General features: G+C 38.4%; 1 protein-coding gene and 1 pseudogene across 1 annotated transcript; one reads left to right on the forward strand and one right to left on the reverse strand.

Moving 5' to 3' along the window:
* Positions 1–6,020: 6,020 nt before the first annotated feature.
* LOC142443495 (stannin-like) lies at positions 6,021–6,543 on the reverse strand. Its single transcript, XM_075544839.1, has one exon. It carries the CDS (start codon positions 6,411–6,413, stop codon positions 6,150–6,152), a length of 264 nt encoding a protein of 87 aa, XP_075400954.1. The 5' UTR covers positions 6,414–6,543; the 3' UTR covers positions 6,021–6,149.
* On the forward strand, positions 6,487–59,325 carry LOC142442319 (endoribonuclease ZC3H12A-like; annotated as a pseudogene).
* Positions 59,326–72,089: the final 12,764 nt, after the last annotated feature.

The following is a 72,089-nucleotide window of genomic DNA, read 5'->3' on the forward strand; positions in this document are numbered from 1 at the left end:
CCTCTACCTTGAATAAGGGGCAGCTCCACAGTGCACACATGGAGTGTCCAAAACTCAAAGTTGACCAAACTGCAACAAACAGCAGTATTCGCCTTGATTTTTGAAATATTTGTGTAGCCTGCACACATGTATGTAAGCTAAAGACTATGCATACTCTCATAGATAAGAGCTGAGGATCGCGTGTATTTATATGCCTTAAAATTGTCTATGTACCATTAATATCAATCTTCCTAAATTAGGAGATGCTTTTTAAACATTATTTTAAAATTTCTTATAGCTCCCTTAATCCCATTTAATAATTATTGGAGTATGCTTCGAGTTGTATTAAAAACATCTAGTAAATCACCACTGATGATTTGGGGAAATGGCTTTATAAATTATCCAAAGAGAAACAAAAATGAAGAGAAAAATAACTACTTAGTATTAACAGTCTATTTTAAGGGATGTCTACTTTTTTATAGCAAACATTATCCTGAGAGAAATTATAATAATATTTTTATAGGTTTGATGCTTTAGGTATAAAATATTTTTTCTAATCTGAAAAGTTATCTATAGATACTATTAAGATCTAATCTTGCAGATAAGATAACTGAAATTAAGTGATGTTATCTTGCTTAATATCACAGAGTATATATGTTTGTTTGTTTTTTTAAACAATTTATTAGGGGTTCATACAACTCTTATCACAGTCCATACATATACATACATCAATTGCATAAAGCACATCTGTACATTCTTTGCCCTAATCATTTTCTCTTTTTTTCTCTTTTCTTTTTTTACATTTTATTAGGGACTCATACAACTCTTATCACAATCCATACATATACATACATCAATTGTATAAAGTGCATCCATACATTCCCTGCCCCAATCATTCTCAAAGCATTTGCTCTCCACTTAAGCCCTTTGCATCAGGTCCTCTTTTTTTTCCACTCCCTCCCCAATCCCCCCTCCCTCATGTGCCCTTGGTAATTTATACATTGTTATTTTGTCACATCTTGCCCTATCCGGAGTCTCCCTTCCACCCCTTCTCTGCCATCCCTCTCCCAGGGAGGAGGTCACATGTGGATCCTTGTAATCAGTTCCCCCTTTCCAACCCACTCACCCTCCACTCTCCCAGCATCGTCCCTCACACCCTTGGTCCTGAAGGTATCGTCCACCCTGGATTCCCTGTGCCTCCAGCCCTCATATGTACCAGTGTACAACCTCTGCCCTATCCAGCCCTGCAAGGTAGAATTCGGATCATGGTAGTTGGGGGGAGGAAGTATCCAGGATCTGGGGAAAGCTGTGTTCTTCATCGGTACTACCTCGCACCCTAATTAACCCATCTCCTCTCCTAAACCCCTCTATGAGGGGATCTCCATTGGACAACACTTGGGCCTTGGGTCTCCACTCTGCACTTCCCCCTTCATTCAATATGGTATATATATTTATATACACACGCACATACACACACATGTATACAATACATACATATACATACATATACACACATATATCTTTTTTGTGTGTGCATGTTGCCTTATACCTGGTCCGTTTGGCACCTCGTGATCGCACTGGCCGGTGTGCTTCTTCCATGTGGGCTTTTTTGCTTCTGAGCTAGATGGCCGCTTGTTTATCTTCAAGCCTTTAAGACCCCAGACACTATCTCTTTTGATAGCCGGGCACCATCAGCTTTCTTCACCACATTTGCTTATGCACCCATTTGTCTTCAGCTATCCTATCATGGAGGTGTGCAGCCAATGATATGATTTTTTGTTCTTTGATGCCTGATAATTGATCCCTTCGGGACCACTCGATCACACAGGCTGGTGTGTTCTTCCATGTGGACTTTGTTGCTTCTGAGCTAGATGGCCGTTTGGTTATCTTCAAGCCTTTAAGACCCCAGTCACTATCTCTTTTGATAGCCGGGCACCATCAGCTTTCTTCACCACATTTATTTGTTCACCCACTTTGGCTCCAGCAGTTGTGTCGGGAGAGTGAGCATCATAGAGTTCCAATTTAATAAAAGAAGGTATTCATGCATTGAGGGAGTGTTTGAGTAGAGGCCCAAGGTCCTTCCGCCACCTTAATACTTAACCTATAAATATAGACACATAGATCTATTTCCCCATCCTCCTATATATATTTGCATGTACATGACAATTCCGGGGGGACTTGGGGTGGGGGGTAGGAGGGGTAAAGAAGTGGTGTTAACAAACACAGGGACAAGGGAACAACATGGGACCCAAAATGGTAGAGAGGGGGGAGTGGAAGGCCTGGTGGGAAATGATCAAGGGTAAGGTTGCTTAGAGAAGAGGTATACTCTAGCCCAGGTGGCAACGAAGCATGGTAGTAAGGCAGGAGGAAAGTCAAGGGAGATGGAGGAAAAAGCTAGGAGTCAAAGGGCATTTATGGAGGTCTAGACAAAGACATGTATATATGTTTTTTAAAGATAGTTTTCCTTGTCAATTGTTCTATAAAAATGGCTATGCAAATCAATTGCTTTCCTCTGTAAATCAAGGTGTGTGTTTATATACATGTACATATATATGCTTGTATATACTACACTCTAGTATGAGTCAAAATTGATTCAATGGCAGTGAGTTTGGTTTGATATATATGTACACAAATATACATATATATCACACTATTGTTCACTTATTTGAAATTAAAATGGCATCATTGACCCAAAGATTTGAAGGATTTGGAAAGAATGAATAATGAAAATAGAAAATAGATAGAGAAAATAGCGTAAGTGATGCTAAATTGAGGGGATGGCAATGAATGAGGTAAAATAAAACATGTATGAATTGTTTAATATAAAATGGATGTTCTTCTCTATAATATTTCACCAGTTTAAATGAAAAATTGAAAAGAAATGTAGTTGATTCAAAGCCCTAGTTGACAATAAGTAAATAGTGACCAAATTAGTCTTTCATATTACATCAATGATATCAAAGTCAATGTATTGTGCATATACAGATGTATTTGTGTAATATTCTTAGTCTTTAAATCAATTTCATGTTAATTTGTACTTCCTCTATATTTCCAAGGATTTTATTCTTTCGAAAAATAATTTTTAAAATAGGAAATTAATTAGAGAGAATTGAGGTTAGAATTTCCAAAGCAGGAGACCAGACAGCATCATGGGTAAACTCTCAGCTGCTAACCAACATGTCATCCCTTGTAACAGAGGGAGAAAGATATGGAAGTTGGTCTCTGCAAAGGTTTACGGCTTTGGAAACCCTATTTGGCAGCTCTGCTCTGTCTGATAGGGTTTTACAAGCAGTGGCACCATAGAGTAGGTGCCATGACATGCAGTAACTCATGATGTCACCCACAACTCTCATCATGGACCTCCTCTCATGATAGATCATACAGAACTTTTAGTACTATTTAAACTTAATTTTACAATCAGTAGGTGATATTGTTCTTAATTTTAAATGCAGCTTTATGAGATTACATAAATACTGTGATGTTTTATAAAATCTTTCTAACCGGATTCATTATTAGTTACAACAATATTATTTGTTAAGAGAAGACTTTTAACTATTTTCTTCTTTTCACTTAATTACTGTTTTATTCTTAAAAAATTGCTGTTATATATTCATAAGTATTATTAAATATTTTAGCTTAAACACCAGAAATTTTGATGAAATCATCAAGTAAAAAAGCAACAATAATAACAACAAAAAAACAGCATCTATATACAACAGGTTGGGTAACAATGACAGCTCACTAGTATGCTCAAAAGTTTAGCAGACTTTGAACCTTGTTGGTATACTGATACTGTAACCTGGGAATATAAAAATATTTTTACTTATAACTAGCTATAGGGTATATTTTTATAAAAGTCATAATTTTGGTGGAAAATGGCACAGATTACATAATAGCCATTTTTTTTGTATTTATGCAAATTTTATTGAAACTTATTGTAAATAAAGATTTTTTCTCAGTGGTCTATAAAATGCACTTGGACGGAACTTGTTGAGTAGGATGGCCCCCCTCCCACTTATTGCACACACGGTGCTCAGACAGGACAGAGCGTGGCCTGCTGGAAGGTGGCTGAGGCACAGGGTCTCGTGCAGTGGCTCATGGATGGGAGGACTGGGTCTTGACTGGCTGGTCAGCAATCCGGGAAGAATCACGAAGGGTCATGACTGTTCTGAGCCTGAAGAGAGTGGCTCTAGTGTCCCCGTGGGGGGGGGGGAGCCACTTTTGACAAATGACAGCCATTATAACAGTCATGCAGTGTGTTACCAGCTTGGCAGGCATTCGGTCTTCATCTACAAAGTCCCCTCGGGGCCCATCCCCACACTAAGCTCTGATGGGCCTAGATAACACTGCAGCCAGCAGCAGCCGGGGGATAACCCCAGAAAGTGCAGTGCAATGCTATGCTCTTCAGAAAATGAAACTTCACTGGCAGGTGCCCACCTCAGGGTGGGCCTGGGACCAATCACTGGACAACCTTGGGTCTCAGGTCACACAGCCCTTCCTAACTCCTCTGAGCTTCCTCCATTAGAAAGCAGGCTTCACCCCACACCCCAAGAGGCACTCCAAACTGCTGGACCTCTGGGCCATCCCCACCCGGTATACCTCCTCACGCTGGAAGCCAGGGTCCCGCCACGGTGGCATTTGATTAGACACCCCAGGGGTGCCCACTCTGCTAACCATGGGAAGCCTGGCTCACAGGCCCTCTAAATCTGCCTTCCCTGTCAGGTGTCCCACCTAAGCCCATATTGCCTAATGGGCCCCTTTAAGCTGTCGCTTCATGTTTGCCCCATGTCCCAAATTAGGTGTCTACTGCTCAAATGAGTGTTCCTACCACACCCCTCGGGTTCTGAAAGGCAGGCTTGGTCAGAATGGTTTTAGAGGGTGTCGCCTGGGTCTGACAGAACCAGAACATCTGGCTCTGAGCACACATTAGCCGTGATGCTGGCCGGGAACCGGCCACCTGTTTCTACCTAGGATGCATTTACACACAATGGTTCCCACGATGCTACCAGTGGTGGAATCCACCATCTAAATGAGCTCCCAAGGTGCTACCTGACCAGCGGAGGCCCGAGCACATGCTACACAGGGCCCCCGCCCAGACTCCCGCTTGGCCTGCATGCAGGGACAGGGATGGTGAGAACAGTCACCACCTGACAAGTGGGTGGTAACACGCAGAATGGATGAGAACACATGAAAAGGAGAAGAGGGGAAAAACCTCAAACCACAACCCCCCCCCCCTCCAGGGCAGGAAACATCAAATACAAAACCCAAACAATTACAAAACTCCTCCCAGGCCACTTAGATTCTAGACTACAGGAGCAGCTCGGGCTCTGGTGTATCTATGAAGACAAAGCAATGCAGTAAGCCTGTGCAGAGGAGGGCCAGCTGGGGGCAGGGACGGGGACTCGGCATGCGAAGGCCGAAGGGGCAAGAAACTGCTCTGCCACCGGAGTCCTGGGAGCCCTCGGGATCCACTGGATGTGCCCTTCACTGGCTCCCGGGCAGGTTCGGTGGCTTCCTTGCAGTCCTGCCACTAGCAACAGCAACCAGCCTCACGACTGAAGCTACCTGGGAAGGAAGCAAGCACGGTCCTTCCGGCCACTGCTACCCAAGCAGAAATCCCCGCGCACCCCAGCTTCACAGCTAATGCAGCACTTCCTTTACACTCACTCACTCGCTCACATACACACACATGTACCGGGCCCTGCAAATGCAACCGAGGCCTTCCAAGTCTAAAGCCCTCCCCACAGTCTGGACTCCAGTCATCTTAGTCCCTTAGGTTGGTTGGAGTCAAACCAGATCCAGGTGCTCTCTGGGTGGTAATTGAACACGTGCTTTTGGGGGCGTATTTACAGTTCACAGGTTGGTTAGTTCACGCATTACAGTAGTTGCGCCATTAAACACAGGCTCAGCTAAACACTCAAGTAACAAAAGCACTTCAGGGACATGAGTCTCCGATGGGTCAGGACTGCCCACTGCCAGCAATGGGCGGCCCACCAGGAGGCCTGGGGCATGCCCGTGGCCAGCAGGTCCTGCCCGGGAACCGGGACCCCGGGAGTCAGTGCATGCGATGACGAAGCCGACTGAGGCCATGCCAGCAGGTGTCAGCCCTTCCTCTTGGGCAGCAGGGCGCCGGTGGGTTCACCCCACCCGTCGTTGCCTCGTATCCCAGCTCAGCCATGCACTTCAGGCCCATTGGGGGTCAGTTTGGCCTTCCGCTCGACGCATGGCCCCTTGGCAGAGTACTGCACCAGCAGGAAGGGCTCCTTGGTCTCGCCATCACCCACGATGCTCTCCTTGTCCTCTGACTGGCCGATGCGCTGCAGCCGGAGGTAGCACCAGCAGCCCAGGATCAGGGCCCCCAGGGCAGCGATGGCGATGAGGATGACGATGACAGTGACCACGCCTGTGGTGGGGCTGTGGTCCACGATCGACATGGTGGGCTCTTGGGGGGCTCTGCCACAGAGAGCTCTTCTGGGACCGGCTCAGTGAGGCTGGACCTCAGAATCCATGGCGCCGCCCGCAGTCGCCGCTCGCCCTGCAGCAGCCCCGAGGGCCCGGCTCCGCCCGCCACTGGGTCCAGGCGCCGCGCACCGTCCGGACGCTGGAGCCAGCTCTGCGGCGGGCCCATAATAGCCATTTTAATGTCACCTTCTTTGACAGTGTTGACTGGTTGTGTTCTACTCCTACTATAGCCATCTAGTGATCTGACTGTTAGTCTGAGTCTACTTGTCAACAGGGAGTTTGCTTTCAGTTCTTTTTCTGTTCTTTGAATTCAAAATATCCTATGGTTCCAAACATAATAATGAAATATATTATCATGACATGAATAGTCCTTTGGATGACCATTTAAAGACATTGTCTTTTATTATCTCATTTACAAGTATCCTTCAAGTATGAGTGGACATTCAAACATATTACTAGATATTATATAATACATTTACATGTAAATTATGAATTTCATCATGAATAATAATTTCTTAATTAATCATCTATAGTACTGTGAATATTATATATTTTCTATATTTCCAAGTATTTTACACATATACTTTACTGTCATAAATTTCCTTGTAAATTTATAAGTTAGAGTCACTTGCATTCACTCACATTCATGCTGAGCTGCCCTCTGCATTGAATTAAAATGGCCTAGCATATGAAGGGGTACAAAAAGCTCCGATGGACAGAGCTCTTGTCATGCATTTTCACTGGGGAATATCTAGCAACTCTCTCTGAATTAGTGCACACAGTGGCATCCCCTGGGAATATTCTCTCTGTGCAGTGATTTTTTTATTTTGGAAAAGCAGTTTTGCTCAAACATCATTTTTTTTGTGATTATCAATTAGAGAGATCAGCATGTGGCTGTGAAATTTTGCTTCCTGCACAGGAAAAAATGCCACAGAACTGCTGTGATGTTGAACATAGCTTACAAGGACAGCATTATGGGAAAACTCAAGTGTATGAGTGGTTCTCTCATTTCAAAAAAGGTGATAATGTAGATTGATGTCAAATCTCATTCTGGATGTTCATCACCTTCCCTAATGGATGAAATGTCAACAAAATCCGTGCACTCATGCTTGCAGACCGACAGCGAACCATTGAAGAGAACTGGGAAGTTATCTGGACTCTCTAGGAGCTTGATTCAGCAAATATTAATAGAAGATTTGGAAATGAGAAGCTTCTCTTCAAAATTTGTGCCTTGGGTTCTGACTGACCAGGCAAAAGAGTGTTTACTGGAAGCATATTTACTGGAAAAATATTTTGAAAGAAAAGCTCTGAAGTGACCCATACTTTTTTTTCCCAAGTTCATTACTGGTGATGAGACATGGTGATAGTCTTATGACCATGAAAGCAAGCATCAATCAAGCAGTGGACAATACCATTGTCATCTCACCCCCCAAAAAAGCTCATCAAGTAAAACCAAGATCAATGTGATGCTGATTTTTTATTTTTTTAATGTGAGGGGGTTAGTACATTTGGAATTCTTTGCACTAAGTTTCTGTGTAGAGGTTCTGAAAAGATTGCTTAACAGTGTATGACAAAATGGTCTGATTTATTGCATACAGAAGATTGGTTTTGTCACTACAACAATGCACCTCACTACGCAGTCATTTCAGTGTGCCAGTTTGGGGCAGGAAACTATATGCTTCTCATGCCCCCAAACCGAATCACCTGACCTTTCTCCATGTGACTTCTTTTTGTTTCTGCAAATGAAGAGGGACATGAAAGGACAGTGATTTGATTACATAGAAGGGATGAAGAAAAAAAATGAAGGAGGTGTTGTCAGACATCCAAACTGATGAGTCTGAAAAACGTTTCCAAGAATAGAATCACAGATTTGACAAATATATAAATGTAAGGGAGAGTACTTTGAAGGTGATAAGGTTATTTTGTTAAAAAAAAAAGCTCTGAAAAAAACGTGGGCACCCCCTTATATTTCCTCAGAAACAACCGTTTTGATTGGATTTCTATTTAAAGGCATGCTAAGAAGAGTAATCTAAACATGTTACTGAGAGGATTGTCTGCAGCCATCTACTGATCACAGTGAACTATTTAAGCATGTTTCGTTTGGCATTAACTTGTACATGTATACACTGCTAGTAGCAATACTTTTGAATAACCTTGTATTTGTTTCTATCATATGGATCTAGCATGTTGAGATTGATTTATAACTTATATAGTCTCTATAGATATCAAAAATCATAAAAGCAAGAAGTAAGTATATAGAGAAATGTAAAACAAATCATTTTATTTTTTATTATTCTTCTACATGGCTTCCTGTAATTGTAAAAGAAATCCTTATCTATAAAACAGGATGTATAGTACTTTCTATGTAAATCAGGAGGAGAAAGGTACTGAGCTGATGAAAAGCATCTGTTAATTGATTTCATGGTCCAGTACACAGTTCTAAGTACCCTGATAATTCAGGGAAAATACTTGGTTTTGCTTTTGGCATCTGGGTAATTCAGGAAAACGCCATAAGTGCTTTCTGTATGAATAAGTTAGAAAGAGGTATCTGTATAATACTGGCTAATAATGAATGTAGGATATCTCAAGTTAAACTATAATAATTTCTATATGAATCCTTTGGAAATAATTCAGGCATATCTATTTTCAAAAGAAAGACATTATATATGTTTATATTTCATAATTATTAAGCCATCATTGCCTGTGTCATGCACTATAATTTCCTGGCTAAAGAACTGCATTCGCCTTAGATACTGGGATCCTTCTAGGACTCTTTTACTAATGAGAATTCAGTCATCCTTATGTGGGTTGTAAGTCTGTTTTATACTTGGTCACATGGTGTGATGTCAGGAATTAAAAAAAAACAACACAAAAATCCCACATCAAGAAAATAAAAAAAGAAAACAGTTTATGCTTGTCCATGATAGATTAAAGAGAAAAAAAGGATATTAAAAATATACTTCAACTTGAATTAGATCCAAAACTAATCTGAATCCCAACACCAAATGCAGGTGTATATTTTTAGAACAGTGTGGGTGTTTAGGCAGAGGAGGATGTAAAAACAAATTTCCATTTTTATTACAAAAACTTACAATAGCTAAGAAAAATATGTATATGAGAATATGATAAAATAAACAAGATTTAGTGATATATATTAGACACCGAAGTAACAATTTTTTATAAATTTGAAAAGCAAGATATATAAAAATATCTAGAGAAAGGTTATATAAAAATAATAAACTTTACTTAAGAGTTTAACAATATACTGAACACTTGCAGCAGAATTAATCATAATAAACAAAAAGAGTAACAGGGAAAATGTTATCTCCTGATAAATATGTGAAAGATGATATATTTGAGTGTTTTCTTCAGTACCATCCAGTCGGTCCCGATTAATAGTGCCTTCTGCGCAACAGAACAGAGCACTGTGGGTCCTGCACCATCTTCACAAATGTTCCTGTTCTTGAGTCCCTTGTTGTAGCTACTGTACCAAGCTCTTTGGTGGCCTCTGTCTCTTTCCCTGCCCCTCATTTGCAGCAACCATGGTGTCCTTCTCCAGGCAGGCACTGGTCTCTCCTGACAACATGCCCAAAGTATATAAGAAGAGGTCTCGCTCTATTTGCCTTTACAGAGCACTCTGGCCATACTTCTTGCATGACAGATATGTTTGTCATTTTGGCAGTCCATGGTACTTTCAATATTCCTGGCTAACACCTCAATTCAAATGCAAGGATTCATCTTTAGTCTTCCTTATTGAATTCCAACTATCAAATGTATACAAGGCACTGGAAAACTACCATGGGGTGGGTCTTTGAATTAGCCTCTTCCCTCTCCAATATACTGAAAAGATCCTGTGCAGCATATGCAATCAATGCAATGTGTCTTTTGATCTCTTGACTGCGGCATACATAAGTATGGATTTCAGATCCAAGAGAAAAACGTTGACAATTGTATCCTTTTCTCCATGTATCAGTATGTTAACTCTATCCAGTGGTGAGGATTTCAGTTTCCTTGACATTGACTTGCAGTCCATACTGAAGCTGTAATCTTTGATCTTGATGTATTTTTGTAGAAGAGTGTTATTCTGCAAGAAACAGGAATGGCATACTGAAGCAACTAAAACCATTAATGAAATTTTGAAATATTGCATTAAGTGAAATAATTTAATCACAAAGTACATACATATACTGGATGAGTATCTATTTAAGATGTCCACAGGAATATGTATGCAGACAGAAAATAGATTGGCTGGGTAATAGATATAATAGATATGAGTGGCAATGAAGAATGAGAATAAAATTGCTTATTGGTAAAGGTTTCGATTTTGGAATGAATAAAAAGTTATTATATTGATAGCTACATGCTATCTAGGAACATGCTAAAAGTCACTGAATTTGGCACAAGAAGAGGGTTACATTATATGTGCATTTTTAATCATTTTATTAGGGGATCATACAACTCTTATCACAAACCATACATACATCAATTGTGTAAAGCACATCTGTACATTCATTGCCCTCATCATTCTCAAAAGATTTGCTCTCCACTTAAGCCCCTGGCATCAGGTCCTCATTTTTCGCCTCCTACCCCTCTTCCCCCTCCCTCATGAGCCCTTGATAATTTATAAATTATTATTTTGTCACATCTTACACTGTCCAACGTCTCCCTTGACCCAATTTTCTCTTGTCCGTCCCACAGGGAGGAGGTTATATGTAGATCCTTGTAATCAGTTCCCCCTTTCCACCCACCCACCCTCCCTCCACCCTTCCAGTATCGACACTCTTACCACTGGTCCTGAAGGAATCATCTGCCCTGCATTCCCTGTTTCCAGTTCCTGTCTGTACCACTGTACATCCTCTGGTCTAGCCAGGTGTGCAAGGTAGAATTTGGATCATGATAGTGGGGGGGAGGGGGCAGGAAGCATTTAGAAACTAGAGGAAAGTTGTATGTTTCATCGGTGCTACATCGCACACTCACTGACTCATTTCCTCCGCTAGACCCCTCTGCAATGGGATCTCCGGTGGCTGAAAATGGGCTTTGGGTTGCCATTCTGCATTCCCCCGCTCATTCACTATGATAAAATTTTTTTGTTCTGATGATGCCTTATACCTGATCCCTTTGACACCTCTAGATCATAGAGTACAGGCTGGTGTGCTTCTTCCATGTGGGCTTTGTTGTTTCTGAACCTGATGGCCGCTTATTTACCTTCAAGCATTAAGACCCCAGATGCTATATCTTTTCATAGCCGGGCACCATCAGCTTTCTTCACCATATTTGCTTATGCACCCATTTGTCTTCAGCGATCATATCATGGAGGTGAGCACACAATGATATGATTTTTTGTTCTTTGATACCTGATAACTAATCCTTTCGGCACCTCATGATTACACAGGCTGGTGTGCTTCTTTCATGTGGGCTTTGTTGCTTCTGAGCTGGATGGGCACTTCTTTACCCTCATGATTTTAAGGCCACAGATGCTATATCTTTTGACAGCCGGGAACCATCAGCTTTCTTAACCGTATTTGCTTATTCGCCTGCTTTGTCACCAGCAGTTGTGTCAGGAAGGTGAGCATCATAGAATTCCAATTTAATAGAAGAAAGTATTCTTACATTGAGGGATTACTTGACTGGAGGTCCAATGTTTCTGCTACCTTAATACTAAACCTGTAAATATAGGCACATACATCTTTTTCCCCTTCCTCATATATATATTTGCATATGTACATGCCTTTATCTAGACCTCTATAAGTGCCCTTTGCCTCCCAGTTCTTTTCTCTATTTCCCTGACTTTCCGCCTGTCCCACTATCATGCTCAGTCCCCACCTTGGTTTCAGCAATTCCTATTGGTTACATTACCCTTAATTATGCCCTGTCAGGCTTCCCACTCCCACCTCACCACCAATGTGGATCAATGATTTTCCCTTGTCCCTGGGTTTTTTAACACCACTTCCTTTCCACCTACCTCCCCTTCTTCCATGTCCCTCTGGAACTGTTCATCCAGTCTATTTTATTTAGACAGACCTGTGGAGATAATAACATGCACAAAAACAAGACAGAACAAAACCAAGCAACAATATACAACAAAACAACAACAACAAACCACTGACAAAGAACAGAACAAAACAAACCACAACAAGAAAGAAAATCTTGTAGTTAGTTCAGGAATCATTTGTTGGCCTTTGGAGTGTTTTCTAGTCTAGTCTGTAGGGGCACCACACCCTGGCCCCAAAGTTCACCTTTAGCATTTCCTGGCGACCTTGTTGCTCTATTCTCTTGCTGTTCTCTGCACTCCCCCCAGTACTTTGCCTCAGTGTGGTTGAATCAGATAGGGTGCAATTCCCACACTGTGTCTCTGGTGCTGTCCCCTGCTGGCCATGGGTCAGTGAGGGGCATCATGTCTCATAATGTGTTTGGCCATGTGATCCTCTCTGTGGACCGGCTGCTCAAATTGGGGTCATCGTCCTCAAGGCCTGGTGGGCCAGGATGTGTTGCACTCTCCTCCTCCCCCTTCATCTGCTCTGTGTGCTCTGATCAGATATTATCTCCTCCCCTGAAATTGCAGATTCAATGTAGTCCTTTGAAATAAATTTTTCTGGGGGCAGGGGATGACGATCACTTAGTATTTGGGACTGGGGCCAGCTCCCCAGACCTCTCTACTGGTTCTCTACTCCACACCAGAATATTGCATTCACACCTTGAGGCCCTGGTTTGAAGTCTGGTCTGTACCCTCCCCTTGGGTAGGTTAGCACCCAGTGCACCCGCTACCCATTTCTTCCTTATTTTCATCATTTTTCCCCCTTTCCCCACCTCCTCCCCCATTGTCTACAATGTGCATCCCTGCATTTGGTCTGGTCCCTGCCATACTACACGGTCCTCACCCCAAGAATGTTTGTTTACAGTAGCTTTTTCCCTATCCCCCTTTGGCATTTTTTTAACGCTTACCTCAGCGGATTCATGTTGTACTTATACTTTTGTACCTGACTTAATTCGCTTAGCATGGTGTCTGACTTACTTCACTTAGCATGATTTCCTCTAGTTCTTCCCATGCAGCGATGTGCTTCCATACGTTCATCACTGCTTTTTAGCGATGCATAGTACTCCATTGTATGTATATACCACAGTTTTTTAATCCAATCGTCAGTTGATGGAAATTTGGGTTGCTTCCAACTCCTTGCAATTGTGAACTGTGCCGCAATGAACATTGGAGCACAGATGTCTGGTCTTGGTTTGTTCCTTGCCTCTTCTGGGTATATGCCCAGTAGGGGGATTGCTGCATCATATGGTAACTCAGTTTCCATTCGTTTTTAATATCGCCAAATCGATTTCCATAGTGTTCATGCATACTTACAAGTCCACCAGCAGTGGATGAGGTTCCTGTCTCCCCACAGCCCCTCCAACACTTGTTGCTTTCTGATATTTTGAATTGGGCTACCTTTAAGAGTGTTAGGTGTTACCCCATTGTTGTTTTAATTTGCATTTCTCTTATGGCTAAAGATCGGGAACATTTTCTCATATGTTTGTTGATCTGTTCAAGTCCTTTGCCAATGATCAAGTGGACAATTACTTTTTTTTCTATTTGAAAGCTAGCAGAGTATTGTAGATTTTTGTAATAAGGCCTTTGTCTGATGTGTCATTGCTAAAGATGTTTTCTAGTCCGTGGACCCTCTTATTGCTCTCTTGGTGAATTTTTTGATGTACACAGGTGTTTTATCTTCAGTATAGCGCATTTGTCAATTTGTGCCTCCTCTGTGTTTGTGTCCTTCCCTATTTCTGAGAGCCTGTGTATTCCCTGCGCCAAAGTTCTCAAGTTGGTATCAATTCCCTCATTGATGGCCCTAAGAGTTTGGGGTTTAATTTCAAGGTATGTGATCCACTTGGGCTTATTCTTGTGCATGGAGTGAGATAAGGGTCTTGCTTCATTTCTCTGCAAGTAGATATCCATTTTTCCAGTACCATCTGTTAAAGAGGGCATCTGCTTCCCATCTGATATTTTGGGAGCCCTTATCAAAGATCAGTTGTCTGTATGCTGGTGATTTTATTTCTGGGTTTTCAATTCTTTTCCATTGGTCTGAGTATCTGTCATTGTACCAATACCATGCAGTTTTGACAATTGTGGCTGTATAGTATGTGCTAAAGTCAGGTAAAGCAAGTCCTCCCACTGTGTCCTTCTTGAGCTCTCTACTAATTGTGGGCTTCTTCCCTCTCCATATGAAGTTGGTAGTCAGTTTTTCCATTTCTTTGAAGAAAGATTAGGGTAATTGTATCGGGATTGCATTAAACTTATATAGTGCCTTGGGCAGAACTTATATCTTTACTATATTGAGTAGTCCTCCAATTCATGAGCATGGGATATTCTTCCATTTGTTGAGGTCACTCTTGGTTACTTATAATAGTGTTGTGTAGATTCCCCCATATAGATCTTTTGTTCTTTTAGTCAAATATATCCCTAGATATTTCAATTTGTATTTGGATATTGTGAAGCATACCACCTTTTTGATCTCCTCTTCTGTGGTCTTATCCAATGTGTATAACAGTGCGATGGACTTCTGTTTGTTGATCTTGTATCCTGCCACTCTGCAAAACTCCTCTATTTCTGCCAGTACTCCCCTTGTGGAACTTTTGGGATTTTCCATATATAAAATCATATCTTCTGCAAATAATGATAGTTTTATCTCTTCCTTCCCCAGATAAATACTTTTGATGTCTCTTCTTTGCCTTATGTTGTTAGCTAAAATCTCCAGCACAATATTAAATAAGAGTTGGTACAAGGGGCATCCGTGTCTGGTCCCCCTTTTCAGTGGGATTCTGTTAGTCTTTTCTCCATTGACGACCACGTTGGCTGTTGGTTTTTCATATATAGCTTGTAATATCTTGAGAAACTTTCCTTCCATTCCTATTTTCACAAAGTATCTTAAACAGGAATCTGTGTTGGATGTTGTCGAATGCTTTTTCTGCATCTATCGATATTATCATGTGGTTTTTATAGTTTTTTCATGTCAATGTGACAAATAATACTAATGGTCTTTCGTATGTTGAACCATCCCTGCATCCCTGGTATGAATCCCACTTGATCATGGTGAATTATTTGTTTCATATACTTTTGTATTCTGTTGGCTAGTATTTTGTTAAGGATTTTTGCATCTATGTTCATTAGGGATAGTGGTCTGTAGTCCTCGATTCTTGTGGGATCCTTGCCCGGTTTTGGTATCAGAGTTATACTAGCTTCATAGAAGGAGTTCAGAAGTTTGCCATCTCTTTCTATGTTCTGGAAGAGTTTGTTTAGGATTGGTGCTAGTTCTTCCCTAAATGCTTGGTAGAATAGAATTCTCCAGTGAAGCCATCTGGTCCAGGGGATATTTTTATTTGTAATATCTTGATAACTTTGTCTATTTTTCGGGTCTGTTGAGATTCTTGATGTCCACCGAGGATAGACTAGGGAGGGATTGTTTTTCCAAGAATTTGTCCATGTCTTCCAAATTGTTGAATTCATTGCATTACAATCCTTCATAGTACTGTGTAACTAACCTTTTGGTTTCATTAGCATCTGTTTTAATGTCCCCTCTTTCATCCCTTATTCTTGCTATTCTGTCCTTTCTTTGGTTAAGTTTGTCAGTGGTCTATCGATTCTGTTTATCCTTCCAAAGAACCAACTTTTAGCAGTATTATTTTTTTCCATAGTTTTCTTATTTTTCCTCTCCTGAATCTCAGCCCTGAGTTTTATAATTTCTTTTCTTTGGCTATCAGTAGGACTGTCCTGCTGATTCTGCTCTAGTTGTTGTAAATTTTGTACCAGCATATTAAAAATGGGTCTCTCTTCCTTTTGCAGGTGTGCATGTATTGCTATGAAACTTCCTCTGATGATTGCCTTTGCTGTGTCCCATAAGTTTTGGTATATCATGTGCTCATTCTCATTGGTTTCTAGAAATTTCCTAATTTCATCTGTGATCGGTTCCAGTACGTACTCCTTTTGCAGTAGAGAGTTATGCATCATCCTCCAATGTTTGCTCTTGTTTTCTTTGTCTTCCTTTTGTTGATTTCCAGCCTTATGGCACAGTGGTCAGAGAGAGAGAGGTCTGTATGATTTCAATGTGCTTATATTTATGTAGATTTGCCTTATGCCCCAGCATGGGGTCTATCTTCAAATATGTGCCATGTGGGCTTGAAAAGAATGTGAATTTATTTTATATTTGCATGAAAACTCTCTAAATATCTACCAGGTCAAATTGTCTAATTGTGGTGTTTAGATCTCTAGCCTCTTTGTTGAGTTTCTTTACCTGTGATCTATCTTTCTCAGAGAGTGGTGTGTTTAAGATACCCAGTATAATTGTTGAGGCTGTGATTTCTTTTTTAATCTTTTGGAGCGTTTGGTTGATGTATTCAGCAGGTCTCTCATTCGGGGAATATATGTTTACAGTACTTAGTAGTTATTTGTCTACAATTTTCCTTGAACATTATATAGTGTCACTCCTTATCTCTTTCTATGGTTTGCACTTTGAGGTCAATTTTATCTGAGATTAGGATTACAACCCCTGCTTTTTTTGAATTGCTGTTTGTTTGATATGACTTTCTCCAGCCTTTGATTCTCAGCCTACTTTTGTCTGTAGCATTGAGATGTGTCTCCTGTAGGGAGCATATTGATGGGTTGTGTTTTCTAAGCCAGTCTGCTAGTATAAGTCTTTTAATGCCTGAGTTCAAACCATTGATATTCAGGGTTATTATCTCCATCTGTAGACTAAGATGTCATCTTAGACCTTTTGTGTTGGAACTTTTCCTACTTTCCTTTCTCATTAGTGTGTTGTGTGTGTATGTGTGTATCATTCTTGACGTCTTTCCATCCTTAAGCCAATGCTATCTTGGGGTCTATTTTCTCTTCATTGCACTCTTGATGAGGTTGTTTTACGTGGTGGTCTCTTATTTATGCTTGGTGAGTGTTGTTCTTCTGCCCATACTGGGTCAGCAAGGATCTTTTGTAGGGCTGGGTTTCTTCTAATGTATTCTTTAAGTTTTTCCTTGTCAGGGAAGACTCTTGCTTCTCTATCTATCTTGATTGATAATTTGTCTGGGTAGAGTATTCTTGGGATTGCGTTGTTTTCCTTCAATTTTTGGAATATGTTATTCCAAGGTAGTTTAGAAATCAAATAGACAACTATTATTTATACATAAATTAAATACACATTCCTGGTCCAGAATTTTGGCAGAGACAAAAATGAAGAAGTTAACAAATTATGTCAGCATGCCTGAAGGATATAATATTGATAAAAGGAGAAAGAAAACCACAAAAGGAAGAACATATCTGTAATAACAAGATGGAAAAATAATAACAGATAAAAACCAATTATTAAGAATATATGAAGTTAGATTTGGGAACATGATAGTGGGGTGAAGGATAAACTCAAGAACTAGAGGAAAATTGTATGTTTCCTCATTGCTACACTGGACCCTGACTGGCTCGTCTCCTCCCCACAGCTCTTTTGTAAGGGGGTATCCAATTTTCAGATAGGAACTGGAAACACAGGGAATCCAGGACAGATGAACCCCTCAACACCAGTGGGGAGAGTGGCGATACCTGGAGAGTGGAGGGAAGGTGAGGGAGAAAGGGGGAAGAGATTACAAGGTTCTACATATAACTCCTTTCCTGGGGGTCAGAAAGCAGAGAAGATGATGAAGGGAGACATCAGGTGGTGTAAGATGACAAACTAATTATTTGTAAATGGGCTCATGGGGCATAGACAGTGGGGAGGGAGGGGGGAAATGAGGAGCTGATACCAAGGGTTCAAGTAGAAAGCAATGTTTTGAGAATGATGATGGCAGCATATGTATAAATGTGCTTGACACAAAGGAAGGATGTATGGATTGTGATAGGAGTTGTACAAGCCCCCAATAAAATGATTTTAAAAATAATTAAAAAAAGAAAATTCAAAAAAGAATTTATGAAGTATATTTATAATCCAATATTTTAAAAATAAATAATTCTTAGCAATCATGTAAAATTTTAAAACTTGAACCAAAAATTAATAGATTTTTGGAAAAAGTCGAATGGAAAATAAGCATGTGAAAAGATGCTGACCATTATTAGTTATCATTTCAATTTAGAGCACAATCATTTGTGTGAAATTTCTCACTCATATAATAGTTATAATTTAAACAGTAACACTTTTAATACCATTAGAATATCAAAGAATAAGGCCTTTGTACATTTTCATAATGTTACTGCCAGTTTCAAAAAGAGTCTGGCAGTTTCTCTCATGTAGTTTAACCTGTAGTTAATATGTTGTTTTTTGCTAGTTGGAATCCATATCATGTAATAAAATCGATTAACCAGGGAACCCTAGTAGAATCAGCTGGCCTATTAACCAAACAGTCAGCAATCAGAGTTCATCCTCAGGCGAAAGATGGGGCTTTCTGCTCCCATACAGACCTACAGTCCTAGAAAGCCACGAAGGCAACGCCACCTTTCTCAGTAGGCTTGCTATGAGTCAAAATTGACTTACTGGTAGTGGATTTGGAGAGTTTATGTTTAGTAATTCATTAAGTAAAATATAAATGTATAAGTTCAATTTTGAAATGTATTTGATTATATTTACTAACATCTCGTAGTAGATAAAAAGGAAATTAAAAATGAACGAAGGAGTATTACCACATGTAGTTGGTCCATAAGTTAATTTAACGCCTTTGCCTCTCCACATAAGCTATATGTACTTCGGTGGGGTATGGGTGATCAGACTTCCTTCTAAATACTTGTTTTCTTTGAGATCCTAGCTTTAATTTCTAACGTGTTTCCTTTTCTCTGTCCTTGATCACATAGCTTTATCTTCCATTTGCTAAAAGCAGTCAGTTCCTGATAAGCACCTAGTGAGAATTATCCTGTAGCAAATTTTATAACACAGCTTTACACAGCTCAAACTGGGAAATGCATCTATCTGAAACCCTGTAAGGAATGTTTTTTTAATTGTTGCATTAAGGAAACCCAAAACAATGAATATCAACAAGCAGCTTATTTAAAAAATGAAGACTCAAGTAATATCTAACCTTCTTAACATAGACATAACTACTGCCATCAATTTGTGTTTATTACCATAATTCAGTACTTTCTACTTATTCTCTGTATTTTACTGGCAGACATAGAATATTTATAGATAAATCTACAAAAATTGAATTTTATAGTACATAACATGTTTCTTTCTTTTAAGATAAAAAACCAAATGTTTTTCCTCTGTATATATCTAAAAAGGAAAATTGTTTTAGTGCAAGTTGATTGACTTAAAAGCAAAAGAAGTGTGGGGACTTTGTTAACGAGAGTCTCTGTGCTTGTGGATGGGGATGGGGGCACTTCGGAGCATCTCTCCCCTCAAAGAAGTGCATGCGTTAGATTTTTTCACACTATCTAGTACAGATGAATTAGTAAACTATCTAGTATGGAAACATCCATGCTATCTACTACTGTCTAATATTTTGACTTAGTAAACTATCTGGTCCTATCTAGTGCCAGTGAATTAGTAAAGTATCTCGTGTGGAAAACATCCAACTGACGCAATTCCATGAGCAATGGATACTCAAAGTCCCCACCAACCCATCCCCCCACACACATCCAGCAAGCACAGAGAACATTCTTGAGACTTGTTTGGAGGTTCTAGCAGGGGAGCCCAGCAACTCACTCGTATACCCTTGACTGAAGGACGGTCCTCCTTCTATCGGGGAAGGTCCTCCTCTTTAACGGAGCGCGCAGCTTTGGGAAGGACGCACATGGAGCAGTGAGGGGAGGAAGGGGAAACCCGCCTAGCCTGTCAGATCAGCCGAATCAACCCTGGCGATCAATGGGGTGACAGATGTCGCAGCCAGATCGCCCTCACATCCACAGAGACCATACTTAACACAGTTCACACATGTCTTTTTGTTTCCAAGTAGCTCAACTTGAGCTTAAAACTTCTTTCCTTCTCACATACATAGAGGATGATCAAATGAAAAGGCTATGAAATCTATCCAGCTACATTTATTCATTTATGTTAACAAAAAGTAACGTGGTATGAATTATTGGAGTTTAAAATGCAATGGTCTTAGATGTTCATCTAGAAATAGTGTATATCTGCCAGTAAAATACTCAGTGCTTGTTATGGGCAGAAAGTTGTGAATTATGGTAATAAACACAATTGATGGCAGTGGTTATCTCCAGGTGCAGGGGCAGTGCATGGTTGAATGCAATTCTTCTAGACAGACTAATCCCCACCCAATGAAGCGATCCTGTATGCCGCCAGTATGGGGACCAGCAAAGTTTTGAGACAGAAGAACCAATCAGGTCCCTCTCAACGATTTAAAAATGATTCAAGAGGCATCAATATGTTTTTAAAAATAAATTAAATCACATTATCTAAATAATTTCCTTGATTTTTCCACTTTTACTTAAGAGTCCAATATATGTATGGAAAGGACCATATATGGCTCATGAGTTGAAGTTTACCAAGCCCTAATTTAGTCAGAAGCTGGGGCAAGACTCATCTAGGTTCACCTGGGAATATTTGTGAATAGGATTCCCTAGAGTGTCATTCTGCTGTGTATAAAATAAGCCCTTTGAAAAGGAGGAGGCATCTCATTACCACCAAGAACCAGGCGTGGAACACATAGCCTGGTCCTGGGATCCTTGTTAGGTTCCCGGATCCAGAAGTCAGATATAGCATCAGAGGACAGCAGAATCAGGAGCCACAGCATGGAAGAGAGAGGTATGTTTTATAGCCCTCCACGCAAGCAAAGCTGAGTGCTTTTGTTCCCAAGGCTGGTTTGCAAAGTGAGGTGCTTCTGGGCTCTTAGTCAGAGAGCTGGGTTTGCTGACCCACAGAGTTTCAGCTGCGGCCTTCAGGTGGAGGTTTCCAGATTAGTAGTATGCCTTTGGACATTAGTAACATTGGATAAAACACATTAGATGTTTATCAGGACAAGACAGCTTTTTGAAAATGTAAGATTGACAGCATAATCTAGGAGATTTCTGTGTGATTCCCAAGGGGTGAAAAACAAGGATAAATCTAACCTGAGAAGTCTAAATCATGAGGTTCATGTAATACTATCACAACTGTGAATCTAAAACCCTGCATTTTGTTTGTCTTTATCCCTGCATCAAGGAGGAAATACCAGCCTAAAATATTAGTTCCATATTTTCCAAATTTAGCAGATTGAGGGAAAGACCATTCAACTCTTATTGAAAAATAATGGAGAAGTAGGAAATTTAAGTGTAGATGTGCTAGACACTGGTATTATTTTTTTCTGAATTGAGAAATGGATCTGCCCAAACTGATCATGTGCTCACCCTCTGGCAAACAGATCTGGCAAAGTAATGACTTCACTGATAATTGATTCACTGGCCCACATGAGGATGAGTGACTTCACAACAGATGCTCATTTTATTTATTGCTAAATGCTTTATGCAAATGAACACATCTATTTCACCCCTCAGTGGGTAAGCTGCTTCACATTCAATTTCCTTCACTTAAGATAGTTTGTGTAGACTAGGAAAATCAATATATTTATCGTATAGCCTATTTCTTTTTTCTTTCACTTTCAAAATCGCATTTCCCAAATATTGCTTTCTAATTTAATGCTCATTTGTCCTCCTGGATCTATTCCTCACTCACTGCTGCTGAGTCAATTCCAACCCTACCTCACTGCTTTTGAGTTGATGCCAACACAGAGTGACTCTAAAGGACAGGGGAGAGATGCACTGGGTTAGGGTAAAATACTCCTAGCCTTTATGGTAATCCTGAAACTCTAAACTTTTTCAGTAGAAACTTTCAGCTTTCTCCCAAGGACTGGCTGCTAGTTGTGAGCATTTAGTTGCCAATATGAAAACACTGCATCACTGAGGCTCACAGAATCAACGCAAGCTTTTACACTTAGGGCATCCTTATTTTCACAGGGTGTGACAATCAAGGAATGCATCTTTCAGCATACTTCTTTAATTAGCATGCTGAGTGAATACTTGGGGAAACCAGAGTGTATGAAGCTCTATCACAGGACTACTAAAGGACAGTGTGTGAGGTTGTGGTGACACACGTTACTTTCTGAACGTGAAGATACCTTGAAGTAGTTACTGATGAAGATAGAAGACTCCATTCTTCCTTATAGATGTACTCTTATGGTCAGCAGAGCACATATTGAGATTGTCAAGGATTTCATTTTACCTAAGCATACAATCAACACCCATGGAAGCAGCAGTCAAAAAAAAATCAATATGTTTCATTGGCTAAGATGCTGACAAGGTCTCTTTAAAAGTTGAAAGGCAAATGTGTCGGCTCATGGACTGAACTGTGCCAACTCCCATCCCTGTATTTTCAAAGGTCTCATATAAATGTGAAAACCAGACAGTGGATAATGAAGGCTGGAAAAGAGTTGACGTTTTTGAATTAAGGTGTTGCAGAATAATATTGAGTACAACACAGATTGCCAGTAGAACAAGGAAACCTGTATTACAAGTAGCCAGCATGTTCCCTCCAAGCAAGGATGCAGATATTTCATCTCATATATGTTGCCTATATTATAGAGAGGGGTTAGTTCTTGAAGAAGTATGTCATGCTTGGAAAAAAGCAAAGAAAAGTTTCATTGCACAGGAACTAGTATGAGATGAATTGACATAGATAATATATCATAATATCATGTATGTGCTGATGTTGTTGTCAGGTGCCATTGAGTTGATTCAGAGAAATAATGACCTTACATATAACAATTAAACACCACCTGGTCCACTACCATCCTCATAATTGTTCTTATGTTTGAGCCCATTGTTTCAGCCTCTGGGTGAAATCCTCTCATGAGGGTGTTCCTGATTTTTGCTGCCCCTTCACTCTGCCAGGATAATGCTCATCTGCCATGACTGACCTCTCCTGATAATATGACCACAACCTCATTTCTAAGGAGGAGTCTGACTGTAATTCTTTCAAGACAGATCTGGTTATTCTTTGGAAGTTCATGGTATTTTGACTCTTCCTCACCAACACCATAGATCAAATGCATCAATTTTTTCCTCTTCCTTATTCAATGTCTAACTTGCACACACACATAAGGCATTTAAAAAATGCAATGGTTTGGGTAAGCCACACTTTAGTCCTCAAAGTAACATCCTTGCTTTTCAACACTTTAAAGAGATCTTTTTCAGAAGGTTTATGCAATAGACTGTAGCATTTGGACTCATGACTGCTGCTTCCGTTGATTCTTGATCCAAGCAAGATAAAGTACATGACAACTTCAAACTCCATTTGTCATGTCCAGTTGTGAGGATTTTAGTTTTGTTTACCCTAAATATACTGAAATATGTAATCTTTTATTTTCATCAGCCAGTGCTTCCAAGTCCTCCTCACTTTGAGCAAGATTGAGTCAACAGTATACAGCAGGTATTAATAAGCCTTCTTCCAATCCAGATGCTGCTCTCTTTTTCATACAATCCAGCTGCTATGATTCTTTGCTCAGAACAGATTAAGCAAGCATGTTGAGAGAATACAACCCTAAAACATACTTTTCCTGATTTTAACCAGGTAGCGCTCCCTCATTTTATTCACACAGTTGCCTCTTACTTAGTCCATGTGCAGGGTCCTCATGAGCACAATGAAGAGTTATGGTGTTCCCATTTTTCTCAAAGATATGCACAGTTGTTTGTTGCGATCCACACCATTGCATTATTTTCACACACACGCACACACACACACACACACACACACACACACACACACACACACAACTTCTCTACTGGTTTTGTTTTCCTAGAGAATCCAGCCTAACAAAATGATCTTCTAACTAGCATTGCTGTATTAATTGAATATTATTATGAATACATATCTCAAATCTGAATTCATGTCATTCAAAAGTATTAAATATAAATAAAATGAAACACTAAGTCTGAAAGGCAGAAGATATAGATTTTATAATAAAGCATGGAGTATAATTAAAAACACAGTACATCACATTTCTTAAAATCATTTTTAAAAAGCAGTAGTAAATTTAGCATAAAAAGTTGATGTTACATTCAGGTCTTCCTGCCTTTTTCTAACAATTACTGATTTCCTTCAATCTTATATTTTACTTTTTCCAACAGCAGTCACTTGTAACATTTTTTGGTATAAATTTCTCGGATTATTGAAGTTTGCCATGGCCAAAGGCAAATACATTTTAAATGCTTGATATTTTATAGTTTCCCTACTGGTGAATTTTATATTCCATACTTAAGTAATGTGAACATTGAAAACTAGATACATTGCCTTAGGTCAGAAGTACTGCAAGCAGTGACACACAGTCCACAGTTGCCGACAAATCCCACCATTGCTTGCCTGTTCTGAGCCCAATCTATACAGATTTATCTAGTACATTTTAAGTGGATATTAGGAGTAGGATTCTCAATTCAGTTCACTTATGAAACCACACTTAAAAAAATGGTTACTCCTGATGATAAAACCCAGATTGCTATAGTATTACAATGTTGTTAGTGTTATCAGTTAGTGTGGAGTCAGCACCAACTCCCGGAGTGCATAGGGTTATGAGGAAATGTTTCAGAGTTCTGTGACACTTTCAGAGTTGTTGATAGGTCTAAGAACACGTCCTGCTTATTGTTTTTCACCCTCTGCTTAGAAAGCATAATGCCCTTTTCTCATGATTGGTACTTGCTGATGTTTTCAAAATAAGCTAGCCAAACCCTTGCCATCCTTACTTCAAATGAGTTTTCCAGTCGTAAGTATTTGAAGATTGATTTGTTAATCCCCTTGATCGTTCAGAGTATGTTCAATATTCTTTGCTAACACCACCATTTTAATGCACTGATTCTTCTCCATTTCTTTTTTAGTGTCTACATTTCCTATACCTATTAGGTGCTTTGATTACACACAACTCAGATATCAAGAGAAAACTAAAGGAGCTCTTATGCATCTAATTTGCCTATTGATATATTTTAATTATAATTTAATTTACTACTGCTTTCTTGGATATTGTTTATTCAAGTAGAATGAAACGATGAACACCTTTAATTCAAGAATAATTCTCATGGAAGCGTATGTATCTGACCTTCATATAATAAGGATTTATGGCTCAGTTTCTCACTCACTCTCTCATTCACTCTCTCACTAAAAAAATAAAAAATAATAATAAAGGCAAAATAAGGCTTTATATAGTAAATTTGACTGTTATAGTGATGAATGGAGGAAAATACAACTATATGGCATTGCTAGTATTTCAAAGATATAAATATATATGTATGCTTTTATATTATTATATCATAGTGTTATATATCTATCACAGATATTAAATCTCAGTTATAATACTGTGAAATGGAATGCTCATTTTTACATCATATGCTTTAAAATATTAAAAACACATGATCAACTAAGCTAATTTCCAAATTCTGTGAGTATCAGAAGAACCATTTCTCAAATTGCTGGGAGATGATTATACTGGTACCAGTTTCAGAATCTGATTATTGAGAAGCATGATTACTCAAAAAGCTAAATTCACATTTTGGCATGATTTGACAACAAAGTTAGTGCTCAGGTAGGAAAGAAGTTGGACCTGGATTTTGGTTTGTTGGAATCTTGTTTGGTGTGTTTGAGAACCCAGAAACTGAATTTCACTCAGTTCTATTGACTTATAGAAATAGTTCATTTTCCCTAGCTATAAAAGAAGAGCCACATTCCTACATCGAACACTTCCATAAAAAATGTTAGAAACATTCAATTACATTATATCTCTCATTAAAATAATTTCTTTCATCAAGAAATTCCTTCTTTAAGTGAAAATTCCTTACCATATCCGAATACCTTGAGAGGATTACTTTAAAAGCTTGAGAAGTTAAGTTCATAGTCTCAGGGGGCATCAAGATCAATTTTAAGGACACAGTCCAAAAAGATAATGTTCTACATACTTCTTTGGTAGTTACCTAATCTAGTGTCAATTTGAGGATTCAGAGTGAAGGGGTGGAGTCTAGCCTATCAATCAGAGTATAGCCAATAAGATCTCTGTGTGGGCATGACCTTCTTCTGAGGATTGTGGGAACTCCTGTATTTCTTCCTTGGAAGCAGGAGAGATGTTGATGGAACCAGACTTCTGGAGCCAGTGAAGCCACATGGAGACTCCTGCTAGGGCTGAAATGCCTACAATGCCACTGGATCCACAAGACTTCATACCTACTGGCCTCTGATCTTCCTGCATTCAGCATCATTGCAAGTGTTACATCAGTCTGAAGAGGAATTTATATATTGGTATCAGACATATGTGCTAATATTGGACTTATGGTCTTGATCTGGGTTGGGTTGGGATGTTTTCTCAATATTCAACTGCTCTTATATAAAAAGCTCATTCTTATACACACGCGAGTCTCCCTGGTTTGGTTTCTCTAGTTTACCCAGACTGACACATAGCCATAGATGCTTCTCGGTGTCCACCTAAGAAGCAGCAATTACATTTTACTTCCTACAGCAAAGTAGTCGAAAGAAAATCAAAGGTCCATGAAAACTATTAATCTAATGAACCACATGAATTTCAGAAGCTAGAAAAACTAGATAGCATCCAGCTACCAGTTCTAACTTTTCTGAAAGTAATCACCTTATAATGTCCTACATCAAGTGGAAAATATGTAACAAAAATAAAAATTAAAAAAGGCTTTATTGGGCATACAGAGAAAAGTGGAAATTGTGAGACTTTCTAAATAGTACTTCCGTTTTGAGACTGAACTTGTCCCTATGATCTAACTTTCATCTGAATAATAGACAATTCTAAGTTTCATTCAAATAATAGACAATTCTATTCATCCAAACAATAGACTTTAGGAATATGTGCTCCTTTGAATAATCAACCATTAGAAGGCAAAAGGAGAGAATTTACCGAAAGTTACAGTTTAAAATGATTAAGGAAAAAGTAGAATGGAAACAGGAGGATGTTAAATTGTGGGTGTTTCAAGCAATGAGATGAAACAAATTGTATATGAGTTTTGGAATGGGAAACTGATGTATTTTGTAAGCCTCCACCAGATTCACATTAGAAAGTCAAAAAAGAAAAGAAAGATATGCTTCCTTCTATTTCCTGGTCCTAACATCAATAAATGGAATCAAATCTTAGTATAGTGTGTCTGGAAAATGCTGGCTATGGCAGAGAAAATAGAAGGCAATTCACTGAAGTAGCTATTAATATGCATTCCCGGGAACTTGCAGTTTGTGGCTGGGAAAATCTTGATAATGCTGCATGATGAAAACTGGGAATGACTAATGATAGACTACGTAAAACTGCATTTGGGAGAGTTTGGTAAAAAAAGTACTCTTCCATTATCTAGGACATAATAAACTACCAAAGTCTGCCAACCAGTCCAAAAAAAGTTTTAGAGATGGCTCCTGGGGATATACTGAAGTCACATCCACCCTCCTCTACTTTCAGTTAAAAAAAGGGGGAATCCAATTTCACATCTGCCCAAATATGATTCCTATTAAGGAGAGATCCACTCCACCTCTACCTTTCAATTTACTTAACTCTCTTTTGAGACCCATCTCCCCTCCCACAGCACTCTATTTCTTTGCTGTATCATAAAATCTCTTGCAGTGGTCACACAAAACTTACAAACAATAGTTATGATCTTGGAGTTTATTAGGGAAGTTATCAGCTTACATGTAAAATCAGAAATGTTCTTGAAGTCTTTTTTTCTTGCAGCACGTCTCATCAATTTTGGCAGGAACATCTGTCTCAGGTCTACGCAGGCAAGTGATTCAGAGCACTCTTAGCATTGACAACTGCCCGGAGAGCACCCCATTCTGGGAATCATACTCCTGCATGAAGATATGTAGGTTTGCTCATTCCGTGCACCAACAAGCCTACCATTCTGTCTCATGGATTTGGTGCTGTGGTCTCTGGGGCCTGACTCTTGCTGCTGCCACTTCATTGTGCAGAGATCTATGAAATGTTCTGCTTCTCGTTCTTCTTTCTCAGTGGTCATGAGCTTCCCTCCTTCCGTTTCTGAGCTGGCTCCATTTAAACCCAGGGAAATGCCCACATGGATCAAGCCTTGAGTTAGAGTTCTCTCTATACCTTCATTATTGGCTCCCAACCAGTCATGTTGGGGTATTACAAAGACTATGGAAAGAGTACAGACCTCTAAGCTTGGGAAAACAATGACGACCTACAAAGCTATGAGAAGATGTCAGACCATAGACATTGAGAAATGTCTATGTACGGTACTGAGAAAGGTGTAAAAATACTCTGAAATTGACATGCTATTATGTAAGGCCCTAAAAAATAGAAGTTGAAAAACCAAGAGACACTTTATTTTTGAAGGCAGTGGTGCAAGTGTTATTAAAGAGAATACATTCATCATTAGTGGTCTGTATAATTCCTATATTTACTTAGTTGTTATTGATATTGAGAGATATTGTGGAGTGGGTTTTCTAGTATCTAGGGCAATGATAAATTCAGGTTATCATCACAACTATAAAAGATGAGGCAAAGGCAATTACTATAAGGAGAAGTAGCATTCTAGAAGCAAGCAGTGGAGAATGACCAGCAAAGTTATATGATTATGATTAATAAGTTATATTCCTCATGATTTATGAATCAAGATTAATGATTCAATACTCAAGTTAGTGGGGCAACTGTTTTTTCTAGGTAGTAATAATAATTTTTTTAAAAAATCAACTGTGTAATAACAGAGTCATGTCCACTGCCCCAAGGGAAATTGAAACTCTTCACCCAGTTTCTAGACATTAGTCAGTTTCCATCTATAAAGCGCATCAATAGAAGAAAACTTCAAGTAACTTCTGCCATGTTACAACAATTTTAGCAATTTTCTCAGTTATTTTCTAAATGGACATTTATGCTATTTTCTATACACTTTTATACACAGAAGGATTTCTCCCACACTGTCTCCCCCAAATATGTGTCAAACTAAGCTGCTTGTGAATGGCTGTACACTTGGAGGTCATCAGGAGTAGATCAGGGGTCATTCTCCCTAAGAGCTATCAGCCATCTAGAGCAAGCAGACACCACTGTATATCCCACCACAAATAGGGCCCACTCCCTTCTGATAAGGATAGTAGTTGTCTATTTCCTTGTAGGAGACACCAGAGAGGTCAAACCCGCCCAAGGATGACCAAGGTTAGGCTGCCATCCTAAATCTAGGATCAGCCCATCTTGTCACATGTATATCCCCAATCCCTCCTCTTCCTATTTTGCGTATTTCCCTAGACCACCCCCTCTCATTGCTCTATAACCTATAGCACAGCCCCTTCCTGTGACGTGGGTCTCACCTGTATTTAGGAGTCTTGCATGTCCCCAGAGAATATAAAAGCCTGGGCTAGCATTAAAGATTCTCTCTCTCCCTCCACGTGGACCACCAAGTAGGGCTGAGGTGAGCATGCTACCATGAATTGTGTCTGACTCCATTTATTTCAATATTTCTCTCCTTTCTCTTATGCTCTCTATAACTTTACTATAATCTTTACTTATCATCGCTGTACAGTTGTGCCTACCAGACCCATAATGATGTGTTAGGGGCTGGCTTCCGCTGACACTATGGAAAAGAGATATTCTAGGATACATTTTAGGGGCAGTGGATAAACAATCTCAGCTGACATTGCTTCCTGTGTTAAAAGGAGTGACAGATAGGAAATAGAGTCCTGTCCTGAAGGTCTCAAGACACATTGTAGTGATTTTCCCAATTCTCAAAAACATAATTTGGTGGGAAATAATTAGATGCACATAGAAGCTGTATATTAATTCTATAGCCTATGTAATAAGAACTATCATGTTAGAAATGAAAAGTGAAAGGCCTCTGAAATGGCAAAAACAATGATAATCAATAATAGCTTATGTGTTATGTTAAGTTCTCTAGAGAAACAAAACTGGTGACATTCATATACAAGTATGTATAAAAACAAGCTTTATATCAATAAACAATCTAATTTTAAGAAAGCATCAAGCCCAGTCCAACCTAAGTCAATGTGTCAGATGTTAACCAGAATCCTTTTCAGACTCATGTAGCTGCAGACCGTGGCACAAAAAGGTGAAGCAGGCACCAGGAAGATCACAAGGTGGTAAGTGCAGTCACGTGGATCTAAGATCAGGAGAAATGTGCCAGGATGCCAACAGCTCTCAGGGTCTCAACAGCTCTCAGGATGCCAACAGCTCCCACAGGGGCCCACCTGGAGTCAGTCATAATGCCCCAGCAAGCTGGAATGGGAAGGGACAAAAATAAAAAGAAAGGCACCTAGCCATGGCCTCTCTTATAAAAAGCCACTCCTCCCAGGTAACTTCATTATTCTGCCACATGATTGACCAGTTGGATTCCATCCCTATAAAGTGAAAATTGACATAAAGTTTACCAGCCATACTGTGCAAATAAAAGTTAATATTGTATTCTGAAAGGGCTTGCAGAGAGATTGGGCCAGTAATTTTTTGGATTAAAAGAATGCAAATTAAAATAATCAAAGCAAACTCACCACCATTGAATCAATTCCAAATCCTAGTGGCCATGGTGAGGATGGCCCAGAACTGGACACTGTTTCATTCTGTTGTGGAATATAAATTATGAGTCAGGGTTAATTCAATGGCACCTAACAATAATGTGGAAAAGCAGAAACCTTTATACCAAAACTATTCAAGGAAATTTTAAAAGAATCATTAGGGGAAAATAGGATCCAATCTTAATGGTAAGAGGATTGTGCCATTGGAAGATATAGCACTTTTAAATGTATTTTATAACTATGTTAATTTCTCTACCTATTTCTAATAATTAATTCAGTATAAATATAACTCATAAGTAATTACTTTGATAATTCCTGTATACATTCTAAAATTTGTAAGTAAGTTGTTGATCTTACTTATAACATTCTTCTAATTTATGATTAATCAAATAGATGAAGAATATAATTAACATATATTTTTATACAACTCTGTTAATGCAGTTACTGTATTATTGATGGAGGAGAAACTCCTGGAGATGATTTGAGGCCATAAAAAAAACTAATCAATGTCAGTTTATTTGGCATCCAAAGGCGAGGGTAAATGGTGAGTCACTGAGCTGCTAAGTGCACTTCAGTCCTTCCAACGCGCAGCAACCCTGGGCAGCAGCACTGAGCAGCCCTGTCCACACTGCAGGTCTTCCCTCATCGCGAAGCTTTCACTCTGAGCCCCCTGTCACAGCCGCTGGCTCAGCTCATCTTGTTCAAAGTCTTCCCCTGCTTTGCTGCCCCTCTACCTTATTGAGCATGGTGCACTGTTCCAGCGACAAGCCCCTCAAGCTCACATGTCCAATTCACCATGAGAACATGTCCAATTTATGAAAGGGAAAATTCCCACCATCCAGAGTTCCAAGGAGTGGTTGACTGTGGTAAAAGGTCTACGTGGAAAATGATTAATAGCACAGTAAATAGGATAACAGCTTAAAAAAGCAAATTGCTTATATTTAAGAGATAAGAAACAAATAACAAAATCCATGAAGAAAATTATTGACAAATTAGTTTAATTTGATTTATAAATATCTAGAATCAAATTAGGAGACCCATAAAAATAAATTTCTAGCATATGAGATCATTATACACATAAATAGACAAAATAACATGCATATGATGAACATTTGATTTACAAATGATCAAAAACAACATAAGGTAAGTAATTAATAAAATCAGAGAAAAGGAAACTAAAGTGGAAAAAAATTGAGCATGTATTAAATATCACTAGTAACAATAAGCTGAAAATTACAGCTAAAGAAGATAATATTTAACATTAAACAGATATAATTTAATGTCAATAAATAATAAAAGACAAGAAAAATCTTTTGAAATACAACATGTGCATAAATATGCATACAATTTATCACCAATTGCTATTGAATACACATTTGCACAAAAAGAAAAATAAAGGAAGCATTGCTTAGATGTAAGAACAGTCAAAATAATATATGTACATAAAAATGAAAAATTAAACAAACAATATCAATAATAAAGTATATACCATTAAACAACAAAATTAAATTATCAATACTATTCTCAAAAATATTTCAACTAGTTTACTCAAGTACAATATTAAAATTTTAAGAAAAATATATAGAATAATATCAGCTATAAATATTTAAAGCATATATAACATGACCATATTTTTACAAATATTTAAACTGGAATGTTAATTGCAAATTTCTATTGTGGGTACCATATTAAATTGGGAATAAGCAAGGTAATATTATTTAAGAAAGAAACACAGGCTTTTAAAGTTTAATAAAACTCCTTGCCTTAAGTTAATTTTTAATGTAACTTCCTTTCATTTTAATATAATATATATGTTATATATTAATCATGAATAAAAATGAATACAGTTATAGTGTAATAAAATATTTAAAAATTATACAATAAGCAGGATAATTGTTGAGAAAGTTTGATCCTTATATTTTGTTTGAATAAATCAAGTATATTTTGAAATCTCTTATTACTATAAATTACTTCTGGGTAAAAGTAAAAAAAAAGTTTTAAGTTTTAAATAAAAACAGGATAATATGTTACAACAACAAGCTATTTAGTGGTCAATATTTCTATAATTTAGGAATTATATCAATGAATAAATAATATGAAAAATCATACATATTTAAATGAATAGAATAAGTGATTTAATAAGTAAATAGCACACATATATGTGTGGTAAACTTATTAATGATGTTGAGAACACTATAAATAAATGTGCATTAAAATCTTAACTAGATAAGTGATTTCTAAATTCCTAAATAAAAGCACAAACTATTGAAGAATACTGAAGTAGGATAAAACACCACTTCATATACGCATTCATTGTGGCAGTCACCTAATCTGGTGTCACTTTAAGAATTAAGAGTGTAGGGGTGGAGTCTAGGCTGTCAATCTGGAGATAGCCAATGAGACTTCTGTGGGCATGGCCTTCTCCTGAGATTTCTGGGAACTCTGGTACTTCCTCCTTGGAGATGGAAGACACCTCTCTTTCTCTGCCACTCCCTGAGAGACATTGCAGAAGACAAGTCATATGGACACAACCAGCCCTCAGCAGCGGGAGAAGCCAAAGAGAGACCCCTGCCAGCACTGAGTTGCTTACAACGCCACTGAACCCAAAGACTTTCTACTCACTGGCTTGTGATTGTCCTGAATTTGGCTTCATTGCATGTGTTTCATGAGTCTGAAGAGGACTTTATAGATTGGTATCAGACAGATGGGCTAATATCGGACTTATGGACCTGATCTGGACTGGGCTGGGATGTTTTCTCAATGTTCAATCGCTCTTGTAAATAAATGTCTGTCTTATACATATAGGTGTGTCAATGGATTTGTTTCTCTAGTCTACCCAGACTGACACATACACATAGGCTGTGAAAACTGGTTATCACAGCATCTGTGCATATTATAATTTGTTTTCACTCATTCAATCTTATTTTCAATGAAAAGATATTCTGTTTTATCTTTCCTGATTTTACACTTTCCACTACCATAAAGTTTATTCCTGTTTCTCAAAGATGATGCTGAGGCTGTTGACTCCCTTAAAGAAAGACCCTGTCTGAAACTCCGAGGACAAGTTCACCTGGGTCCTCTAGGGTCACTGGGAGTTAAATCCACTCCACAGCAATGATTCATAAAAATGGGAGAATGGCACCACAGAATCTCTCTCCATTGAAAACACTAGTGGGTCTTTGAAAATGGGACAGTAGAGATGTACAATACACTAAAACATGAAAATAAATTCGTTCAGGATGGTATTATCTAGCAAATTCACATTCCCCGGGAGCCTGGTCACAAGCTAATTGCTTATTCAGTAGTCATGGGAAAGAACAGGGCTGAATTCATTTTGTGCTCGCCTCCCTCACGTGCTGTCTCGGAGTGGGGTGGCGCAGACAAAGCGGAGACTGTGCATGCTGCTTTACTCAGCCTAGACAAGGGACAAAGGAAACCTACGACCCCAGTTTATACAAGGGTCCCTTGCTACAAGATCCTGTTGGTATTGTGGGGGGCTATTGACCCAGGAAAAACTCAAACTCGATGCCATTGAGTCGATCCTGATTCACAGGAACCCTTTGGGACAGAGTAGAACTGCCCTCTGAGTTTCTGAAGCTGTGGCTCTTTAGGAGCGTGGAAAGCCTTGACTTTCTCTGGCTGAGCGGTTGGTAGTTTTGAATTGCCAGCCTTGCAGGTTGCCGACCAGGATAAACACTAACTACCACCCCTCCTACGTACCTCCGGTAGGCTCTAATTCATAGCAATCATGTATACAAAGGAATGAAATACTTCCCAATCCAGTGCCTTTCTGAAAAATAGTTAGGTTTGAGCCAGTTGTTGCAGCCACTTTGTCAATCAACTTCCTAGAGCGACATCCTCTTTTCCCCAGGGACGGATCTCCCATTGATGCACTATCCAAAGTTTATGATACGAAGTCTTGCCATCCTAACTTCCCAGGAGCATGCTGGCTTTTTTTTTTCTTCCAAGCCAGATTTGTTTGTTCTTTTGGAAGTCCTGGGGGTTTAGGGGTTATATGTTGGGCTGCAATTCAAGACACATGGTCAGCCATTCGAAACCTGCATAAAAAGAGACAAACCTAAACACCCACAGAGGCAGTTCTACAACACCGGTTTAGGGTGGTAGGAGTCAGAATTAACTAGATGACAATGAGTGTAAGTGGATTGTGCTTCAGACTTGACAATGCATTAAATCATTTGATATCTTTGCTGCTGCTTCCACAAATGTTTGTTGCAGATCCAAGTAAAATGAAATCTTCCATAAAACGCCAAGCTTTTTCTCCTTTATCACAGTTTGTCTGTCAGTTTGGTTGTGAGGATTTTTGTTTTCTATAGATCGGGTTTCACCACTTGACTGTCAGTTTGCTCTACTCTGGTGGCTTATGTCTTGCTGGGATGCTGACAGCTATGCACTGATTTCAGACACACAAGAGTCCCCTGAAGTGAACGGTTTCAGTCGAGCTTTCAGACGAACAAGAGGACACAGGTGGAACAGACTGTGCATTTCTGGGGAGTTAGCCACTGAAAACACTGCAGACAGCACAGGGACATGTCCAGTTACACTATTGCACATTCTAATCACCAGTGATTTTAATACACTTTGATCATGTGTTCCATCAATATCAGATTGAAAAAGCTGATGCAATCATTTTGTTTTCCATTTCTGGCTCTAGTGTTGATGTATACATTCAATAGTGTGTGGACTTGTCTTCTGTGTAGGCATATAGCTAGTAGCCTTTCATGGACAGTATTGCACTCCAAGGTAGCTTTGTCTATCATTTTGTCATTCTAGCAATACTTTCGTGTGGCTTTGATAGTGGAAGCTATAACCACTGGTACAGCAAATCCCAGAAGGGTCACTCATGGTTAATAGATTTTTGTAGACCTTTAAGACACCATTCTAGAAAGAAGGAAGCCGTATTCCACTTATGCATAATTAACCTTTGACAATTTTGTGGATAATAGGGGAACCTTCTCCGATACAGTGAGTGAAGATGAACTTCCAGGTAAAAAGATTCTCAAGTAAGACAGGGGATAGACTTCTTTAAAGTGGAGTTGGCCTTAATGATATGAAGGGAACTAAGCTTCCTGGATTTTACTATTCCATGGGGGCATGACTCCAAATGTGAAGAAACAGCCATTAACCATTGGAAAGTGGAGTTCTTCCTTTATTTTATTGGAAGTCAAACTGCATATACATTAGGCCATGCGTTATTTTCTATTATATGTATTTTAACTTTTATAGATTACATACTTTAACTTTATTTATTACTATCTCCTATGACTTTTTCTTCTGCAGTCTCACCTCTTCTCAAACTCACTAATTCATTCAACTGCAGTATTGTAGTTTTAGTCCTAATATTGAATTTATCTTAAGAAATATTATCCATTACTATGCCAATATTTCTCAACTACCGATTCACTGTTCTGGTTTTCTTTTACATTTAATTAACTATACTGACGGCAACCACCTTGCTGTTCCTCAAATTTCAGCATATATCTAGCCTTGATGCATGTTTCTCAAATTTCAGGATATATCTAGCCTTGATGCAAGTTTCTCAAGTGCTAACTGTGAACATGTTCTTAGTTAGTGCTTTTCCCATGACAGCTTACTTTATATTACATAATAGAAAATAGAACATAATAAATTGCATATGATCTAAAATATAGTAAGCAAAAAACATTTAGTTAAAAGCTCAATTACCTTTATATAACCTTAGCCAAGGCTGTTTTAAAAGTATTGCTATAAAAACATAAGCACATTTGTTATTGTCACGTGTTCCTTAAGAAAATCTATCAGAAGTATCATTTTGAAATCCCCTCAAAACACCGGCATTAGCTTTCTGAGCTCACCTACCTGCCTAGCATTTCACCGGCCCAGCAGACAATCTCAGAATATGGTTTTTGGTGGAACCTGTTTCCCTCAAGGCACCCTAATGGGACCCGGACACCTGTGTTACTGAGAGAACCTGTCCGAAAGCATCCACTGTGGGCAGAGGTTTGTGTAAGCCTGGTTCCAAATAAGCCGACGCCCGTCTAAGCAGGAACAGAGTAGCATTTCTGTCTTCCCTCATATGTTCTAATGTATGGTTTCATTGAGAACATGAGATAACAAGTCTGGGTTTATTGTACTGTTCATCATTTACCCATGACATTTTATTACAATATTTAAACCTTCTAGGTCACATAAAATGATACAGGGTTATTATTATTATTTTAAGAAGTCTTTGTGGCACTCTCCAAAAAGCACTGGATTAGTAACCAGAAGGTATGTGGTACAACCCCACTAGGTTGTCTGTTCCAGGAAAGATTCACAATCAATATAGAGGATTACTTTGAGTTGGAATTAATTGGATGATAGTGATTATTATTATTGATTAAGTTAAGGAAGTTAAAAGAAGTCTTAACTGTGTAATATTCATTTAAAATAAAATTTTTAATCCTTCCTGCTGTATTTATCATTACTCCATATAAATATTTTAGTGAATCAACAGAGTGTTATTGTTTATAACATTTTAAAATTTATATATTTTAGTATCAAAACACTAGTTTTAGTCAATTTATCTTTACTTAACTCTGATCAATTCAATCCTTAGCTCTGCAACATTGCAAAGCATAATTTTAAAGACTGTGACATTGATAAATTCAAATATAATTTATAATTTTCTTGTTTCTATTAGTATGAATCATTGACTTTAACTTTGACAAAAACTATTTGATTGGTGAAAATGTATCAGCTTGGATTTTGTTTCTAAATTAATTCCATCTGTATAAAGAATCTTGCATGGAGCTGAAATTATTGTATCAATTTACTAAAAGGAAACTTAATCACTTTACAGCCTTTGAGTTTTACATTTGCATTTTTATGAATGTATATTAACTTATTGTTTTATATGAAGGTACATATTTGTGGATTAGCTTTATCAAATTTAAATGTTTGCAATATTCCAGTGAGCATGAAACATAGTTACTTGGTTGCACCTGTTCACATAATTGATTTCTATATTCATGAGGATTCTGAACCACTAAGTGTATAAGCAGCTATCATTAAGGCAGTTTCACAGGCCTCTCAACGTTGTGTTCCAATGATGCACAAACTCTGTAAAGGGAAATGTGAATAAAGGCTTAGCAGTGGTTTTGAATATCATGAATAGCTGTTACTTTTTCACTCTGGAACACAGAAATGAACTAATCTATATTTGCATTAGAGCATTCAGTTCCATTTAAAAAGCATTTCTTCCATCATGTGGAAGAAACGTTAGCTAAGGATTAGAAATTCACATTTGAAAATTCTCTCATCTATTTGGGTAACAGTTACAATAGCACACATAGATATTAAATATATTTATGTATTCTCTCAAAACAGATTTAACATACATAATTATTTTATTGTTACAAAGTTAGACTCTTGGACTGGGGTATGGACATTTTTTTCCTATTTTCACAAATCATTATTTTTACCCTGAGATTCACTACTATCAAATATCCGAGTGGATAACTCTTAACCTGTTCTTCCTCATAGAATAATCTTATTTAGTTGTATGACAATATTAATCTTTTCTACTTTGTATTCTCTAAAATGTTCCATATTTAGGAGCCATATGTTAAAGGAATTGCACTGAAAAGAGTTTCCATGTCTTCATTAATGTTCCAAATTAAATCACTGAAAAGATTCCAAAGGGTTTCTTATTAAATTTCTGGAGATGTTTGCTACAAAAGTCATCAATCTGTCTCTTGAACTTGTTAATTCAGATATCTTTGTGAGAAGAAACTTGTGATCCTAGAGTTCTATAAAATATGCTGTTGGAAATATTGCTCCTTCATGGAGAAAGGGTTTTTATTGTTTTTTCATTTAACATATGTAAAGATCTAAATTACTGTTACCCAAATTATATATTAATGGCCCTCTAGTGTCACGATGGGGTAGGCATTAGACTGCTTACGAACTAGCAGTGGCTAAAACCTATGAGCTCTTCCCAGAAGAAAGATGGCACTAAAAATGCTTACGTAAAAGTTTACAGCCTTTAGATAGAGTGTCTTTCACTCAAAATGTAGCCATGGCAGGAAATGGGTCTTAAAATAATATATTACTCTTGTTAAGTGCCATTGACTCCCCTCTGATTCAAAGAGACATTATGTACAACATAATGAAAATCTGCATGATTCTGTGTTAAGTTCACATTTGAAAGCTTCAATATAATTTACAATTCACTGTAAAGAAAATCAAAATTCTCACAGTGCACCAATAGGTAGCATTATGATAAATGCAGAAAAGAGTGAAGTTGTCGAGGATTTTTGTCTTGCTTCAACCCACAATAAATGATCATATAAGCAGCAGTCAAGAGACCAAAAGACATGTTTCCTTAGGGTCATCTGCTGCATAGACCTCATTAGAATATTGTGATTCAGGGAGGTAACTTTGATTACTAAGGAGTGTTTTCTATAGCTATATATACATATGAAAGTTGGACCTTGAACAAGGAATACTAGTCAAATTTAGTGCAATTTGAACTGTAGTTTGGTGAAAATATTGATAGCATTGTGTACTCCCAAAGAACAAACAAGGAAACCTTAACAGCAAGGAAGGTGAGACTTTGTCTTACATAATAGAGATATGTTGTCAAGAGAGACCGGTCCATTGAGAAGAACATCGTGTTTGGTAAAGTTGAGGGGCAGTGGGGAAAAGTCTTTAATGAGATGGATAGACACAGATTGGCTGCAATAATGGGCTCAGACTAGGGCATTAAAAGTGCCGATGGCACAGAATCAGGCAGCTTTATTCTGCTGGGCAAAATGTCCAAATGAATTGCACCCTGCTTGATGGCACTCAACAACAACAAAAAGAACAACATTGCGCTGTAATATAGACTACAGGCTGGAACCCTTGCACATCATCAGCAAGTGCTTCAAGTTCTCCCTTTCATTAAGTGAGGATGTGTCATCTGTGTGTTATCTTACTGTTCTCCATTTTCGTTTTCTGGGTGCTAATATCCTTTGCAATGGCTACACAAATCTTGCAGATAAAATTCATAAATAAAGATTTATTGAGGAAGTTAAGTTGTAATATCAGTGAAAATCTCTCATGAGAGTCATTTATCAAGACATGTTCCAAAGTTCTTGAAAATATACTAATAAAGGCCCAAAGGAATGAAGGTCTGGGTCACCCCACCACACAAAAAACGCAGCCAGTTGAGGTGCTTGCTGAGGGGAAGGTAATACAGAATGAGTAGTAGTAGAAGGTAGTTCTACCTATCAATTACAACCACGTGATCAATTGCAAAAGCGAGGTTTGTAATTGTCAATGTATTTTCTTTTAATGTGCTTATTGCATATCTTTTCTTTGTTCAGCGATGATAAATCAGATACAATTGGACTCAGTGTGTTTTCATTTCTATGTATGATAGATGGTTGATGATAAGTATAAGTGTGATTTCATCAATGTCTGGAAACTGTATAAGTATATATGGCTAAAGAATTGTGTACAGGTGCCAGGCTGGCAAGGGGTGGATTGAGATAGTTTATTGTGCTAGCCTGACCAATAAACACATGTAGGATTAATTGAAAGGCAGAGAGATAACTGGCTTGGCGAGCCTCGCCTTTCTTTTCGCTCGCTCTTTGATCATCAGATCAGTGTGCAGCTGCCTTGCTTGTTCTGTGCCTCAATTTGCAAGCTACACTACCTGTGGGACACCTAACCTAGGGACTATCTCACTGTTACTTGAGGCCCCTTTAAGATCTGCCTCACCAGAGAATTGGAATGTACATCTCTGGATTTGGGGACTAATTGTTGTTTACCTGGCTGACTGTTGGTGACCTGCCTTGCTGTTTGCTGCCTGTACCGGGATAGCCTAGCTCTCTCTCTCTACAGAGGACTACCTGGTGGCCCTCAAGACTTGAAGGACTGCCAGTGTCTCACAACTCTCTCATGGGAGTGAGTTGTACTGAGCCATTTGTACGGCTTTATAATTTAACTGTTCATTTCTTGTGTGTGTGTGTGTGTGTGGGAGTGTGTGTGTGTGTGTGTGTATATATATGCAATATGATTTTGTTTCTCTAGAGAACCCTGTCTAACACAGTTTCATATAATTTCAGCTGAAGTTGTGTTGGTCAGAAATCTCAACTTCCCTACTTAAGTCCTCAGAAGCACCACACTCAAGTACAGTTCCACACAAAGACACGCAGCTACATTGTCATGTTCAGCAAGTCCAACTTCCCCATTTAAGTGTTCAGAGATAAACCAACTCCTCAAGCCAAGATTGTGCTGTTACTCCTTCAATGTTGTAGCTATCTTCTGAATCCAGGATGTTCACTAAACAGGTATTACCACTCCAGAGCAAAAACTCCAGTCCTAGCTCTTGCTGGTAATGAAATCCCTTCTTTCATTTCTCAGAGTTCATTTGCACAAAACAAGATTCCATTGCTGGTGCCCCATTCACAATTACTCACAGGTGAAGTTTATCAGTAGCCTCCCCACTCTCTTACTAGAATCATACAGGAAAATGTTGTTTAATGGGAGTAAGAGACTTTGACTGAACCATCTGAATTATATAAGTCACTGCCCCAGGGTGATCAGCCTATGAAAAAGTTTTAATGGACCTTCCTCCAATAATCTAGCTTCTCTGACTCTGTGCTCAGTATATTGATTGAAAAGTTTGTTGAGAGGAAAAGACAATAACACAAACCTTTCCTAATTTTAAACTATGTGGTGTTTCCTTGTTCTGTTCACATAACTGCCTCTTGTTTATCTAAAAGTTTCATTTCCCAAGGTCATCCATAATTTATAATGGTACATACAATTGAATGTCTTTCCACAGTCAATAAAACCAAATTAGCATATTTCTCATATTCTGTGCTTATCTCAATAGTATCTCTAAATGACCTCCTGGCAGATTAATTGGTTTCATTTATTTGGCTTTTGACCTATAATATTTTACTGGATTACTTATGTCTTATTAGTGGGAGAGGAAAATCAAATCTATTAAGGAGCAAGTAGTACTTCCTTTGAGCTAAAAATTAAGAATTCCAACTAGGTATTGGACCATTGCTATCAGGAACACAAAACAAGAAGAAAGTAAAATACCATTAAAAATAAAATTTCAAATAAAAGGTCAAAGTGGATGTCACAAAAGACACTGAATTTTTTTCTTGATCATGGATTAGCTAAAGTAATTAGAAGAAATGATGAAAAGAGTTGAACAAAGAACTGAAAGGACAGTCCAAAGAGACAAAATATTATAAGTAAATAATTACATTCCCAGAATTAGAAGTCAAAAAGGAAAGAAATTCTTAGCATCATGGAGGGGAAGTTTATTAACAACCTTCCATATGCGAAACATTAAGAGTGAAGAGGACTTGCACCACTTGCTGAAAAAGATCAAGGGTTGCAGCCTTCAGTATAGATTACAACTCAGTGTAAATAAAATAAAAATCCTCACAATTGGGCCAATAGTTAACATCATAATAAATGGGAAAAGATTGAAATTTCCAAAGATTTCCCTGTGGAAGCCAGCAGGAGAAGACGTTGTCTCACATTCTTTGGACTGGTTATCAAGAGAGAACAGTCCATGCACAGGCCATCATGTCTAGGAAAGTAGGATGAGCCTGATGACATAGATTGACACAGTGGCGCAGCCATGGGCTCAAAAGCAGCACTAATTGTGTGGATGGTGCACCACCCGGCAGTGTTGCCTTCTGTTGTGCATTGAATTACTGTGATCAGGACTTGACTCTAAGACATGTGACAGTAACCATGGACCACTGAATCATGCAACCGTGGTAATCTTTTTGGAGACAGATCTTATCTCCAATTTCAATGCATAAGGTAAAAATTATAGAAGACTGTACCAAGGTAATAAATGGATTGAAAATATCAGTCCCTGTCTTTAGCTTCTTGTTCAAAGGGGAAAAGGTGTTGACAGGCATACATAGCCGATTTTTACCAAAAGGTGAAGATAAAATCCACTCTCCTAAACAGGATTTTCTTTTAGTGCTATCTGAGGCTGAAAAGGGAAAACAAAAACAAAACCAGCCAAACTCACCACCACTGAGTAGATGCTAACTCATATTTCTGAGACTGTTTAAGAGAGTCAAAAGCTCCATCTTTCTCCTGTGAACTGCAGACTTGGCAGATCATGGCCCATCGTGTGACCACTATGCCTCTGGGTTCCTCTTAGGTGTATGAATTGGGATCTTTTATTCAGCTGATCAAATTTCACCATAATTCTTAAATAGATAGGTCTATTTCCAAAAATCTTGTTTATTATTGAGTTGATTCAACACATTGGGATATGACTTTTCAATGGGTTGTTTCAAGAGAGGACTGTGATATATAAAGATTAGCATACAATGTGCTTATTTTGTAGACATTTTCAGGAAGTATTGGTAGGGGAGAACAGAAATGGGAGGCAAAATAAAAAGAAACCAATATGGGGTGCCTTATTAAGGAAGTCAACCATGGTGAGCACTGAAGATAATTTCTGCTTTGGAAGTATGGGACTTCATTTAGAGCACAGAACTCAGTGTTAGCTCACTTGGAGACAAATTACCTAAGGGTATATCTGTATCAATTTCCATCAGTCACTCATTGAGAACTGGTCCCAGATGTGTATTAATTCCTTGGCACTTCCATCCTGCACAGCAGTTTCCTGAGGTTAGAAAAACCCTAAGGGAAAGTGTTACGGTGGCTGGCAGTTGGAAATCCATCTTGTGTGGATGAAAATACTAAATTACTGATCAGAGAGGAGCAGGACAGGAACATTTATCACGAACTTTATTTGTTTAATGAGGCAACATTCATCAGTACTAAGAAATATACTTTGTTTTCTTAGTAATTATGATCAGTGAAAAATTAGATGTTTTGTTTTGGGGGATGTGTGAGTGCATGTGTGTGATTTGTTTTATCAAACACCCTTTTCACTGCCTTCATATTATATACAGCAATAGAAAAAAAATTTTTTTAAATTCAACATGTTCTCATATTTATAGCAAAAATGTTTTATTACATGAAAAATGAACAGCAAGAACAATGATATGGAAAAATCTTCTGTACGGTGCTTTTATCATATATACAGTGTTATAATGATTTAATGAGTTTTCTAAATTCTTTCATGTTCAGAGATCAAATGGTGGTTTATGTAAGAAGAGGAGGTAGAAATTCATCAGTGACATTTATTTATTTGGGTACGTAATGTTTTAGGATGAGAGCTATTCCTTGAGAAAATTCATACCTATGCTGTTGGTAGGTGCCTTCAGATCGGTTCTGACCCATACACACCCAATGTGCACCAAACCTAAACAGTGCCTCATCCTCTGCCATCCTCACAACTGTTGTTATGTTTGAGCCAATCGTTGTGTGCACTGTGTAAATCCATCTCGTCAAGCTTCTTCGTCTTTGATGTTCCCCTTCCTATTTGGTAAGCCTGGTGTCCTTTTCCTGGGCCTGTCTCTTCTGATGACGTGTTCAAAGTACCTGAGACTAATTCTTGCCATCCCCACTTTCACGGATCATTCTGGCTTTATATTTGTCAAGACATGTGTGTTTGGGGTTTTTTTTTTGTAGTCTCTTCTATTTTCAATATCAACAGCATCATAATTCAAAAGTATCAGTTCTTCTTCCCTGTTCAATGTTGAAATTGTATATGCGTATGAGGTGATTGAAAATACCCTGGCTTGGATCAGGCACACCTGAGTCCTCCAAATGGAATCCCTTTTCTTCAACACTTGAAAGAGATCTTGTGAGGAAGAGTTACCCAATGTAATATATCCTTTGATCTCTTGACTGCTGCTTCCATGAGCAGTGACTGTGGATCCCAGCAACATAAAATCCTTGACAACTACAATATTTTCATCATTTATTATGATGTTACCTACTGGGCCAGTTGTGAGGGATTTTTTTTCTTTACATTGAGTTATAATCCATATTGGAGGCTGTGAAACTTCTGCTCTGCAGTACTGTTTAGGTCTGGGCGTTGTCTGATTGCTAAGCTACCTGGAACCACTGCAGTGGGAAGGGGACACATGTAACCCCTAACACAGCACACCTGGGCTTCTCTTGCCCTGCACAAGGAAGTACTCCAACCTTCTAGCTTCCTTGAGAAACATCGTGCTCCTCAGTCCAATGGCATTTGACTTCTACATCCTGTAAGAAAACTTCTGCACGGAATCTTCCAAGGCACGCGGTCCAAACACTTTCAGATTCTGCCCTCCAGGGCTAAGACTTACAACAACTTTTGTTCTACCCCAGTCTCTTGCTTCAAAAAAGTGCTCAGCTCTTACTCTGTGCATTGGTTATCTCACCACAGCTTCCTTGATGTCCAGGCCACCAAGTTCACTGCCATTTTTCTCACTGTGTGCCATCATCTGCAGTGTTGTAATTTGTTTCTGGGTCTAGGAGTTTCTCAAGGAAGGGAATCCAAGTCCCTGCTTCAAATATCGCACAAGGCTTCAGAGTTGAGTTTTCATCATTGTCGTCATTTTCTTTTATTTTAAGCCTTTTCATTGTGAATTAGAAACCCTGCTGTGTAGTGGCTGTGCATTGGACTGCTAAGGGCAAGGTCAGTGGTTCAAAATCATCAGCCACTCCAAAGGAGAAACATAGCGCTTTCTACTCCTTAAAAATATTTACAGTCTCAGAAACCCATATGGGTGTTCTACTGTGTCACTCAGTTCTACTAAGTCACTAGCAGTCCTAATCTACTAGTTGAGAGTTTGAGGTTTGTTTGGTTGGTTGGTTTGGTTGGTTGGTTTGGTTTAATTTTCAACTCGGTGAAAGGCTATTGATCAGACCATCAGTTTTACATTCAATAATTTATGCACATATTGTTTTATCTCATTTGTGGCAATCCTCTCATTGCATATCTAGTTTCCTTCTTGTGTTCATTGATGGTTGGAGGAGTCTTGGTATCTGAGTGAGTTATTCAGTGGACTGCTAATCACCAGGTGAGCAGTTTAAACCCACCAGTCACTCTGTCAAAGAAAGAAGAGGTTTTCTACTTCCATACAGAACTACTGTCTGATAAACCAACAAGTACAGTTTTAACTTGTCCAATAACATCTCTAATCAACTAGATAGTCATCAGTATTTTGGGGGGGGTCTGGGAAGGTTTTGGTTTCCTGATGGTAGTGAGATTTTCTCCAATATTCAAGTAAATGTCTGTTATAAGTCTACTCGTTGTCAATTACAGGGGAGTTTCTTCTAGCAGGGAATGGACTGATCACTTCTCTTGGTAGATAACAACCACTTGATTTGCATACTCCCAGGCAATTATTTTGTGTGAATTAAAAAATATCCCTGGTACTTACATTGACTTTTACTTTTCAATGTATTATTTGAAAAGTACCTTTTAACATTTAACTAACTGGAACAAAAGAGGAAGAGATAATGCTCATAATAGAAGGAGATGAGTGTCAATGGATGACTCCATGAGCAACTGTTTACTTTGCCTAAGAACAGGCTACTCTTACTGAACATATTGATCAAAGATGTTACAGAAAAGTTCTGATCAAAGTGGCAAAAATATTAAAATGCATTGCAAATTCTCATGACCGTTCTGGAATCATGGAGGCTAGATAACTTTGAAACTATTGTCCTGAGTAATTTAAACCTTAAATTGAAAGTTTCCCCTGAGGACTTCTTAGAACCTAACAATACTTTATATTAACTTAAAAAATATATATCAGCTCTTTTAAAATCTATGTACAATTAAAGTTGTTAACATTGGAAATTTTGAAAGTTAGGTGGGAACTTTAGAGGGCAGTTAATGGAAGGAGACGACTCAGAAAAGAAGGGTGGAAGGATTGGGCAACTCTAAATATGTAATGGATGTTATTAGATTGTTCAGGTACAAAGTGTGGATCGGTGTGTTTTGCTGTGTATTGTCTCAACAAATCAACAAATACAGTGGTTCATTGCATTTCCTTGAGAATGAAAGTGAAATATTCTAGCTAGCCTAAATTAATTTTAAATAATGAAGAAAATATATAAATTTAAATTATATAGAAAATTACATTGCAGAAAAGACATCCTTGAAACAATATCAAGTATCAATTACAGTGTGGAATTAATCACAATTTAGGTGTCATTAACAGTGAATACTTCTTTAAAATATGTATTTTGTTAATACAAATACATACTAAAATGGATAGTAAAGGCTTAGTAATAATTTATAATTCTGTATCAAAGTATGCACATTTGTTTGAGCAGTCTGTTGGGTCACCTATCTTTGGAATAGGCACAAATGGATATTTTCCAGTTAGCTGGCCTACTACTTCTCTTGCAAATTCCCTGGCATAGATGAGCAAATGCTTCCAGTGCTTCATCAGCTTGTGGAAACTCTTCAGTTTGGATTTTTATCAATTGCTATAGCTTTATTTTTTGGCCAATACTTTCAAAGAAGCTTGAACTTTCTTCTTCCACACCTTTGTTTCTTGATCATATGTTATTCCCTGAAATGGTAGAATGTCGGCCAATTATTTTTGGTACAGTGACTTTGTATACCCAAACTATCGAACAATATCATTGATATCACATGCAAGCAAAGTTTTGCTGAAGATCATCCAGCAATGTTTGCAGCAATACATTGACAAGGAACTCCAAAATGTTCACATTCCGGTGGGATTCAGAAGAGAACATGGAACAAGACCTATTCTTGCTGATGCAGGGGGATCTTGGCTCAAAGCAGAATACCAGAATGATGTTTATTTTTCTTTTATCAATCAGATCAAGACATTTGACTGTGGATGATAATAAGCTATGGATAACATTGAGAAGAAAGAAAATTCTGGGACACTTCATTGTGCTCATGCAGAACTTGTACGTGGATAAAGAGGGAACCAGTGGGAACATGCGCCAAGAGGCAAAAGGTGGGATCAGAACAAGGGAAACTGTATGGGTCAAACCAGACAAGGTGCACATCAGGACTGTAACCTCTGATCATACTTATTCAATCTGTACTCTTAGCAAATCATCAGAGAAGCTAGATTATTTGAAGAAGGATGTGGCATTAGGATTAGGGGCAGGCTTATTAACAACCTGTACTATGCAGATGACACAACCTTTCTTGCTGAAATTGAGGAGGATTTAAGGCACTTGCTGATGAAGAGCAAAGATTACCACCTTCAATATGGATTACAATTCAATGTACAGAAGACCCAAATCCTCACAACTGGACCAGTAGTTGACATCATGATAAATGGAGAAAAGGTTGAACTTGTCAAAGATTTTGTCTTACCTGGATCCACAATCAAGTATGATAGAAGTAGCAGTGAATAGATCTAAAGGTGTGTTGTATTGGGCATATTGGCTGCCCCAAAACTCTTTAGGACATTGAAAATCAAGGATGCTACTGTGAGGACAAATGTGCACCTGACTAAAGCCATAGTATTTTCCATAGCCTCATAAGCATGCATATTGAATAAGGAAGACCAAGGAAGAATTGATGCACTTAAAATGTGTTGGAGAAGAATATTGAAAGTATTGGACTGCTAAAAGGACAAACATGCTTCTTGGAGGCATCACTTCATCTGACATATTTGAACATATTGTCACGAGAGGCCAGTCCCTGCAGAAGTAAATCATGCTTGATAAAATGGAGGGGCAGCAAAAAGAAGAAGGGCCCTCAGCTAGGTGAATTGACAAAGGCACTGCAGCAATGGGTCACCCTTAGGGGCGATTGTGAGGATGGAGCAGACCGTGTGGTGTTTTATTCTCTTGTTCACAGGGTCATTATGAGTTGGAATCTACTTAAAGGCATTCTAACAACAGCACCATCAGTATAAAATTATATGGGTTTTTCCTGAATAGTCTCCTTTTTTGGTAAATCATTTAATGAAAAAAATAAGGAATGGTAATATATGTTGTTGTTAGATGTCAGTCTTGAAATCAGCTCCCTCTCATAGCTACTCTGTGGATATCAAAAGGAAACACTGCACACTCCTGTGCTGTCCACACGGTTTCTATGTCTGAGTCTGATTTACTATGCCAAGCCATTTTGTAGGACAGACGTTTTTTCACTGACCCCGTGCTTTACCAATCATGAGGTCCTTTTCTGGGGAAAAGTCTTTCCTAATAACATGTCCAAAGTATGTGAGATGAAGTCTTGCCATCCTTATTTCTAAAGAGCATTTTGGCTGTAATTACTCCAAGATAGATGTGTTTGTTTTTCTAGAAGCCCATTTTACTTTCAATATTGTTTACCAACACCATAATTCAAATGCATCAATTATTCTTCAGACTTTCTTATTCGTTGTTGAACTTCTGCATGCATATAAGGCCAGTGACTAGACTGTGGATTGGATTGGGTGCATTTTTGGTCTCAAAGTGACATCTTTGCTCTTTCACGCGTTAAAGAGGTCCTGTGCAGCGGACTTACCCAATGCAACATATCATTTGATTTCTTTTTTTTCCAAGTTTTATTAGCATGTAGTTTGTATATTATACAATTCAATAGTTCAGTCCTTCAATCATATCAAGAATTGTACAATTATTACCACATTGATTTTAGACTATCCTCCCCTGAACCCCACTATAGTTACATCGCCTTTAAAATGGATTACTGATGTAGCAACACCTTTTTGTTTACCAACCAACAGTCCAGCTGTGTATAGCTGTCTTCATCTCCCCAGACCGCATGTGTATCCAGCTTAAGTCCTCACATTATTAATGAGTCTGAGGGTCCAGTTCACCACTGGGTTTCCCTTATGGGGCCTCCCCGGTGCATACTCTGGAGCATGACATGCACCCTGAAGATCCAGGATTCAGTATCCCAGGTTCTACTGCACCAGGCCTGGGTTCCCGGGATACCCTAGGGGCCCTGCAACAATTCTGCCCTCCTGCTGCTCGCCATTGAAGAACCTCCGCACCTAATGATCTTAAGAGCATCTTCAATCTCTCTTCCTGCAATCACTGGTTTTCCTACCCTCCTTTTCCCTCAACCGACATGAACTTTTGTTCATCCAAGCTTGATAATTCTCTCTCCCTTCCCCTGTACTACCCCTCCCATCAATAAGCCTCATTCCTCTGACAGACTGCCTCCCTCTTTAGGGAACCTCACCCCAGAAATACATAGCTGCCACCTAGCAGACAGCATCTCCCCTCCCCACCCTGCTCCATTTTGTTTGCCGCCCCCCCCCCGCCCCCATCCTGAGGCAAGCGACCTACACTGTATTTAAGTAGAGCAGATGGTCTGTGGTCCATTGGCACTAGTCCAGCTCTTTAGCAGGCTCTCTGGTCCCCAGCCAGAAGGAAGGATGTCCTGCAAGCTTGAGCTAGTGCCCTTTCTGCTGCTTGTCACCACTGCAGTGCCCTCATGCAGTACTTGTCCTTTAGTGCCTGACTATCTTCACTCAGCATCATGTTTTCCAGATCTCCCCCACCACCCCAAGTTGAGGTTCCTCATAGTTTCATCACTGTTTTGGGGGGATATGTAGTATTCCAATTTGTGTATGTACCAGAGTTTTTTAATCCACTTTTCTATTGTTGTGAATATAAATAGTTTCTTTAATAACTATATATTTGAAGTACAATAGACACTAGTGATTCTATACAGTAAGCTAATGTTTGCATCTTTATGATTATTTTCTTTTCAAAAAATAAATATTTTATGCAGTTCCATGATCTTCTATGTAAATTCATAAGATTTAAAATACATTCTGTACAAACATATACCCACTGCTTACATCACCCTTTACTACTCACTTCATTATTTGAAAGGTAGATTTTAATATCTAAACCATGGCCAGCAAATAAATTCAGACTCATGGATACCCTATAAAATAGATTAGGACTACACCTGTTCACTTGTGTGGTAGTCAAATAATTGCAAATTTAAGAACTAAGTGTGTAGGGGTGGAGTCTAACCTGTCAATCAAGTCATAGCCAATGAGGTTTCTATGTGGGCATAACCTTCTCTTAAGGATTTTGGAAATTCTGGCATTTCTTCTGTGGAGGTGGGAGACTCTGCTCACACCCTGGGAAACATAGCAACTGACATGACACATGAACCCACCCTGGTGCAGCCCTGGGTGCTGGAGAAGCCATGCAGAGATCCCTGCCAGTGCTGAGATGTTTCCAATGCTACTGGATCCAAAGACTTTCTACCCACTGACCTGTGATCTACATTTGGTGTCAGTGCATGTGTTTCATGAGTCTGAAGAGGACTTTCTAGATTGGTATTGGACATATGGGCTAATGTCAGACTTATGGACTTCATATGGACTGGGCTGGGATGTTTTCTCAATGTTTAATTGCTCTTACATATAAATATCTTTCTTATACACATATGTGTGTCCATGGATCTGTTTCCCTAGTACACCCAGACTAACACAGATTATGATATTATTAAAATATTATTTTAAGCAGTTTTATTGGCACATAATTCACAGCCATACAATATCGTGGCTCAATCATATTAAGAAGAGTATGTAATTTTCATCACAATCAATTTTAGAATATTTTCTTCTTTCTTATCTTCTTGTTACTAGCCTCCCATTTCCCCCACTCTTCCCTGCCTTACCCTGAAGAAGCTCTTAATGCAGTTACTGTCTGTATGGATTTACATATCCTGGCTTTCATATGCAGAAAAACATACCTCTTCCCACCCCCACCCCCAAAAACCCTAAAAATATAACAGAGAAAAACAGTGAAAAACTTCAATAGAAAACTTTAAAAACTAGAACAGATTTTCATTTTCTGGTAGGACTTTATATTTTAACCTAATTATTGCTACCATAATCAACCTTACAGTGCCCTCTGTCTGATAACCAGGCTATTCACACCCCTGGACTTTGTTCAAAAGAGATTCGCTGGAGGCTTAATCTCTGGGTGGACCTTGTAAACGGATTTCAGGCATCCACTGTCATCAATAACCTTCTGCATTTGAAGTATTCATAATTTATGCTCTCATACCATGCTCTTATTCAGATATGGATTATATTCTTTACAGTCCTTGGAATATACAAGCTGGTGTGCTTCTTCCATGTGGACTTAGCTGACACCCTGCTTACATGGCTGCTGGTTTTAAGACAAGCATTTATGACTCCTTCTTCTATTCTTACTGACAGCCCAGCAGCATTTAGGTTTATTTGGCCACAATTTGCTATAGTACCCACATCTTCAGTGATCTTTTCATGAGGGCTAGCATTGACAGCTCCATATCAAAAGAACAATTGTTCTTTTGTTGGGGAAACAATTAAATGCAACACCCACCCCCATTCATTCCTACATCTACGGTTTATGTGTCTCTGGTTCATCTCAGAAACATCATTGCCATTTTTTGTTGGAGAGTATTATGTGTCATTTCCCTGAGGCATAGCTAATTCTTTTTCTGTCTAGCTTTTAAATTTATTAAATAGTTATAATTATGCAAAATTCCTGCATCATACATTTCCATAGTTAAATCACGTTTTAAGAAAGTGTATGTGCATCATGACAATCAGCTCCAGTGGACCCTCCTCCTCCATTATTTGTTTCCAAAGCCCCGCTCCCTCCCCGCCCCGCCCAGCCCTGATAAACCATTGTCTCCATTATCGTCTCTGTGCGCCCACTCCTTCTGGTTCCTAGACTCAGAAATATAGCAAAAATAAATAAAACAAAATAGAAACTAGAAGGAAACAAAATAAAAATAAAGAGGAACAAATACAGGCCTCGATCAGTATTAATATAAGCCAGAGAGGAAATTTCTGTCATGGAGTAAGCAAGAAATGGTCAAACCTAAAGCAAATTCAGGTTTGCTCAAGAGTGAGGCCAACTGACCAGGTATCATATTATTTTGTAATTCTACCCACCATAATAAAACTTAATCTCTGTCTGATAGCAAAGCTGTCTGTGTCCCTGGACTGTGGCCAGAGTGGACCTGGCAGAGACTTAGCCTGACTGGGTATTTTGCGGATGGATTTTGAGCTCCCACTGTCCTCCATAGCCTTCCACAAATTGTGTGTTCACCGTTTAAGCACTGATACTTTCACCATCCTCATATTTGGATTTTGCTATTGTCATCTTTGGATCATACAGGCTGGAGCGCTTCTTCTGAGTGGGCTTAGTTAATGCTTCACTTAGATGGTTGCTCCTTTGCATGCAAGTCTTTAAGGCTCCAGACACAGTTCCAATTGATCGAAGGGTGTGTTAATCTGGGTTGACTAGAGAAACAAATCCAGAGACAGTCATATATGTGTAAGGAAGAATTTTATATCAAAGAGAATTTTACATTAAGAAAACATCCCAAACCAGTCCAGATCAAGTCCTTAAGTCTGACATTACCCCATATGTTGATACTAGTCCATTAATTCCTCTTGAGATTCATCCAGCCATGCAATGGTGCTGAATACAGGAAGATCACAGGCCAGTGAGTGGAATGTTGTACAGGCCAGTGAGTGGAATGTTGTGTGTATCCAGTGGTGTTGGAAGCATCTCAGCACTGGTGTGGGTCTCCATGTGGTTCCTCCAGTTCCCGGGCACTGGTTCCATCAGCAACGATGCATGTGACTTATCATCAGGAATATGAAGCACAGTAAGAGTCTCTGGTCCCCAGTGAGGTATTTATCTACACCACATCTCTAAACTTTTAGTGCTACTTGAACGCCTTCCTGCAGTACCATTGGTTCTTGTTCATTTTCTACCTCCTCAGATAGTGGAATGTGAACTGGTCCTTTCTGAGACAGTGACTGTATATTCTTTCCATCTTCTTTTGATACTTCTTGCATCATAAAATATTTTGCCCATAGTTTTCACTATTGCAATTTAAGGCTGGAATTTGTTTTGTTGAGTTCTTTCAGTGTAAGGTCTTCTGCGTGGATTCTTCTTTTGGGTTCTAACGCTAGGTCTCCATGTATTTCATTATAATATTTTACTTTGTCTTCTTGAAATTTTCTGTTCAGCTCATTGACTTCCCCTTAGCCACTCAAGGATCCAGAGCATTTGTTTTATCTGCTCTATGCTTGAGAGCAAGTTGGCGAGTCTCTTCTGACATATGCTTTGATCTTTCTTTTCTCTTAAGTGACCGTTTGGTTTCTTCACGACTGATGTTCTCGATGTCCTCCCGCAGCTCATCAGGTCTTCTGTCATTAGTGTTCAATGAATCAAACTGTTTTTGAGAAGTTCTCAAAGTTCAGGGGGGATTCATTCAATGTCATATTTTGACTCTCAGGAGCTTGTTCAAATTTTCTTCAGAACCAACTTGAATTTAAATATGGCCAATCGATGCTCTGCTCCATAATAAATCCTTGGTCTTGTTTTAGTTGCTAATATTGAGCCTCTTCATTTTCTCTTCCTATATATGCAATCAATTTGATTTCTCTGTATTCTGTCTGTAGAAGTCTGTGTACAGTTAACATTTTTGTTGTTGACAAAAGGCATTTGTTATAATCAAGTAAATTGGTGCTGCAAAACTGTATCAAATATCTCTAGCTTTGTTTGTATGAACAATATTGTCCAGCTTCTTTTTCCTCATCTTTGCTTCCAACTTTTGCATTCTAATGAAGCACTGTTACCAACATGTCCTGATTATGTGTTTGATCCATTTCCAACTGCTAACATTCACCAGTTTCTGAAGCACTAGCTTTAGTTGTTGGTGCATAAATTTGAATAACCCTATCAAAGACAGCATTGTACTTTAAGGTAGATTTTGAAATGTTCTTTTGTCCTCTTGCTGTGTTATTCCTCACATAGTAAAACATATGATTTTCTTACATAAAATGACTGAGAACAGACCATTTCTGCTCACTAACTCCTAGGATTTTGCACGTTATGTATTCCATATAATTTTGGAGACTTCCAATTATCCTAGATACCTACCTAGTAAATTCCAATTAGTAGATTTTTTTTCACCGACGTTTTCTCATTATGAGTTATGCCCCTTGGCAAAAGAAAATTCTGAAGACTTTACTCCCAAGGCTTTACCCCATTCAAGTCACCTCATTACCTCTACTGTGAGAAGGTAGCTCCCCCTCAGTCTCATTGCTGATGCATTTTGACTCTAGTGACAAATCCGCTGTCAATTTTCTGCTTCCTTTGGTTAGACCATCAGTATTTGACAATGTTTGAAAGTTGTGGATAAGTTTTTGAGGGGTTACTTCCTCTAACGTAGGCAGATAATTTTTTCTTTGGAAATGTTTTTCTTAATCTCCAAGTGTTGGGTGATGCTGGCATTTGAAACACCAGTGACCTTGCATCCTGTATCATAGGAACATACAGGACACCATGGTAGGACACATTACCAGACTGTTGGTGCTATGGTTAACTAAAAGACCACACTTCCTTAAAAGCATTCCTTACTATATAAAAGGCATCGGGGACAACGGAGAAGTTGCAGGATCATTTGAAAGAATATTTCCAAGGTTTGTGTCTGAAGTGGAGGCCACGTAACTTTGAGAAGCAGCACTGAGATAAGAGGGCACCTTCTCTGCAGCTGGCCCGGTGGAACTGTGGGACACAGAGATGGGCAAGGTGGCTTCCTGACTCAAAGAGCCAATGCCAAGGGGCCACGTGGCTGCTAGCTGAGGAGAGGTGTTGTTGTAGGTCCAAAAATTGTATCTTTAACTTTTGCTAATCCTGACTTAGGATAAGTGATTCACTCCCCTAGCCAACCCCCTGAACTATGAGTTTGTCTGAGTTCTGTGAAGTCTTTGGGTGACTGCAACAAAGCTTTGAACCTAACGTAGAAGTTGATTACCTTGTAGGCACCCGTGAGTGTAAGCAAAACAAGATGGAGTGGGGAGGCATGTCTGACCCCTGTGTTGTGTTACATAGGAGATAAAATATGACACCCATGCCATTTATTATATATATATATATATATATATTAATTTTAAAATGATGGACAAATGTTTTATATTTAGAACTATACATAATTGATGTCAATTTTTAAAACTAATATTACTGGGAAAAAGTATACTCTGTGATAAGCACATTACTGCAGACCCAAAGTACATTGCTAATGGCAAATTATTTGATATTATTTCACTGGAAATATGAATAATTTCAAAAGACAATAAATATTCCAAAATAATTCCCCATAATCAGGCACACTATCCTAGGGGACATATCCCTCAAATGTAAATATAATTCATAGAAGTCTTTACTAAATGTAAAACAGGACAGAAACAAGGCAGAGATAAAAGCGAATCATTCAAATGAGGGAGACTACAAGCAGGAGCCCTTAAGTTGTCTGAAGGATTCACGGTCATATGGATCTTTCTAGAGCAGGGGTGGGAGACATCCAAGTTGTGCGCCCTGTGTGGTTAGGTGCTAGCAAATCCGTTCCGATTCACAGCAGCCCTGCCTGCAACAGAACCGAATACTGCCTGGTCCTCGCATCCTCACCCTTCCTCTACTGTTTGAGCACATTGTTTCAGCCACTGTGTCAACCATCTGTCTTGTCAAGGGTCTTCCTCTTTTTTGCTGCCCTTTTGCTTTATTAAGGATGATATGCTTCTCCATGGGCAAAGTAAATGAGGCAAAGTCCCACCATCCTTCCCTCTAAGAAGCATTCTGACTGCTTCGTCCACGGAAGATACCCTTGTTGTGAGAGCATTCCGCGGTATGGTCCATATTCTCCACCAGCACCTCAGTTCAAAGGCCTCGATTCTTCCTCAGTCAGTCTTCCCTATTCAATGTCCAACTATGCATATTACGTAATTCACAATGTTATGACATTTCCGTTCTCTTTTTTTAGCACTCTTATTTGAATTAAAATAATATTTGTTTAAAATATTTTTCTTTAATAACTAGCCATTACTATTTACTAAACTTTCTTTGGTTATTTTGGAAGGAAACATGCACTCTTGACTCTTATATAACAATACAAATAATGACTTTTACTATTTCCCTAATACTCTTAAAGTTCTGTGTCACTATAATTCACCCTCTTCTTTCGTTTTGTATCATCTTTCTCATATGGTATGTTTCTATATGTATTCAAGCCATATCATATTCACTTTCCCCTTGTTCTTTATTTTTTCTTGCATTTCTTACTTTCCTTCTTCAATCATTTTACCTCCAAAAAAAGTCTTTTTAGTACTTTGATCTTGATGTTGCTTGAAAGTGATTGTTTGAAATTTTATTTAAATGAAATCATTATACTACCAGCAGTTTTGAAAGAGATTTCAAAGGTTATAGAAATCGTTTTCTTTGAGGATTGTATGGACGACATGCCATTTTCTTCACCTTAAGACTTTTCCTATTGAGTTGTCATTTAGGATTTGATTGTTGCTCTTTAGAAGGCATTGTGTATTGTTTCTTTCACAGTTACACAATTTTATTTAATTGGTCCAATTGGTCTAAGCAATTTCACTAAATGCTTAGGTAGGTTCTGGTATTGTATGTTTGTTAACTTTTTGTCATTCAGTTTGGAAAATTATTGCTTCATATAATTTAGACATTATTTCTTTTTGTGATTCGTATAATTCTAGCTACATTTATGAGAGAATTATTCACCACACCTCATTTCTATTCTATTTCTACTATTTTTATCCCAATTTCCTCCATTTTTCTTTTAGCTTGGATATTGCTAGGATTTAATAAATTTAATAATCCTGTGACTCGCCCCCCTAGATTGCACAGTGAGCTAGCTCTTCACCTTCCCTGCTTTATCTTTCAGCCAGTACTTCTCTCACCATTGTTTTCTAGAGCCAATCTGGTGAATATTTTTGGCTAATTTCTGAAAATATCCTATGGCTCTTAAATTTTTCAATCAAGTTACAGATGTTATTTTATATGCGTGTATGAATTTCAACATCACTTTTAGGAGTATTTTTACTATTGGTTTTCATTCCAATTGTACAATAGGCTATATATTTTTATGAACTTTATATATGTGTGTATATACATTTATATATGCATGCATATATGTATATTTATGCATATATAAAATTATGTGTGCATATGTATGTGTGTGTACATATATAAAGTTAAGACTCAGGGAATCATACTTTCTGCAAGAACAATTAATACTGCCTTGTGATACAAACATTAGAAGATTTTTAACTTAATTGAAAATCTATATGATCTTGAGTTTTATTTAAGGATTGATTAATATATCTTTATTTTATACTTTTTCCTAGTTTCCTAATTCCCTGTAGGAATTTTTATTTGCATCTTGGTAAATTTATTCTAGCATCTATTTATTAGTTTATAAATGTTGAACTTGGTTTTTACCAAAGCAACGCCGTTGATAATTCAGATTCTGGGCCTATCTCAGGATCAGCAAGGATGTCACACCATGCCACAGTATTTTCTATGAACTCATATGTAAGTAAAAATGAGATATTAAATAAAGAACACCAAAGAAGAATTGATGCACTTGATTTATGCTACTAATGAAGACTATTTAGATGTAAATCGATAAAGCTGTTTAGAAGGGGATATGGTAAGATTTTGTTTCCATACTTTGCATATGTTACCAGGAGAGACTAGACCCTCTCTGAAGGCCAGGAGCTTGGTAAACTCGAAAGGCAGTGAAGATTGGGAAGCGCCTCAGTGAAACGGAAGGACACAGGGTGGTGACAATGGGGTCAAACATACCGGTTATGAGGACAGTGCAGAACTGGTAGTGTCTTGTCTTGTAGTCATGTCAGAACTAACAGCATACTTTTTAAGAAGGTTTTAATACACAGCTTGTATATAAAATCAAAGTGTTGCAAAGGATCTTAGAAAATGTATCTTCTCTTACAGAAATATAACTAAGAAAAAAATAGAGAGCATTTCTTAGAAATCATCATTGGTCACCACAACAATACTGTTCCTTAGGGCCCCACGGAGACGCCGCCGGCCGCCGAGGGCCAGCAGTGCAGCCAGACAGGAAGAAGCTGGGGGCCCGGAGGGCCTGACACTGACCTTCCTCCAGTGAGCCCGAGCCTCCCCGCTAGTGAGGGCAGTGGAGGCAGCTTCGGGCCCACAGACTGGTTCCCCCAAACCTTGGACTCCCTGCCTTACACTTCCCATACACTTCCCAGGACCGCCTGGACTCCGGTATCGCCTCCCTGGAGAGCCAGATGTTGGAACTGTGAGGGGCTCCTGGAGGTGTTCCTGGGGAGCCAGGCCCCCTGGTTATAGTCCCTATGGGTCTGAGCTCCAGGCCACTCCTGCCTTCCCTGCCTACAGGCAGGCCGTGGGTGCTGGCCACTTTAGTGTGCCCCTTGCCTACCCGGCTCCAGAGTACTGGTCAGAGCCATACCCACTGCCTCCACCCACCCCAGTCCCATAGGAGCGCCGAGGGCAGGGCCCAGGGGGCTGGCAGGACGCTGGGCGGGGGCGGGGGCCAGCGCCTGGCCAAGGAGCGGGCCAACTTGTCCACCAAGCTGTGTGGCATCTCCCTCCTACCACCTCCCCTCTGCACCAGATGGAGGTGGTAATGGGGTGCTTCCTACAGCTCCTGGACCCCCAGCAGCTGGCAGCCAAGATCCTTTTCTAAAAGACCCAGTACCTCAATGGGTAAACCAGCGCCACAGGGAACCCAAAGCCCACCCTGGCGGCTGGACTGAGGAGGACTTATTTGGGGAAGCGAACCCACAAACTAAAGATACTGTAGGATTGATTCTGGCCCCATGGGCACCTCGAGCTGTGTGCCCGGGGGTCAGGAGCGATCGCCCTGTTGATGCACATTGTATCCCTGTAGTCTAAGGAGATGCTGCTGGTAATGGCTGTCGGTCCCTGGCTAAGGCCCAAAGCTTCTCTTCTCAGGGCTCAGAGGGAGGCAGGGGTGCAGAGACTGGGCCAGGGGACCCTATGCACGCCCCATGCCGGTCTTGGCCGGCTAGTTGGGCAACTTGTGCTTGCCCAGCAAGGGCCCTTCCTCTAAGCCAATGGGGCTCGTCTGCGCTCGCACTGGGCACAGGGGGCTTCATGTTAGTAAGCAAAAGGCGTCTCAATACCCCACCTCTCTGTCACGCTGCTTCCTGTGTCGGGTGGGGGGAGGGGGGGACGGGCCTCTGTCCTCGCCATCCTTCCTCTCGCTCCCCTCTGCACGCAGGTGTGCACGCATACAGGTGCTCATTCTTACGTATCTGAAGCGCAATAGCGCTTTCCTCCCAGCACACACCAATAAAGTGAGTCCCTCCAAAAAAAAAAAAACCACAACCATCCTATTTCTTAATCCTCCTTCACACTGTAAGGGATTGGTACCTCATAGTTACTGTCCCTGTTTTTCAATTCCAATACTTTTCTACAGTGTTCAACTATATCGAAGTTATTTCAATCAGTGTAGTATCCTTAATGAAGTAGCAAACATCTTATTAGTAGGGTTAGTGTAGCTAGTATATTTCTCCCCTTTCACAACCAATTTGGAGTACAGGTATATTCTGATTAATTCGCTATATGAATATTGCTTATGAATGAATATATTCAGAAGAAAAAGTTAATATTGGATCGTACTGTAGTAGAAATGCTTTGTGGTATTAGCAACCATAAATGCAGTAAAACATATAGCTTCTATCATACTCTATTAGCTGTTATCAAATAACTGAACATCTCTCAGTAAAAAGCAATAAAAGTCGCATTTGCGATCAATGGTTTCTAACACTGTTCTCTCTTCTATTTCATATTTTAGTGCAAGTGAAATAATTTCTTTAAAATTTCACACTATTTTATTCCTCTTAGTCAGTGGTTCTCAAAATTGGCTTCACGTTGGAATCACCCCGGAACACTAAAAAGTGGCTCATGCTTGGATCACACGCTCTGACCCTCTGAATTCATTGACTGCAGATGCAGTCCAAGGCAGGGTGAGGGTGGGAGGACTCGCTCTCCTTTGGAAAAGTCTAATGTGCAGCCATGGTGGAAAATCATCACTTAAAGCAATGTTTTATTTCTGCATATTCACTCACTCGCCTATCTAATTCTAACTCATTTATGTAGATCTCAGCTGAATTGTCCTTTCCTCTGAGAAGGCCAATCAGATATCTGTCTGTAGGTGTCCTTAATTTAGTTTCCTATAATATTCTGAGACCTTCCTTGCCAAAACACTCATAAACTTTACTGATAGAACCTATTTAAGGTTTGTCTTTTTCTGCCCAGAAAGTCTTTGGAAGCTCTGGCAATCTGTATGTAATTGTACTTCTCTAGTGTCAAGTCTTTTTGTCCGTAAAGATTATGCTACAGACACACTGTAAACTCGAGAATTCTGACCGTGGAAACCCTGTAGGACAGGGTAGTTTTATCATGTGGGTTTCTGAGAAGGTAAATCTTTATGGGAGCAGGAAGCCTCATCTATTTCCTTTGAAATGACTGGAGCCTTGTAACTGCTTATATATGATTAGCAGCCCACCAGGGCTCCTTGAGCATGTACTAGACCTTCAATAAATGAAGGACCTGAAATTAGGAGTGGAAATTTAATTATTAATAAATTAAACATTATTATGTAACATTAAATATGGGGATAATTTAATGAAAGTAAACTGTACAAAGGGACTTGCAAACCTTACATATAATTCCAACATAAAAGCATTCTCTGTAGTTAATTATTTCAACATTGTTATAATATAATAAAAACAAAAGAAGTTAATCAAAGACCCAACTTTATAAGCATAGAAGCAGCAGAGACGAATGTGAAGCAGGAAGAGCAGTACAACAGCCACTGAGTGTTTCTACTGGCAATATTACATCTCAGCAATGAAAGCAAACACCTCGGAAACCACTTCATATGGCCAAATAAAGGAAACTTTACTCATAATTATCAACATTTTATCAGTAGTCATTTAAAGATATTTTATAGCTAGAACTGCACCCAAACATATATACCACCACAGAATAATGGCACTCACAGGTTTTTATTTTAGATTCCTATGTACTTTCTGACCTACTTATATACTTCTAATGATTTGGTGATATAGGTTAGTATATTTATTATAAATAGTTAAATATGTATTTTAATATAAATTTTAAAGATTTTGGATTATGGAACATTTATAAAATGCTTGCCTTTCTAGAAAATAATTAACTGATTTTTCTTATTTGGATTATCAATATGAATCTTTGTTTCAGGGATAGATGAAAGGGCTTTTTGCAAGACATGGGCATTAAAAACACAATTATAGTAATATACATACATTAATTCATGTTTGATATATGAATTGAAGAACATTTCTATTTTTCTAGCCACATACACTATTGAGTTCATATTGATTATAAGCACAAATGTAAAAATTATATGTCTCTAATAAGCATATATGATGAATTATTTTTAAATGTATGGTTCTAGCCTGCAAAGGTATATTCTCATCCCAGAAACTATTTTTAACTCTGGAAAAAATATAATGTTTTCATTTTCAGAATAAGAAATATATTACAACCTGGGAAAATTAGTATTTAGTATTATTATAGTGTCATTATAGGGAACTTTGGGGTGACAGAATGATTTGTTCATGTGAATATATTATTGTGCCATTATTTTTGAAAGCACCAGGCTTCCAGGGTCTTTGTAATATTGATTGTTTTACATGTTTTCATGTCGAAGCTCATGTGGTTATTGCATTATTATTTTTCATTTGGTATTTATTGATTTTCTGTCAGTGACTTACAGGTCAATTTTAAAACAGAAAGAGTGGTTGTAATCACTTGATTTATGTATTTTCTAGAAGATAGTTCCCCAATGGGAACCCTTTTTATCAGAATGTCAAGTGCTTTTGTGTTGTGGCTGTCATTCTGAATTTGGAGCACGTTTGAAATTCTTGTTGATAGGATCTCATTTTTGAATTTAGTTTTAAACATATACATTATGCATATATGAAACTAAATGCAATGATGCATTTGTTAAATAACTTTAGAGTCCATTTTGTCACATTCATAACTTAGTAAGAAGTTATGTCATGTATCCTTTTAATCTTAATGAATTTGGGGAAAATAGAAGTATGACATTTGCTTGTTGTGAGTTGTATATAGCAGACATTTGCTGGGTATTTTAGGAAGTTTGTATTTTTTTTGCTCTATTTGTCATGTAAGTTGATTTAAAATACATCTAATTAGTAATTAAAACATTATGATTTACTTTAAAATGGGCCAGTGTAGACATAAATGGTCAATATCTTGAGAAGCAATAATTTCATATGATGATGTTTTTTGTTTAATTAAAATTTCTCTTTTTCTCTATTACATCATAGAAAACTTAATCAAACAAAAACGTTTTACCATCAGACTGTGGTGACTTGCATGCTATTGTGATGCTGAAAATTGTGTCTTTGATATGTTAAATCCAAACAGCATAACACACAGTGAGTACATTTCAGCATTGATTGCAGAATTAGAAGAGATTAAGAAGGGGCGGCCTGCCGATTTCTGAGGAGGTAACAACTGAAAAACATAAAGATAGCGGAACTTTGCTGTCTACTGAAAATGTAGTGAGAATCAGTAGAACGTTTTAGACACAGTCCAAAAAATGAGCCCCCTAAATCAGAATGCACTCGATATCAGCCTGGAGAAGAGCTACCTTCCCAACATAGACGACTGTAATGAGGTGGATGGAGTTAAGCTTTCGGGACCTTCATCGGTGATAAAGAAATTGAAAAATTCTACCTACTCCTTCAATCTAAAATTAATCAAACATGCAATCAGAATGCATCAATATGTATTGGTAATCAGATGAGGAAGTCGGGAAAAGGAAGGAATAGTTGACAGCCTTGGTAACAGAAACACAAGTGGTAGCAGTTTTCAAGACCAATTACTTCATTTTAAATACCTTTATCCAATAACATAACTGAAGACTATAACATGGGGTTCTGCAGAGGGAACACACAGAGATCAAATAGTCTACATCCATGGCAGGAGACCGGGGGAAAGATGGGGCATTCTACGCCTATGAAGACTTAGTCTCAGCAATCCACAGCGTCAGTTCTTCTCTACTCTGTGGGGTCTCTGCGTCATCATTGACTATATGGAAATGAATTTGTTTTTTTTGTTGTTCTTTGGTGTGAAGAGATGATGAAGAAATGCAATATCTTCAGCTTTTGTCCAGGGACCAGATTTTCAAAATGAGGCCAGGTAACAGATCATGAAAACATGAGATGAATTTGAAGAAAATTAAAACAAATCAGTTCAGACTCATAGCGACCCTTTGTATAACTGATGGAAACACTCCCCTGTCCTGTACCCTCCTCACATTTGTTCCCATGTTTGAGCCCACTGCTGTCAATGAGCCACCACGTCAATCCAATATGTCCAACGTCTTCCTCTTTTAACACTGCCCCACTGACTTACCAAGCGTGAATCTTTCCCCAGGGATTGGTCTCTCCAGGCAATGTGTGCAGAGAATGTGAGATGATGGTTTGCCATTCTTATGTCCAAGAAACATTCTGACTGTACTTCTTCCAAGACATATTTGTTTGTCTTTTGGTAGTAGATAAAGTCAATATCCTTGACCAGCACCATAGTTCAAATGCATCATTTTGCCTTCAGTCTTCCTTAGTCAATATCCAATGTTCACATGCATTTAAGACAGTTGAAAATACCATGCTTGGTTCAGCCACATTCACATCCGCAAAGAAACACCAGTGCTTTTCAACACTGAAAGAGATATTGCAAAAAATATTTACCCAGTGCAATGTGTCCTTTGATCCCTTGACTTGCTGCTTTCATGAGTATTTAAAGCAGATCCAAGTAAGATGAAATTGTGAGAACTAAAACGTTGCCTCCCTTTATTAGGATGTTACATGTTGGTACAATTGTGAGGATTTTGATCTTCTTTCAACTGAGCTGTACTCCATGGTGAAGATGGCGGAACTTGATCTTTATCAGCAAGTGTTGCAGGTTTTCCTCCCTTTCAGCAAGCTAGGTGTGTCAGCTGCATATCACAGGTTGTCAATAAGCCTTCCTCCGATCCTGATTCCAAATTCTTCATCATATAACCCAGCTTCTCTGGTTATTTGCACAGCATACTGGTTAATGGTGAAAGGATGCAATCCTGATGAACACCTTTCCTGATTTCAACCCATGGAGTATGGCCTTGTTCTGTTCACATAAACTATCTCTTGAACCATATGCAGGGTCCTCGGGAGCACAGTGTAGTGCTCTGAGATTCTCATATTTCCACAAATCTACAATGGTCAAAGTCCTCCCTTCACTGTGTCCCACCTGCCTTTAGAGAACTTCTAAAGAGCACTTTGAAGACAAAGAGAAGAGCTAAAGGAAGTGAGCTAAGGGAGGACATCAAGAACACCATGCTAGTGACATAGCTTCTGAGGGTCTTAAAGGCTGGTCTCCAAGAAAGAAGTTATCTAAGTAAGATGTCAACTAAGTCCACATGGAAGATGCACACCATCATGGTCACTGAAGGTTTGGAATCCATGTAATCCAAAGTGGAAAGAGGGATCAGTATCAGAGCCTAAATTGTAAGAATCCCCTGTTCAGAAGGTGATGGATGACAGTGGAAGCCCATGGTTCATTTGTGGAGCTGCATAGGAAATAAGCCTCCAGAGAATTCCCCCTACCTAAAATTGAGGGAAGGGAGGAAAGTGGTCACTAAACAGAGTGCTTGGGAGAGAGGAGAATAGAAAATCAAAGGCATAAATCTGACTTGAGCTGTTAAAACTTTGCCACTAGATTTCCCCCGCCTATGATGCTGGCTGAATCTGATCTGGTTTCCAAAATTTTCTGTATTTTTGTTTTGCTTTGTTGTCTTGGCTTTTTTGTTTATTCATATTAGAGTATATTTCAAGGATGTTATGTCAATGAAGGTCCCCCTCCTGAAGCTGTTATATGCTTTTCTGTTTTTTGGTATATGAAACCTAGAATCAATAAACCTAGAGAGACAGCAAGCAGAATAAGGTGTGTTGGGGAAAAGGGTACAGTGGTGGAGTTGAGGTAAAGGGAGATGATGTCAAGGAATCCATGTAGAAAAAAAAATGATGTTTGGAAACTGATTGTGGTAACAATTGTACATTCTACTTGATAGAAATTTGGAATAATTGATAAATGCATTAAATCCTAACTAATAAGAAAAAAGTATGTAAGGAAGCAGGGAAACTAGATTTGTAGAAATGGAACAGCCAGGCAGAAACAAATGAGAATGTTCACATATTATAAAAAATGTAACTAGTGTCACTGAACAAATTGTGTTAAAATTGCTGAATAGAAACTTATCTTGCTATGTAATCTTTCACTAAAACTACAATAAAATATTATTTTCAGAAAAAGGATATCATATTTGAAGAAACAAAAGGTTTAATAATATATCAAAGTAGATATCAGGAGAGGCTCTGAAACTTGCTTTTGATCATAGAATAGTTAAAGAAATGATGAGTTAGAAGAACTGAACAGAAAAATTTCAAGGGGCTCAAGAAACAAAACAAAATACTATAATGAAATATGCAAAGATCTGTGCTTTAGAAAACCAAAAGGGAAGAACATTCTCAGTATATCTTAAGCTGAAAGGACTCAAGAAAAATGTCATGCTTGAAATGCAATAATAAGAGATTCTATGAGAAAATTATTAACCGATGCAGAAAGCAGTAAATGAAAATGAAAGGAATAACCCAAGTGACTGTAGCAGAAAGATCGAGGTGAGATTAAGCCTTTCAAGACTTAGCGCATGACCAAGAACTAATGGTACTGAAAGAAAATGAGAAAGCAACACTGAAGGCATTAGGGACAAACTAGCTTTAAGAAACTGACAAAATATCAACTCAACTGTTTCAACAAGCTGATGAATTACTGGAATGCCAATGACTTTGGACAACAGCTACCTGGCCAAATGATTGGAAGAGGTGCATATTTTTTATCCATTCCAAAGATGATCAACCTAAAAAGTGCACAAGTAATGATGAGTATCATACACAGCACAGCACAGTCAAAATTTGCTGAACATGGTTCAACAATCACTGCATGGACAGGGAGCTGACAGAAATTGATGCCATATTCAGAAGAGGATATGGCACAAGGCATCTCACTGCAGACATCAGCGAGATCTTTACTGAAAGTAGAGACTACCAGAAAGATATTTACTTGTTTTTATTGACTATGCAAAGGCATTGGACTATCTAGATATAACTAACGACAGGAAGCATTGAGAAACAAGGGGATTCAACGATATTTCATTTGTTCATGTAGAACCTGTACATGGATCAAGAGACAGTCCTGTGAACAGAATTGATATTGCTTGATTTAAAATCAGAAAGGGTGTGTGTCAGGATCTTATTCAAACTTGGGATGAGCAAATGACCAAACATTCTTAGTATATGAAGAAGAATGTGGCATCAATTTTGGAGGAAGGGGTTTTAGTCACTATCAATATGTCCATGACCCAATCGTGCCAGCTGAAAAGGGAGAGAACGTGAAGAACTTGCTGATGAAAATAAAAGATTTCAACCTTCGATGTAATTCAACTAAAATTATCCCATAAACATACAAAAATATCAAGGTGTCAATAGTTTCAAGTTGTTTAGATCCTCACAACTCTACACCTATCAGCCCATGAACTCCCTGCATTCTGCATCATTGCATGTGGCTGTTTGAGTCTGAAAAGGGATCTATGTATAACATCTACGCATTTTCAAAGTATTACCATAAAATATGCCTCAAAATATCACTCTTTACTACATGAAATGCATTGTAATAGAGTTATGTTTTCAATTGATCATTGAATTTTTTGTTTGTATTAATGGCTTGACAATGCTATGAGGTATCAAAGTTCCAGGCCATGGTAATGCTGTAAAGTTATTCAAAATATAGTTCCTAAAACTCTAAGTATGCTCATAACCTAAATATCTCCGTGTCATCCTCTCAAACTACCATTTTATATGTTCTTGCAAAATTGGAAGTATTTCAGGTCCTTCATGAATATGTTTGTAATTGTCTGAAATGAATCACAAATGTACACATAGAGTTCTTAGCTGTAATACTTAAGTAATGTTGTTGGCTACAGTATTACTATTTTAACTTTCAGTCCAATTGCTTTAATATGTCTTTTGATTCTTATATTTGGGTGATTTTGATTTTTCACCCCACATATTTAAGAAAGTTCCTGGATAATATGCAAGCATCGCAATTTAAGTGGATTTGCTTTTTATTATATTTTAACATATGTTGTGCCTTCATTACTTTGCTATTTCAAAGTTCTTAATAGATGGCTTGCTTTTTAAAGGACTATATATTATCCAATGATAATATTCCAATGAGTTGTTTCCTAATTTTATCTAGTTTTGTCTATTTAATTATAATCATATTTATTTCATTATCCTTGGGTTTAAACGCTAATTGTATGATAGCATCAAATAGATTTTCCATTGAATTATCCAGGAAGCCATGCACAAAGTAAAAATACATTGTGACTGGTATTGAATAACCAAATAGAATTTTTTATCTTGGAGTTGGGCTTCTGGGTAAAGTTCTAGGTCAATGGGTCTAGCCAGAGATATTCCTAAGTGAGAGAAATAAAGATTTGTTTCAATCTTGGCTGTGGAATTTGACTTTTTTGGAAAGTCCTATTTGTTTAGGTCAAGGCGGCCAGCCAGAAATATTTCTAACAGATAGAAAGACAGATTTTCTTTAAATATTTGCATGGTATGAGTTCTTTCCCCTACTCAATGAACAGTACATATAAAGTCACTACATTGAAAAATAAATAAAGCAAAAACAACAACAATAATCATTACCAGTACTTAAAGGACAACATGACAAAGATTAAAGGATGCTGATTACTTGCCTCTTCTAGAACCCAAAGCAATTAAGAATATTTTACTGTAGTGGGCTGTGGTTGTCTAGAGAAACAAATTTCGTGGCACTAATCTATGTACAAAAAAGCTTCATATCAAGAAGTAATTATATATCAAGAAGTCCGGTCCAGGACAAGTCCATAAACCTGACATTAATCCAAAAGTCCCTTTTCAGACTCATGTAGCCATATGCTGATGACACAGAATTCAGAACTGGGAAAAAGGAAGACCTCAGGCTGGTGGTTGGAGAGTTGAATGGATCCACAGCCAATGGAAACATGGAAGAGTGCTGACTACTCTCAGAGATAGGCAGCCACTTGGAGCCATAGAGACACAGGGAGCCATAGATTGCAGGCACAGAGTTCTAACAGGCAGGAAGGCAAAGTGGTAGAGAGAGAGCAATTCCCAGAGACCCTCATTCTTATACAAGAGAACACACTCCCAAGAAGCTGTCATAAATCTACCACTTGATTGACCAGTTTGACTCTCCCTAGCCATATGTATCTAATTGAGATAACATCATCCAACTACCACACTGAAAATTTAAAAGTTGAAAGTGTAAATATCGAAGAGATAATTATCTGAAACATTTTTACTAAAGTCTGTATAGTCTATGTGTAATAAATTATATTCACAGATAGCCCCTTTTAGTTTGTTAACATTCTAATGAGGATTCTCTTTGAACCACTTGAAAGTCTTAGCTAACTGAATCTCCTGATGCGGAGATCTCAAGCTTGGCAAAAATAACCTCACCAGGGTTTTTGTTCTTAGACTTACCTTTTCTACCCAAACTAACTGCCGTTAATGATAAGTAAACACAACCTTTCATTTTCATTTGAGAGTGTGAGCACTGGGGATACTGTAGAACCATTATAATCATCTTATTCTCATGCGTGGCCACTGGACTCATAAAATAATATACTATATGAAAATAGCATCGAATAATCGATGAGCATGTAATACACATACATAGAGCTACACAAAAACAAGGTTGGAGCCACATCTTACCTCCTCCAACTTCATCAGGGAAAAAGAGAACTTTGTAGAATTTAATATAAGCTTTTATAGCTCTTATGCAGGTCAGTGAATGATGTTTGGCTCTTCAAGCCAGAGTTGTTACTATGCTCACCAAATAATTTTTCCCTGATGTGCCTGGGTAAAAAGTAGGGGATGATACTCAGTGTAGTGTGTCATTCGGTTGTGAGTAAATGCTATCTCGTGGGTATAAAGTGAGTCGTCTCAGAAGCAGGGAGTGGAGTGTAATTACCAGCAAAGGAGGTGAGCCAGAAGTCCAACAGGATTTTTTGGTTTGTTTGTTTTTTGCCCTTGAAGTACCTCTAGACCTTGATACTTAAGTTGCTGCCTGTTAAATGACCTGCTGGTCATTAAATTCTGCAGCTTTGAGAATGAGGTGGATCCACCAGATGGAACTCTGACTTGTGTACATGGAACTTACCAGCATCTACAATGTGTGTGCCATTTACCTTTATGGTGTAAGTCTGGGTGGTCATTACAGCACATGGCAGAAGCCTAACATGTAGGTAAACACACTGAGAGGATGAGCGGTGGTTGATATCAACTAACAGAGCAGTATAGCACTTTCCTAAAGGGGGCATTTGAGACATATTTAACATCCACCTCTTTGGGACAAGAATGATTATTTTTATTATTTTAAGACTTTTGTTGCATACGATTCCCTTATCATGCAGTGAAAGAGATGAAGCATGACAGGAGTTGTGCACTCGTCATTGCAATCCATTTTAGGACATTTCTTCCTCTGGTAGCCATGATTCTTACTGTCCTATCCCCTCACCCCGCCTCATGTCACCTGCCATAACCCCAGGAAGCCATTGATCCATGTAAAGTTTCATAGATGTACCTGTCTTGGATTTCACATAGAAAAAACCCTACAAAACCAAAACAATAAATGTAACAGAATGAGCCATTGAGAAACCTCAATTGAAAAGATAACAGAAAATTATCAAAACTAGAACAAATTTAAAATGGGGCAAAAGGGGAGAACAAATGATAAGGTGATAAGTTTTGACGTGTTTCCAACTGCATAAGTCCACTTTCTAAAGCACTTTGCATGAGAGCAGGGCTGCTCACATCGCTGGTCGCAGGAGATTGGCCAGAAGTTTAATCCAAGTGGGAAAAGTACAAATGGAATTTGGATTTTCACTGTCATTCATATCTTTCTGCAAACTAGGTACTCGGTAGATAAGAATAAATTCTCTCCCCTCTTTCCATCTTGAATTTTATTATGTATAATTCTTGGATAATACATGCTGCTATTCTTCTTCAGTATGAACTTAGCTGTCACCTCACTCAGATAGGTGCTTATTTTTAAGAAAAACTTTTAAGAACCAATACACTATTTTTCCTGATAGCTGGTCACCATCTGATTTCTTCAGCCTTATAGAAATGTTTCTAATATATATGATTTTTTTGGAAACATATATGATGCCTCTCTGATGAGTATTAATTAAATGATCCCTGTATACTCAGCAGACAGATATCAATTTACTATTTGATATTTGTGATTTAGTATGTGCAACAATTGTACCCAATTTTCACTAGATATCCTATAAACCAAAACATCAAACTTTGATCAGAAAGTTTTCAGCAAAGAGAGTAAAAACTAAAAATGATTGAAATGGGAAATATTTGATACTGTTATATTTTATTAAAATAACAAAGTATATTTATCTGATCTCATTCTTGTAAATATACAAAAATATTTAACATTCACTGCACATATTAAACCACGTGACATGCAGAATTAGATCCCTGTGATAAAAATTGTCTTTGAGCTCTTGAATTTGAATGTTCATCCTTAGAGTTTCCTGGTAGACGGGATTATATTTACTTTTCTAACTTTATTATATAGTTTATCTAATGAGCTCTGTACAATTACTTTAAATTCCAGCATGGTTTGACCTTTTATCTTGACATTGTCACATGCCATTGAAAGAATCTGACGATGATTGTTTTACTGGGGACATGCCTCATGGATTTCCAGATCACTTTTAATGTGCAGTTTTTCTACATTTAATCATTTCAAATCCATTACAGTTCCTTTGATTGCCATTAACAAACTTTCAAATAGCTCATTACTGCAATTTCTTCATATTGTTCTATCAGATAAACATTAAGCAACCATTACGTTAAGCTTTACCCATTATATGGATATAGAATCTGCTTCAGAGATATAATTTATCTTCTCACCAGAGTTCAAAAAACCTTGCTTTAACTTTGATACTTTTTTCTATGTACTAGATGCTGGTTCTTAAACAGCATCAGTGAAGTTTTTAAATCAAAAAATACAAATAAGGCTAAATAAATGAATCTATGCTTTTGTATTTTAGTAAGATATTTTCATTGAGAAGCATTTTATCAGTGAGTTCATATTTTGGTTTTAAATAGAGGATTATTTTTTTACTTTGAACAACTATGAAAATACCCATGGAACTCCACCTTGCCTGAGTTCCAGGTTCCGTCCAATCCTTGTAGAATAAGAACAATTGCATTTTTCATGATATATTCGTAGAAACTTTGGTTCTCC

Source organism: Tenrec ecaudatus, chromosome 3, assembly GCF_050624435.1.
Source record: "Tenrec ecaudatus isolate mTenEca1 chromosome 3, mTenEca1.hap1, whole genome shotgun sequence".
Taxonomy (NCBI): Eukaryota; Metazoa; Chordata; class Mammalia; order Afrosoricida; family Tenrecidae; genus Tenrec; species Tenrec ecaudatus.

Bases quoted from the DNA above. Each gene is read 5' to 3' on its own strand.
- LOC142443495 (XM_075544839.1), bottom strand. From the start codon at position 6,413: ATGTCGATCGTGGACCACAGCCCCACCACAGGCGTGGTCACTGTCATC.